This window comes from Sebastes fasciatus, chromosome 15, assembly GCF_043250625.1.
Source record: "Sebastes fasciatus isolate fSebFas1 chromosome 15, fSebFas1.pri, whole genome shotgun sequence".
Taxonomy (NCBI): domain Eukaryota; kingdom Metazoa; phylum Chordata; class Actinopteri; order Perciformes; family Sebastidae; genus Sebastes; species Sebastes fasciatus.
The window spans coordinates 9,668,818-9,729,765 of record NC_133809.1 but is presented as its reverse complement, the minus strand read 5'-3'; the positions used below and the strand labels follow the sequence as shown (position 1 = coordinate 9,729,765).

General features: G+C 40.7%; 3 protein-coding genes across 3 annotated transcripts in view; all 3 read left to right on the top strand.

Moving 5' to 3' along the window:
- Positions 1-1,163: 1,163 nt before the first annotated feature.
- On the top strand, positions 1,164-30,019 carry LOC141783069 (nardilysin-like). Its single transcript, XM_074660015.1, has 32 exons — positions 1,164-1,267; positions 1,748-2,013; positions 2,913-3,132; positions 4,446-4,527; positions 5,379-5,532; positions 6,404-6,477; positions 6,624-6,719; positions 6,922-7,044; positions 9,802-9,859; positions 11,377-11,450; positions 12,210-12,279; positions 12,557-12,634; positions 15,189-15,309; positions 17,312-17,370; positions 18,814-18,868; positions 18,965-19,069; positions 19,515-19,638; positions 20,593-20,679; positions 22,330-22,449; positions 22,568-22,619; positions 23,023-23,173; positions 24,521-24,648; positions 24,846-25,008; positions 25,229-25,260; positions 25,507-25,645; positions 25,749-25,796; positions 26,320-26,372; positions 26,855-26,938; positions 27,184-27,274; positions 27,554-27,670; positions 28,982-29,071; positions 29,160-30,019. Exons 2-32 carry the CDS (start codon positions 1,796-1,798, stop codon positions 29,385-29,387), a joined length of 3,294 nt encoding a protein of 1,097 aa, XP_074516116.1. The 5' UTR covers positions 1,164-1,267; positions 1,748-1,795; the 3' UTR covers positions 29,388-30,019.
- Positions 30,020-38,354: 8,335 nt separating this feature from the next.
- Positions 38,355-50,904, top strand: LOC141783070 (protein FAM163A-like). The gene is made up of 6 exons (XM_074660016.1): positions 38,355-38,440; positions 39,524-39,577; positions 48,993-49,096; positions 49,904-49,927; positions 50,064-50,178; positions 50,393-50,904. Exons 5-6 carry the CDS (start codon positions 50,086-50,088, stop codon positions 50,771-50,773), a joined length of 474 nt encoding a protein of 157 aa, XP_074516117.1. The 5' UTR covers positions 38,355-38,440; positions 39,524-39,577; positions 48,993-49,096; positions 49,904-49,927; positions 50,064-50,085; the 3' UTR covers positions 50,774-50,904.
- A 3,169-nt stretch (positions 50,905-54,073) lies between these two features.
- LOC141783647 (rab GTPase-activating protein 1-like) overlaps positions 54,074-60,948 on the top strand; it is a 7,316-nt gene continuing 441 nt past the window's right edge. Inside the window, exons 1-8 of the mRNA XM_074661047.1 lie at positions 54,074-55,242; positions 55,854-55,934; positions 56,044-56,154; positions 58,493-58,597; positions 58,683-58,766; positions 58,887-58,958; positions 59,124-59,390; positions 60,765-60,948. The exon at positions 60,765-60,948 is cut by the window's right edge and continues 441 nt beyond it. Coding sequence (XP_074517148.1) covers positions 55,159-55,242; positions 55,854-55,934; positions 56,044-56,154; positions 58,493-58,597; positions 58,683-58,766; positions 58,887-58,958; positions 59,124-59,390; positions 60,765-60,948 — 988 coding nt within the window. The 5' untranslated portion in view covers positions 54,074-55,158. The remainder of the gene's footprint in view (positions 55,243-55,853; positions 55,935-56,043; positions 56,155-58,492; positions 58,598-58,682; positions 58,767-58,886; positions 58,959-59,123; positions 59,391-60,764) is intronic.

Here is a 60,948-nt window from a genome sequence, read left to right as displayed (position 1 = left end):
ATGTCAACCATTTCTTTTATGAGTGTGATTTTTCTTTTTCGGTTTGATTAGGACACATCCTGGGGGATTTCGGAGTGGTACTGGGTGTGGATTTAATGTATTGGCTTCATATCACAATATATTTCAGAAGTTTGAAATGCAAAAAATGTCCCACATTAGGCTAATTCACCCTACTGTAAAGGACAGAGGGTGTCCTTAGCTGTGCAGATTGTACAGCCCCCTGAGGCAAATTTGTGATTTGTTATATTGGGCTATCTGTCTTGAAATGCTGTGGGGGAAAAAATACAGATTGGTAATAGTAGCCCTTTAATAGGAGCCTGGGAGGCATCAAACAATCCTTAACAAATCAGGTGTTAATTTGCCCAACATCCCTGGTGGCCTATGTCTGCCACCTAGCGGCCCCTAAACCAATCAGCCCAGTTTGGAGCCTTGCACAGGTGCATTAGGACATGTGGGGGGTACAATTTCCATGCTGAACCTTGGCTGTCATGTGGCTAGCTGACAAGATAATTCACATCCAATTCACTTACGGCCGGCTATATTGAGGATAAGAGGATGGAAAAAATACAATGACATCTACTGGCTATGACAAGTGGTCGCTTGAACATCCTCAATCTAGCAGTCATAATCATAAACAGATGGATGGCAGCTGCTGGTTGCATCCAGGTGGCTACTTGTCGCTGCCACTGTCCTCTCTCACTAGTGATGTGTTGGTCGAGAACGAGCCGGTTCAAAGAGCCGGCTCTTGTAAGTGAATGACTGTTAAAACTGAATATAGTGCAGGGTAACAGCTGTGTTACACGACTATTAAAAAAAGTGAAAATAGTGCAGAAGAGACTGTTAAAAATGAGTATAGTGGATTATTATCTGTCCTGCAGACCGTAATCCTAACCCTTACCCTAACCCTATATTTGCAAACATACTAATAAAAAATCAAAAACAGCGCTAAATTTGGCTGAATTATAAAAAGGCAGAAGTGGTAAAAAACGAAGAACCGTTTAGGAGCCGAAAGAGCCGGCTATTTTTCTTAGTGAGCTGAGTCAAATGATCCGACTCACAAAAAAGAGCCCGAATTCCCATCATTACCTCTCACTCTCCTCCACAACACGTGTTATAGCACCCCAAACCACGCCCTCTTTTGGCGCTTAGAACCAATCAGAGCGCGGTATAGTGAAGGGCCGAATCCCCTCAGCGAATCAGAGCGCTGCTTGGTGCTGGGAGACACTTGTATTCACATTAAGGCCCTTGCTGTCAACAGGGAGGAAAGGTATGATGGTGTCTACGAGATGAAAGTTTTGACTCCGTTTTGCCTTTAAAACAGACTATTAACTGAAGCTTATTGAAATGAATATTCAGTAGTTTGTTGACATTAGTCAGCTTGTAACTACATGTGTGTTTTTGTGTAGTTAAAGGAGACTTTTAAAGGAGTTTTTGTGGGTTTTGTGGTGGTTTATGTGTGTCTATGAGAGGTTCAGGTTCAGGTTGGGGTGGTCTGGCTGGGTCGTATTTTAGCTGACACCTAGATGAATAGAAACCACCAGACAGCCTGTGTGAATAGCTGTATTGTGGTGGCTGCTGGCTGCTGGTGTGTGTGTGAGGTCTCTTGGTTAATCTGTGTTTTATACTCAGTCAGTCAGTCAGGGTTTTCATCATAGCTGTGTTCAGGCTGACACGGTGTGTTGCCGTGCTGAGGAGTAAACTACCGGTGACAGCAGCGACCTGTCCTGTTGTTTATGGTCTTCATCAGTTCCGCAGTGCCAAACTCTCATCATCATCATCATCATCTGTGCCGAAGATGACGAACAAGACCACCAAGTCCAGGAAGTCCCCAGCAGCGGCTGAGTCCGCTTCAGGTCCGGTCCAAGGTGGTGCAGCCTCAGCAGAAGATGCAGAGCCGGTGTCCAGGAGGGAGTGCCTGGGTGCTGCTGCTGCTGCAGGAGGACCAGGAGGAGGAGAGGACAATGTTGGAGACAGCGAGATCATCAAGTCCCCCAGTGACCCCAAACAGTACAGGTAAAGGAAGTTAAATCCATGCTCCAAGCTTCAGGACATTTATTTTTATTTATTTGCACATATATAAAACTGCACAAAATCCAGTCAATGAAAAAAAAAAAGAAACAAGAAATGTGTCAGGAGAGGTCAAGAAGCCACAGGCTTATACAAAGGTCCTCCCCCCCCAAACCCAGGAGAAAAAAACAATAACAAAAAAGGAAGAAAGATCTAAACTAACAAATACAACACAAGTTAAAGGGACTGTTTGTAGGAATCAGAAATGCTTGTTAACAGCGACACCTGTGGCCGTTAAGTCAAAATCTGAACAGCGTAGCCACACGCAAGCGTGCATATGCGAGCGCGCATACGCGCAATTAGATGTAAAGATGCTTAACGATGATGGTAAAGAATAAGGCAAGAACATATATTTATATATAAACACACATATCTACTCACTGTAGCCCTGCTACATGATTTGTCTTTTGCCACTTCATTCTCAGTCTCTGTTATTAATATGATTCTTTCGTGCAATGATACACATGTGAGGATACTATTTTTCCCATATTCATGAAAGTGCTGAGAAAATGACCCAGATCCACTAACCCAGATCCCCAAATGATACCGCGCCTCTCTCTTCCAGCTGGATCAGTACAGCATTATTGTAGTTTGATGGGACGATTTCATGCTATGAGCACACGCCAGTGCCTCAGGCCTCTGTGGGGCATACACAGCGAAATGTGCTGTGAAAAAAGCAGAGAAGAAGATAGTCTCAAAAGGCTATGAGTCTGCAAAGAGGCATTTGATTTAACAGCCGGTTAAGGATAAGACAAAACAATGAAGGCTGTAAAACTCAATGAAACAACACTTTTTCCCTCAAAGCTCTCTGTGCTCTTTCACCTTTTGACTTTTACTCCCTCCAGATACATTGTGCTGGACAACGGGCTGCGAGCTCTGCTCATCTCAGACTACAGCAGTCTGGCAGCGTCCGAAAACGAGGACTCGGATGGAGAAGACGAAGAGGAAGAGGAGGACGATGAATCTGGAGATGAGGACGAGGAGGAGGACGATGACGATGAGATGGGCAGTGATGATGAAGATGATGATAACGAGGGGAAAAAGAAAAGAAATTCAGAGAAACAGGTACCCCTGGGGAGCTTAATAGAGAGCTCCATTAGTTGTTTTTTTAGCAGACTAGACGACAAAATTGCAACCAAGTTTGTGTTGAAATGAGATATGTAGATTTATGCAAAAGGATTGTCAGCACAAACTGTAATTTATTTATACTAATGTTAAATGCAGACACTTTTTCACAGGGCTCAGGCTACTTAAAGGATATATTTTTCTCATTGCCAACAAATAACATTAAAAGAACAAAACTAATTTCTTAGTTTGTGTCTCAATACTTCCCTGCCCGGTCTGCTGCCCTCGGCTCCGTTCCCAGTCGTTCCAAGACGTAAATCTTTAAAAACCAATATATAATTTCATCGTTAAACAAGGTAAATAATTCTCTGAAAAAGGCCATGCACTGCAGTTTTTAAAAAACATTACTTATACTGGAGTAAATATTGCATTTATTAGGGACTGTTTGCAGCTACAGATGGTGTGGGTGTTTAGGCCTGTCATAATAACTAATTTTGTAGGACAATATAATTACAATAAAAGATATTATTGTCATTTTAAGACCAACTTATGCTGCTGATATAATGATGATTTAATAACATAATAATAATGAAAGTAAACACTTTAAAAGAGCAATGAACTTTTAGTTTTTAAGAATATGCAGACATTGGAATTGGTATGTGAAAAAAATATAAAAAACATAAATAAATAAAACATAAATAAAATAAAACTACACAACCAAAACAACAACAATTAATAATAATAATACTAGAAAGGGACTGTCTGGCTCTGTTAACACAATTTGCACATGAATAAATATTAGACGTTTGGCACAGGGGTATAGAGAGTCATTCATTCCTAAACAGGCAGTATCCTGCCAATCAGTTTCTCAGTGGTTTGGACCTTTGTTAACAAAATGTGCAAAGTAACAACTTATTAGCTATAAATTAGATATAAGTAACAACAACAACAACATTCCTCTCTCATTCTACTTAAACCTGAAATGATCCCACACCGGAGCTGTGGATGATATGTCCATGAAGTAAAAATGATCGAGGTCATGTCCATCTATTGTACGATAAATCAATATAGTAATTATTGTGACATGCCTCTGAGTATTCACAGCAGCAGGGCAATGTATGTGGGAATGACTTAAAATAAACTACAGTGCCCCTGTTCATGGTTAAAAAGGAACATGTCACCCAGTGCAATAGTTTGCTGCATCCATGTGGTGTTAATAGTTTTTAATCAACAATATCAAACTCTAATATTGCCAGACTTATCCTTTAAGAGCATTGGCAGACTCAAACACGACTCCTGTGTGTGTGTTTCAGTCTGCAGCAGCGCTTTGTGTCGGAGTGGGCAGCTTCAGCGACCCCGGTGACCTCCCCGGCCTCGCTCACTTTCTGGAACACAGTGAGTAACCAACCAGAGAGAGAACCGGAGAGGGTCATGTCATTTATTTGAAAAGGAAATTCTACAGTACTCTTACATTGTTTTCTATCACCTGTCAAGTCAAGTCACATATAGTTTATTTATTTAGCCCAGAATCACAAATCAAACATTTCCTCAGAGTCTGTACGACATACAGCACTCTATATCCTTAGACTCGTTGGATTTGGACAAGAACAAAACTCCACTTTAATGTGGGGAAGGAGAGAAACCTCAGGAACAGCAACCAATGTTTAATGCATTCCAGGAGTTGATTTGTTATTTTAAATTATTCAGTGTACCCTCTTTTCCTTAACCTGTTTTGTCTACTTCTACTTCAGTTAATAATTTCCCAAAATACCCTCCACCTAGCAAAAAAAAATTAAGCAACAAAGATGGTTAGGAACTTTAAGTTTTTATTCCGGTCCAAAAAAAAAGCAAACGTTTGCTCTCTTTTCTTGAAATGTCTTATGAATTGCATTCCAGTCGACTGTCAGTGGAGGAATTGTTAAATCTGTCTCCTCTACCGATGTGATTGTTGAACATTGTTCCTAAGTGGTCTGTTTGAAAAGAATTGATCATTCATTCTTACAGACTGTCATCAAAACTGTCACCAAATGTTAAAAACGCCATCAAATTGTGTCGCGGCTCAGCGGGAAATATAATGCCACAACGTCTCTTTGGCCAGCTTTCCACAGAAATAAGAAGACCACAAACGCAACGCACATCAACCAAGTAGCTGTGGTGGATTTCTCCTATAAAACTTCTTTATTTTTTGATTTACAACTTTATCTCTTCTCCCCCCCCCCTACTACTGTTTTCCCGTTGTGTCCCAGTGGTGTTCATGGGCAGCGAGAAGTACCCCTCAGAAAATGGCTTTGATGCTTTCCTCAAGAAGCATGGTGGGAGCGACAATGCCTCCACCGACTGCGAGAGGACCATCTTCCAGTTTGACGTCCAGAGGAAAAGCTTCAAAGAGGCTCTTGACAGGTGAGGGAGGATCAGAGGGTTTTTTTTGTTTTCGGAGAAGTCGCTCTTAAGAAGTGGACTTCTTGTGATCCGTCCAGTGATTTTCACATAAACACAAAACACAGGAATAAGGAAAGGAGAAAGTAAACTCCAAAAAACACACACAAGACATGTTTAAAACTTCTTACATACCAACTAGAAGATGATGGCTCTTTCAAAACTTTGTGGCAAGACTCTTCCTGGTTGTACATACAGAGAAAACACACTATCCTGTTTTGAACTTGTACTCTGTTGGACATCGACAAACCAGTTCAGGATTGAGATGCACCAATAAAACTTAAGAAATCTCCACCCTAGTGGTCTGAGCTGTTTTAATTTAATCATGTGTAAATCTCCACTTAGTAAACATGTTATAACTAAGCTAAGTTTGAACTTACAGACTGCTGGTACTACCGGCGTTGCACTGGATTCTGTGACAGGAATTATAGCTTTATCACCACTGCAAATGTTTTTTTTTTTTATCACACTTTATTGAATGCTTTATTTTGACTGTTATCCAGTATAGTGCTCCCATTTGATTGCTGTGATTTCACTGTGACAACATATGTGACCCTGTCTAAATACTACGGGGGAAGCATCTTTTAACTGTGGCAAAACAGCTGAAATCCATGTGTCAGAATCTGATGAGTCACAGGACATGATGTAACGCAGACTCCTGATGTGAACGAACAGACTCGGACAAACATTACAGGCTCAATCAGCCGCCCGCCGTCCTGCTGTTGTCTCGTCTGTATCGGTCTACATCTGATTGTCTCCGTCTGACCGGTGTCCTTTCTCTCTGGCCGGTATGTGGCCCCCTGATTGTAGCCTTTCTGTCCCTTCACCCTCTTAGGTGGGCTCAGTTCTTCATCTGCCCCCTGATGATCCGAGACGCCATCGATAGGGAGGTGGAGGCCGTTGACAGCGGTGAGTCTCGGCGCATCTCTCCTCCTCCGCGCTGAGAAGTTAAATTTCAGCTGTTCTTGGAGTTAAACTTTTATTGCTGCTCTTTTGCACATTACCGTTTTCCTCTTGTCGTCTCTAGTTTTTATACGTCTCCTTCTGTCTGTCAGAGTACCAGCTGGCGAAGCCGTCGGACTCCCACAGGAAGGAGATGCTGTTTGGCAGTTTGGCCAAACCTGGACACCCTATGGGCAAGTTCTGCTGGGGTGAGTTGGTAAACACAACCGCTGGGACGCATAATACACACAGGGCCTCCTTGGGGTATGTTCAGCAATAACAAACAGGAGTGCTGAGACAGACGCCAAGTTTTTCCTTTCTTGCTGATATCCCTGCATTTGTAAAAGGTAATTTTTTTTTACAGTGTTTTATAGTTCTGCTGAATTGATTGCTTTCTTGTGACAACACCAGGGAATGCCCAGACGCTGAAGCATGAGCCAAAGGAGAAGAAGATCAATGTCTATAAGCGACTGCGCGCCTTCTGGAAGAAACACTACTCTGCCCACTACATGACTCTGACTGTGCAGTCAAAAGGTCAGCAAAATCTATTATACATCAAGAACTAGCCTTATTAGTACATTGACTGAACTGTTTTTCAATAATTTCATACAACAAATGAATTAATTGAAAAAGCAATCTGTACATTAACGGACAATTAAAAACATAATTAGTCGCGGCTCTAATAAGGATTCATCCACGTTCAGCCGACTGTGGTTAATAATTTTTTAATCAACTCTAATTGAAATATTTCTCAAAACAAAGTCAGATACAGAATATCTAACATGCGTTTTCAGGGTTTCACGGAAAATGTCACGCGACTAATTAACTGCTGAATGCAAGTAAAATAATGACTAGCGTTGACATTTGTGCTGAGAAAAAAATCATACTCTTAATAAAACGGCTGAATTATTTGCTTTCTGTATTCCTGCTGAAACCTCCAGTGCTATTTAAAATCTGCCTTCACCTAAATCAGCTACTGTAAAGTGATGCAAAGGTGTCATGGTGATTTCTGGAAAATGATGCAGCATTTAAAGTTACTGTGAGGAACTTTTAACTGGTTATGAAACAGTCTCAATTTAATACCGATGCCTCTATATGACCTACATAAGCGAACAAGACCATCAGCGAGACTAGTGGATATTTCTAAACAATTATTCTCAATGCCTGTCAAAGGGGTCCGATTCCCCGTGAAATCAGACGAAACGATTTACGTCACGAGAAACTCCCTTCAGCTCAGACTCCACTAGCGGGGCCTCTGGCTGCAGATCGACCCAGATCCGGCTTTTGCTGCCACCTCCTTTGACCTGCAGTCGGAGCTCTGGCAGCTTTGCCTCGGGGCTCCGCTGTTCCCTGCTGGGACCCATCACAGACATTATGTTGCTGAGGGCCCAGGCCTTATTGCTGGGCCCACTGGAGGGAAGGAAGGTATTGGGGAACCAGAACCAGGACTGTGCAAGGCAGACTGTCAGACCCTGCTGCAGTAAAATGAGAGGTTTTCTAAAGGGACACTGGTGCTCAGAAACACTACCGTTTTTGTCCACAGGGACCGCCAGAATCAACACAAAATGAAAGTTCCTCGTCGTAGCTTTAACTACTAATAAGGAAATATGAAAACCGATAAAGTTGAAATTTGCTCCCGAGATGAAATGCCACTTTAAAACAGCATTTATTGATTTTGGTTACTTTCAGGGAGTGCATCAAGCTGTAAACACACACATTATTATCACATTATAAAGTTGATATAGCAAAGTTTCTGGCAAACGGTTGCTTATCTAGACATCTAGTGGATATGGAACAACATTCATTTGGCGTCTTATTTGTGTACACCTTATGAATGGAAGTCCAATACTCATTCTACTTCTAACTCTATTTTGGTCTCCACCAACTCCTGAGGAAAATATCAGGCTCTTTAGCTGCTAAATGCTCCACTGTGTTCACAAGCTAGCCGCTAACTGGGGCTATTAGTTAACAGTGGGTTTATGAGAGCTTTTTTTCTGACGTAACCACGGCCGGCAACAATCCTGACGAGAACGGTGAGCGTGAACCAAAACAGTGAAGTTGCGGTCACTAGAAAAAGTGATTTATAGCAGCTTTAAGTTATTCTTTTTAAGGTTTAAGTCCTGGTTGGTCCATCTGAATGACACGAGTATCTATTTCTGGAGGCAGACAAACTCTCCTTGATCAGCTTCTGTGTCAGAATTGCTGAAGAAGAGCAACGTCTGTATCCATTTACAGCACAGCCAAACAGACTGGGCTGAAAAGATTCAGTGTCACATTGTTTTATTAAAGAATAAAGTCAATAATTGGCCTTTTTTCCATCATGCTGTGAGCATTCAATCACAATCTGATCTCATGCTGCGTGCAGGGCGGGAGTGTTTTTCCTCAAGCGCTGAATGCTCGCACAAAGAGGAGTGACGGAATCCAACTTCATATTTATGCTATTGATACTGTTAGTATAGATACCCCTACTGTGTGGGAGGGTACTTAGTAAACAGGCAGGCTTTTATCAATGAGAAAAACATGCATGCTTAGTTTTCTATGAAGCCCTTGTGTGTTATTTTGAATCCCACACAGTAAAGAGGCACTCTACTCTGCTGGTTACAGTGAAACAATGACATATATATATCTATATCTATCTATATAGATATATATACACAGTATATATTGCAATAAGCTATATACGACATGGTTGGCACCAATGGATTCCTTAGGTTTATGCATTAAAGAAATTAGTGGCGTTAAAACAAATTTGCGTTATCGTGTTAACTTCGACAGCCCTGGCTTTTATTTATATATATATATATATATATATATATATATATATATATACTGTATAGCAGTTAATTTTTTTTAATGATATTTTACTACTTTCTTCACTACTAATCTGAAAACAACAGTTAAACAGGTGTATATCAACAAGTTATATTTGGTTAGAAACACAGAAAGTGGTGACTTTTCAATTATATGTTGACCACAATTATACATGTGATTATTCTGGCTGAAAACTCATAATTCTGTGTTTGGGAGTTTGAGGCGCTGACTACACATTTAAAAATTGAAAAGTTAATTATATGTCAATTACATGTTGACCACAATTATACATGTGATTATAGTTGTATCTGTATCTATAATAATAAAACAATTTAAGCCAAACTGTTTATGGATTGGGCCTTTTTAAATGTGTAGTCAGCGCCTCAAACTCCCAAACCCAGAATGATGAGTTTTTCATCCAGAATTATTGAGACGCACTTGAACTCCAATTTCTCCTCCTTCACTCGGTGTGTCCTTTAGAGAAGCTGGACACTCTGGAGAAGTGGGTGAGAGAGATCTTCAGCAAGGTGCCTAACAAGTGAGTATTGGAGAAGAGGCTCTTAGTCACCGTGATGAGGTGCTGCTGTGATATAGATTGAGTCTGAATATCCTTCGAGACTTTGCTCAAATGTAAATGTCAAGCCTTCCTCCGTCTCTTTACCTCGCTTCACCTCCTCTCTGTTTTTTTTGTTTTTTTCAACATCATACACCTGAAAGGGATAATTTCTCCCTGAAGCTGAACTGAATTAGTGTTTTCTTACAGAACTCCACTCTGCTTTATGAGTCACTGCGGCCGGTTTTTCTTTTAGAGAATCAACATGCATATCACTGTGAAACCACATAACCTCCACTTTTTCATGCTTTTTCATTCAATTTCAATTAAAGGACTGTGTATGGGTTGATGAAATGTTCTCATCTATGAGCTTAAAGAATATTGTCAAGCCTTAAAGGGTAGCTTTGGTGTTTTTCATCCGTGTTTTTGTGTCTAAGTGACTAACGGGGACAACACTTTTTGAAATTGGAAGAAAAACGCTGCAGGCGCCAGCCGCTAAACAAGCTGTAATGTAATCGCCCGGGGCAACCTGGCACCGTCAGTCCACTAAACGTGCTTGTTTTTGACTCTGATTGTTATTATAAGTGTCTGACAACATTACGGAAAGGACCCTACAGAGAAATAAAACGTATTTCTTACCTTTCGCTTGATCCGGTCTGTTTGTTATTGTGCGTCTCGCTCTCCCGTCACAGCCACATTTTCAAAACCATCTAAATATTCAGCCATGACATTGAAAATCTTTTAGATAACACTGAGCCACGTTTTCTGTACTCCAACACAACAAACTCTGACAACACCTCTCTCCATTCTCACTTACGACCGCACCATTGTCTAGTCACATGTCACAAGTCACATGACATAACAACAAACAGGAAGCGAAAGGTAAGAAAATGTTTTATTTCTCTGTAGGGTTCTTTCCATAATGTTGTCAGACTCTTATAATAACAATCTGAGCCAGTCAGTGGCAAAACAAGCACTTTTAGTGGACGTAAACTGACGGTGCCAGGTTGCCCCAAATGATTACATCGCAGCCTGTTTAGCGGCTGGCGGCTGCAGCGGTCTCCCTTAATACTGGAGCAATTTCAGAAATTGTTGTCCCTATTAGTCAGTTAGACACAAAAACATGGGAAAATAGGGTTGAAAAATACTGAAGTTGCCTTTTAACTCCTTTACATTCCTTTTCATCTCACTGAAAACATATAAAAAGTTAACATTTTGGAGTTAGGCAGAAACAAGGTGCTATTTTCGTGAGATGTAAGTGATAATTAGAGACAATTATCTTTAAACTTCAATACATTTTTTCAATTATCTCTTGTTGAAAATAGTCAATGTAATTACATTAGAACAAATGTTTTTTCTGTTGTTAAAAAACATACGCAATTCGATTTTTACAATTATGATGGGTATGGTAAGGCATGTATGTTTAATGACATATTGGCATTGTTTAATTGATGCAGCATCATCACTCTTGTTTCTCATCATTCTGTTTTTTTCGTCTGCAGTGATCTGTCCAAGCCGGATTTCTCTGACATGCTGGATCCTTTTGACACACCGGCCTTCAACCAGCTCTACAGAGGTACTGATCAGTCTCTCAGCCTAACCTCTAAATGAATCTGAGGGGTCAGGAGATTGTTTAAAACAGTGGTTCCCAACCTATTTCCTTGTAGCCTCTTAAAGTGAGTCAGTGTATTAAATGAATTAGTCTTTTTTTTTAATAAACCAGCTATCTTTAATGAACATATCTTGTCAGTGTGTGAGCAGGCAGGTTTTTGACCGCAGTGAAAATGTTGTTTTTGAAAGGCTAAACGCCAACAAATATCCATTGAAGCAGAATATTTTGTTAGATAAAAACAATTGTATTGACTACATCTAGCTTTTTTCAATACATTTTGACTTTTGGTCTTTACAATAATTATGATTTTAGTTATACATTCGCAAATCTAATTTTGACAACCTCAGAGCAGACAAATCTTCTCCCACCCTCCGTGATCTTTGGCGCCCGGACCCCAGGTTGGGAACCTCTGGTTTAAAGGATAGTAAAACAGAAAGATATATTTCTTTTATATTTTTTTTACTTTTTTCTTTACATTACTTTAGATTTGTACCTCTTCGTGTTTAAATAGAGCAGTCTGAGATGGAAAAAATAAATGTTTTGGTTGAACTACTTACAATTTGTTAACATATGCAAACTAATGAGACGTTTCAGGGTCTCATAGCTGCTTTGTATTAATGCATCACAAGCCAAAAAGGTCAAGGAAATAGAAGCCAGCAGTAATAAGCGGAAGTTATCCTTCTATCATGGTGTTTCTCTAACTTTGTTTCTGTGTGTTTGCAGTCGTCCCTGTTAGGAAAGTTCATGCTTTGAATATCACCTGGGCCCTCCCCCCTCAGGAGAAATACTACAGGTGAGCTACATACAGTAAATATACAATATATGTGCACATAAATGCAGAATGAGGCAAGCCACAGCAGACTGTACTTTCCCCAGACTTGGAATAAATTGCATCAAAAGTGTTTGTTTCTCCTTTTCCCTCATGTCCTCGTCTCCTTTCTCCAGAGTGCTGCCTCTTCATATAAACAGAATCAGACCAGCCAAAAGATACCATGTTTTGCCCTGATTGTAGAGGGATTGCATCAATGTTTTTTGTTTCTCTTTTTCATGTTCTTCCCTCCTCTTTTCAGAGTGAAGCCTCTCCACTACATCTCTTGGCTGATTGGCCATGAAGGCACAGGAAGCATCCTCTCAGTGCTCAGGAAGAAGTGAGTGTTATTGCCTCTGTCTGTTTGTTTTTCTGATTCAAGGGCGCTCCAAAAAAAACCCCAATTAAAAGGTCTTCAATTTGCTGGGTATACATGAGCTTTTTCAAGCTCTGAGCGAAAGGCCCGAGTGTCGGAGCCCAATCTTCAAACTATACACTTTGCCAGCCCACTTGACGACGTGATTCATACATTCTCATCCCATCGTGGATGTGGCTACACAAGAGCATTTCAGCCTCTTGTTGCTAAGTGGCAAAGTGATGCGACAAACCCTCTGTGGTCCCACAATACCAAGAAACCATCCAATAGTCCCTTTACCATCAGCACCACTTGGAGCGTTTGATAGAATATTCCTATTTACTGTGTGTGCTGTTTTCAATTGTTGATAAATGACAACAGTGAAATTTGAGTGTGCTCGGTCTCAATTCCCAGTCGACGCAAACTGCTGAGGCAGTAGAGTGCTTGTTTTTATTGAGTTCAGCCGAGAGGTTGGTTTGAAATTGGGCCATTGTTGTCCCCTGCAGTGAAATTGGGGATTGGTCTGTATGTGTGTGTCCGTCACACACACTGTTTTGGAGCTCAACTGATCAGATGCCTTAAAGTTTAAAAGACCAGACCAGCATTTTTTTTTGCAGGTTTTAGTGCATTTATTATACAAGAGAATAAAACTGTATACTCTATACCACTGGTTTCAGCTCATTTCAGTGCAGTATGAAATCTATGAGCTATAAAACTCGCTTGGTGCGATCCATCATAGCACTAGAACATGTCTCCATGCAGATAAAAGCAGACATGATGTGACGAATTACCCAGCTCTAGAAAGTTTCAAATCTCTGCAAGTTGTTTTTTCATTTTTAAAGCTGCAGTGGGGAGAAATGGAGCAAATATGATTAAAAAAAAAGTTATTTTTTTTATAAAACTATCACTATATCCTGACAGTAGTGCATGAGACGGGTAATCTGAAAAAAATCATGTGCCTCTGTGTCCTCCGGTGCTCCTAATGGCATTTGCAAGGTATCCCAGACCGGAGGAAAACAACCAATCAGAGCCGAGCTGGAGCCTTGCCGTCTCTGAGCAGCTGTCAATCACTCGCAAACTCAGATCAATTGGTCAAACTAGGCAGCGCTGATCAAATATGAATCAATATTCTGTTACTGTAATACCAATTTCTTGCGTAAAATGTTTTCAGAAACATCTTGTAGTGTACTGTTTAGCTGTAAAATGAGAGAGTTTGTGACCCGGGAGCTATGTTGAGAACAGATGAGGAAATACAAAGCACCGCCCACCAGCCGGAGCAAACTTTCTCATTTTACAGCTAAACAGTGCACTATAAGATGATTCTGAAAACATTTGAGGAGAGAAATAGACATTACAGTAACAGAATATTGATTCATATTTGATCAGCGCTGCCGAGTTTGACCGTTTGATCGGAGTTTGCGAGTGATTGACAGCTGCCTCCGTTGAATGAACAGCAAATAGCTCTCTCTCTGAAATGACCTGTGATCGGCCAAAGTCTGCTGTCACGGGTTAGATTTAATTATTTTATTAAATATGTGCTTATTTGCATACATTTCCAGAACAGAAGTCTGAACATTGGATAAAGCCAGGTTACAAATTCTTGTTTCATTTTGACATATTAGAGTCAAAGGTTTTTTACAGAGGGGATTTGGGATTTATCTTTTTATCACTCCATAAATCAGAAAATACTGTCAACAGACAGAATGAAAAAAATCCCTTTTCGCCCTGTTTTCAAGAATACAATGTTCTATAAATCAGGCCATGAATGACATATGAACAAAGCCCTCTGTAAAAACCTTCAGAATATAGATAGGAAGGAAACTGGAAAGTGCTACTGAAGTGGAGATTTCTGAGAAAAAAACTCTTTTTGAGAAAACAACCTTTTAAAGATACGTATTGTAATATTCCAGACATTTTGAGGACACTACGGATGAAAAGGGTTTAATATTAGACTAAAAGACATGAAACTTCCCCAGTTGATCACTTTCATTAAGACAATACATTTTTTGTATCACAAGTTTTCTGAAATGTTACGTTTAAATATGCAAATAAGCCATTATCTAATACTAACTTTTGGTGAATTTAGGAGAAATCTACAGACGCAAATAGACAAAGTAGTAAAATAAACACCTAAATGTGTATTTTGGATGTTTTCTTTCCACTTGTCTGAAAGAAGACATGTTATGGAAGCAAAATTGACCAGTGCATGAAAAACAATGTTTTTGCCTGTCGTGTATCCCCTTTAATGAATGAAAAGCTGCCTGTACAGCCGGGCGAATGCGTAACAGAATGATATGGCGTGTTATTTCTTCATTCTGGGATTTGTAAAGCGGTGCTGACTGCCTCAAAGGGACCACAAAAGCGTTTGTTAAATTGCCTGCAATCAAGAAGCATGAAGTGACACATTCTCTACTTACTGCCATGCACATATTTCAACACTTAATGTGCATCCTCTTTCCAGTTTATGGAGTGAATCTTCACCAGCAGTCCAGTGTTTTCTGTAACTAATTGTTGCGTGTGTTCATGTCTGTGTGTGTAGGTGCTGGGCCATGGCTTTGTTCGGAGGGAACAGTGAAACAGGCTTTGACCAGAACACCACCTACTCTATCTTCTCCATCTCCATCACCCTCACTGATGAAGGTTTCCAAAACTTCTACGAGGTAAAGAAAAAAATCTCTTCTCTTCTTCTCCTCATTATTCTTTCATCCTCTGGATACATGGAGACGCCGCCACTCCGGCCCGAGAAGAAGAAGTCGGCCAAAAACAAGCAGCGGGTTTACGCATTCATCTTCAGTTCATAGTGTCTCATTCAAATCATTTCTTGTCAGATCACAGAGAATCATTCATCATCCGTTCTGCAGAGACTGGTAGCAGTGTAAAGTTAGATGTACCCTGCATTGACCCAGCCGGCCTGTTTGTCTTGTTTTTCATGAATATAACAGGTGACTTCAAGGGAGCAATCTGTGTTATCAGTTGCTATGACAATGCGTGTGTTAAACAGGGAGGTAGTTGGCAAGCATTCAACAGGAGGACTGTTCTAATAATGAATGGAGAAATGTCTCAGTCAAACCTGCGTAACTGCTGTATAAAACACAGACTGTACAGGGTTTAATGTTTTTTTTCACTTGCCCGGTCTGGCAAGTGGGTCAGAAATCTACTGGCCCGAAGTTAATTTTTACTTGCCCCTATACAAAGACCAAATTTAATCATGTTTAATATTCATTTTAAGTCATTTAATCTGGAGTTTTGCCCTCATCCTCTAATGCCACCCAACTAAACTCCTGTTTCCAGGATGATTGAAATGCTCTCTTGCACTTCAGCTCATAAACTGCCGCACTACACCAGTGCAACTCTCAACAGAGGTGAGAAGGTGAGATGGCTCTCCTCCTCACTATTTCTCCTCATCAGCTCCGGAGAAAACTGTGATTAATTATTTTTTACTACTTGCCCGATCAGGCAAGTGAGTTGCTAGATTTACTAGCCTGAAGGGGCATTTTACTTGCCCCGGGCAAGCGGGCAATCCTTATTGTTGAGCCCTGCTGTATGTAAGAAGTGGACGTAGTTACTGTGACATCACCCATTGGTTTGTGGACTACAGTTTTTTCATCTTGGTTTTCTGCAACCAGAAGCGACGCGAGAGGGTGGAGCTAAGCACAACCGAACGTTGAATAAGACATTTTTTGGTGACCAAAAAGGTTACAATTAACTTTCATGAAGTGAAAACACACTGAAAATGTGGACAACTCCCAGACCTGTCAATCACAAGGTAGCCCCGCCCTAAAGCATCCCCTGCTTTATGGTCTATTTGACTCTAAATGGGACCATAATTTACTAAATGAAACATCATTCTGTATTGAAGAAGACTTGAAACTAGCGATTGAGATCATAAACTCATGTTTACAATGTTTACTGAGGTAATAAATCAAATGAGAAGTAGGCTCATTTTCTCATAGACTTCTATACAATCAGACTTATTTTTGCAACCAGAGGAGTCGCCCCCTGCTGGCTATTAGAAAGAATGCAAGTTTAAAACCCTTCCACATTGGCTTCACTTCTCAGACCTGGAGGTTGCCACCTGGTATAAATGCTGCCTTGAGGATGCTGTTTAGCACTTCATCATTCAGTCTTCCATTGAGAAAGGATGAACTTGGAGTTGTCTGTGTCACTTTTTTGAATAACACTTCTGATGCTCTTCAAAGGAATAGTTTTGATTCACCTTCTTGCCAAGAGCTGAATGAGAAGATTGATGCCACTCACATGTCTTTACAATTACAGTTGTCTATACTCTGTGTGTCATGCACCCATCACATCCATAGCAATTACGCTGACATACTTGTCTTCCTGTGTTCTCCGCTGACAAACTGTTGTTCACAGTTAATAATTATTACTCTTCATTCACAGAGGCAAAGGTGACATTTACATGTTTGAATCTCCAAAAGGGGGCGAATAAAGACACATTACTTTCTATTTATCCATCCTTTAAATGACGACACCTTTTTCAAATGATTGTCCTAGTTTGTTCTAATAACTGTAATCAAAAACCATACAACACGATTGGCAACCTTTGCCTCATATCAGTGTTATTGTTATGGTTTTATAAAACACGTTGGTAGTGATTCATTAAAGCTGACCGACTTTAAAGTTACTGTGTGTCTTTCACAGGTGACTCACCTGGTGTTCCAGTACCTGAAGATGCTGCAGGCGCTCGGATCACAGCAAAGGCACGGTCACTCATTCACACACACACACACACACACACACACACACACACACAGGCTGTTTCCAAAATCACTGAGAATAACTAATAATAATGAATGTTGAATATGAATAATGTTGGATAATTCCTTATTTCACTGGCTATTTTGGGATTTATACATTATTATAATATACTCATATACAGTATAAACAAAAAAAACGAAGCATTCGAATACTGATTTTAAGGGTTGAATACCATGGCAACGGTCGAAGCTTCGAAGCATTCGGGTCACCCCTAGTAAGTATCATAAACGTGTGTTTACCACAGAGCTTATTTTCTGCAATAATACAAAACCTAATGGACTCATTGGCTTTTTGTCGAGGGAACCAGGGCGATGCTAACTTCCTTGTTGGCCTACGAAAATACGTCATCCCTGCAGCACTGTATTATACCCTATGTAGTAGACCCAAAGTATCCCACAATGCATCATGAAAAGTATCGGACAACGATTGTCACTAACCGAGCACTATATACCATCATGGATTGCGCTGAAGAGAATTGACGAGAGGAGAGAGAGCAGCGCGAAATCAATGTATTTAATGTGATCAGAGCAGCATCACAACACAAACGGCCACAAAATACTTTGTATTTAACAATTTGTGAAAAAACGACGGCTAATTCTTACCTTTCACAATAAAAGCCCTACACATATACGCTGTATCACTGCTTACTAAGGGGAACTTAAACTTAAATTCACTCAGAGCATTTCGCTAAGAGACACCTCAACAAAATAGTTTACATATGTATTGATCACACACAGAATACATGTTGGTATTTATTATGGATGGTCCACCAGCAGACGTTGATCTGGCACGTTTTAATTGTGCGACAGCAATGACGTAATTAATGCCGCTGAGAAAATGACCTGAGTAGTGTCCGAGTGTAGATGAGCTCACTATATAGGGTCGTGTCTAGAAGGTAACCCGCAAATTGCTAAATCTGATCTGAGATCTGCAAAAACTCTCACGAGATTCGCTGCCCGACGACCTATCCTAACCTTAACTATTCGAGGTCAATGCCTAACCTTAACCATCTTGCGAGAATTTCCCCAATTTACTGGTTCGCTTCTCGACACGACCACCTTATAGAACTCCCTGGATAGTGAGTAGGGAGTAGTGATTGAGTCTCATAAACAACACAACAGAGACGTACTGCCTTTTTACTCAAACACAACTTCTATATTCTGGCTTTTTTGTCCATTGTAGTGTAGGAGGCAGTTAATACTGTATTATACCTGACTGGTTTATGTGCTAGATGTGTTTTTTTTTTTGCTCATTTATGAATTTATGGCCTTATTATTTTTGTTTTTGTTATGTTGTTTTAATGAGTGTTGATGTTGTGACATCTGAGCTTCTGTCTGCGAAGCATAAAGGTAATATTTCTGTTCTGTTTTTATTCACGCGTTCAGAATATATGAAGAGATTCAGAAGATTGAAACCAACGAGTTTCACTATCAGGAGCAGGTGAGAATCCAAAATATTCATCGTGTTGCTGTATATTTGATGCTTTCTGGACGTTTTGACCAGTGAGAATGATTCCCTCCCTTCCTTTCCTGTCAGATTGACCCTATAGAGTACGTCGAGGATATCTGTGAGAACATGCAGCTGTTCCCGAAAGAAGACTTCCTGACAGGAGATCAGTTGATGTTTGAGTACGACCCAGCAGTAAGTAGTTCAGTAGTTCGGGGAGTGAACCAGTTCATTCTAAAATCCTATATTTCCTTTTTTTAGATATAGATGTTAATGAAGCAGGTCAATCCAAAGTGAAAAAATATAGATATTTTTTTCCTGTCTGATATGGTAATGATTTTATAGCTACCACCACAGAGATACACTTTCTAGAGCTTCTGCTTCTGCCTTTGATTGGTGGATATTATTTTGCATCAAACGTTACAGTCTAATTGTGGCTTTGCATATTTTCTCTGTGATGACAGAAACTTCTGTTCAGTTTTGCTGCCTCTTACTGTGATTGACAGCTAAAATTGTTTTCCCGTAAACAAGTAATTTAGAACAAAGGGGGAGAAAAACAACTCTCCTCTCTTTGCTGAAAAGTTGACGGTACTTCCTCATGTGTGTGTGTTTGTGTTTGTGTTTGTGTGTGTGTGTGTAGGTGATCAGTGGAGCTTTGTCCCTCCTCACCCCCGAGAAAGCCAACCTGATGCTGTTGTCACCAGAACATGAGGGCCAGTGTCCCCTCCGGGAGAAGTGGTTTGGCACACAATACAGCGTAGAGGGTGTGTTTCTCTGTGTGTACGTGTCTTTGTGTGTTTACTGCCAGTGTAACAGCGCCTTCCCACAATGTAGGCATTCAGTGAATACTTTGTCTTTTTCCCCTTGTGTGGTGATATTCAGGGCTGATATAATGCAGCCAGCCAGCAGCAGAAATGCCAGCATTTATCTCTGTCTTTTAGACGGCGAACAATAGTGTGGAACAGCATTTCTTTTCTTTTTTTAAATATACAAAAAACTATATTTTTGTTGGAATCAAATTAGGGCTGTCAATTGATTAAGATATTTAATCGTGATTAATCGTGTGATCGTCTATAGTTAATCGCGCTCAATCACAAATTAAACACATTATTTATCTGTTCAAAATGTACCTTAAAGGGAGATTTGTCTAGTATTTAATACCCTTATCAACATGGGAGTCGGCAAATATGCTGCTTTATGCAAATTAATGTATATATTTATTATTGGAAATCAATTAACAGCACAAAACAATGACAAATATTGTCCAGAAACCCTCACAGGTACTGCATTTAGCATAAATAAATATACTCAAATCATTACATGGCAAACTGCAGCCCAACAGGCAACAACAGCTATCAGTGTGCTGACTTGACTATGACTTGCCCCAAACTGCATGTGATTATAATAAAGTGGGCATGTCTGTAAAGGGGAGACTCGTAGTTACCCATAAAACACATTTTCATTCACATATCTTGAGATCAGAGGTCAAGGGACCCCTTTGAAAATGGCCATGACAGTTTTTCCTCACCCAAATTTAGCGCAAGTTTGGAGCGTTATTTAACCTCCTTCATGACAAGCTAGTATGACATGGTTGATGCCATGGTTGGATTTCTAGTTTCATATGATGTCTCTTCACTCATTAAATCACTCATTTCCAAACATGAATCCTAACTGCAAATATTTCTTGTGTGCTAATAGATGTTTTCTCCTTCACGCAGACATCCAGCAGGAGTGGATGGAGCGGTGGACAGGAAACCTGGAGCTCAACAGTGACCTCACCCTTCCTGCTGAAAACAAGTTCATCGGTGGGTGAATCATCTTTGTGCAGTACGGGCAAAAAAAAAAAGAAGTGTGTTGTTGTGGCCCAAAACTGTTGCAGGTACAGTGGAAACAGCTTATAGTGATCACATCTGTCCAGGTCAAGTTGATCACTATAAGCAGATGATTATTATAACTGATTTATTTTGTTTCTCTTTCTCCATCTTTTTGACATTTGAATATGTATTACTAGGGGCGTAAGAATATATCCATACCTGTGAGTATCACGATATTATGTTTTGAGATACTAAACATAATAACTGACTATGACAGTTTTCCTAAAATTAGATTGGAAAACATTGCAATATATCACAATATATTGTGTCGTCACCCCCTCATCATGATATGTATTGTATCGCCAGATTCTTGCCAATACACAGCCCTATTTATTACATCAATATAAAGTAATGAAACCAACAGCTTCGCTATTTACAGGCTCGCTGCCAATTCTTCTGCCTTTTCCCTCACCACGGCCCCGCGTCGGGTGAGGCTTTGCCGGTTTTCTGCCAGCTGTCACTGCAGTACAGGCATGCAGATGAACGCCGCCCCTTTTTCCGAGGCTCCTCGTTCACCCGGATTGAGCAACGGGTGCTGGTGGCATGACGGGAGGCGGGCCGGGCGCCGTTCGTTTGCATGTGCTGCCATTTGAGGATCGGTAGAATTTCACTCTAAGGGGGCATTACTGGACCGGGTATTATCAATCCACTTCACGAGGGCGTCTCCTTCCACAGGTGCTTTCCCCGTGCACATTCGTTTTCCGTAAGGCAGCCTGAGGAACACCAAGTTTCGCTGCTACTTCTCGTTTCATTTGAGAGAAAACGACTTTCTTTTTCCCATCATGATATCAATGTGCACGCAGAACCAGCCTCAGGTAAAGCAGCTGGAAGGCAGATGGGTTACAGCGAGCCGCGAGGCAAAGCGTCAAGGTAGTAAAGTAAAAAAAATCTATACTATATATAGAATTACTGTAGTTTTAACATTTTTCTCACGTATGAAAAGACCCTAAATGAACACTGGACTACTTAATTACTATTAGCAACTTATTTAAATCGCATTTATATAGGAATGATTCTATCCCCAAGCTGTTTGATCACTTTAAGCTGCTTCCACTGTATCTGAAAAGTGTCCAATAAGATGATCATGAGCAAGACTTGTTCCTGCAGTTTGTACTTTTTGCTCTCCATTCATCCGTCCAACAAATAATCAGATAGATTGAAACAGACCGGGAGGAACAGTGCATTTCGGTCAATGTGTCCAGTCATGGTGAACTCTCCTGTAATTTAAGTCCAGTCCGGAGAGACGCGTTGCATTTTAAGGCACCTCTGGTTCAAATCTGACCAAACTTTTAAGAGCTGATACATTTCGGCGTTGTGCTCTGTTTATAAATTTAGGAAGGCACCACATTGCCAATTCTGATAAAATATTGAGAAATAATGCGTCTTCTCTTATTGGCCCCAGGGCTACTGAATCATTTATTGGAGTGGGGGGGGGGTGGGGGTGACATCTTTTACAGTTTCCACATCCAGCTGCATGTTGGTCCCAAACTGGACATATTGAATTGTTGAAACTCACACATTATTTATGAGATTGCACCAAGTAGAATTATGATGTTTTATTGTTTATGTGCATTTGTTCAGCCACTGACTTCACCCTGCAGCCGTCCGACTGCCCAGACACCGAGCTTCCTGTCCGGATAGCCGACAGCGACAGGGGCTGCCTGTGGTACAAGAAGGACAACAAATTCAAAATCCCTAAAGGTGAAATATGTGTGAGCCTGCGCTGTGCACATCATTCAGCATGCAAGATGTTTCCTCAGAGGCTTTAAATGTCATTAGAGAGGTGTTGACACTCGTTTGTCCTTTTTCCCTCCTGCAGCCTACATCAGATTCCACCTAATCTCTCCTGTAATCCAGCAATCTGCTAAGAAGTACGTTCAGGCTCAAACATGGCCTCGTGAAAATAGCGTTTGTTTTTTGGCTGTAACTCTAATTAACATCTCTTTCTTTTCCTGATCTCTCTCTCTCTCTCTCTTTCTGCTGCTACAATTTCCCTTTTTTTCATCGTTTCAATCCTCCTTTTTACTTCACTCTTACCGTCTGTCCTTTCCTACTTCCATTTCCTCTATTATCTTGCATTTGTCCTTCCCTTTTCCTTCCTCCGATTCTTCCTCTCCATCTCCATTTTTTCCCCTGCATCTCATCTCCTTTCCTCTACCTTTCCCTCCCTCCCCATCTTCTCTCTCTCTCTCTCTCTCTCTCTCTCTCTCTCTCTCTCTCTCTCTCTCTCTCTCTCTCTCCATCCCGACCCCTGTCCTCCTCCCTCCTCTCCAGCGTTGTCTTGTTTGACCTGCTGGTCAACATCCTCGGCCACAACCTTGCCGAGCCGGCCTACGAGGCTGAAGTGGCCCAGCTGGAGTATAAACTGGTGGCCGGTGAACACGGCCTGGTCATCAAGGTTAAAGGATTTAACCACAAACTGCCTGTGAGTGAACGCGTCTGGAGAAACCGCACACACAAACAGATATAGATATGATTATATGCATAAACCCACACACTGATTCATAAACATACTGGGGATGTATGGCTCAGGTGTGCATTATGCAATATACAATTTCATAGTAGTACGTATCCTTATTAAGCACCAGATAACTCCATATGTACAATATAAGCTAAATCCTTATTTTACCATATGCTCCATACCATTCATCAATGGTAATGAATCATTAATTAATACTTTATAGATCATCATAATAGAATAGACGCCCTTTATAAGAAATACTGGGCATTTTAGATGGAGGATATTCTCCCTCTGATATTTGTCACACCCTGGCAACCAAATAGTTGGTCTTATTATTGGCCTTATGGTGATCAATAATGTATTAAAGCAATGATTCCACATCTTTGGAAATACACTTATTAGCTTAGCTTAGCATTAAGATTGGAAACAAGGGGGAAACAGCTCGCCTGGCTTCGTCCAAAGGTTACAAAATCTGCCTACCAGCACCTCTAAAACTCACTTATTAACAAGTTATGTCTTGTTTGTTTAATGCGTACAAAAGCTGCTGCTGGTTGTAGCTTCATATTTACCGTACAAACATGAGGCCGGTATCAATCTTCTTATTTAAAGTGGCAATAGATCCGTTTTTTTGCTTTAACTTTCATCATCGTGAAGTAAATCTTGATTGCGTAATGTAATGGTTATAGAATAATGACACCATCAAAGTTTTTAGATTGCTTCCCTATAAGCCTCCCTTTCACTCTGCAGTTCTGTCTGCGCACAATGTCCTGTGAAAGTATCTAGCCTTAGCTCCAGAAGTTAAAAGTGGCTTTATGACGTCATGTGCTCCTTTGCATGAAGCTTAGTAGTTGTGTCAGTTGCAGCGAGGGAGAGGGAGAGACCCCGTGCTGTTGGTGGAAGAGCCGTGGACTGCGATTACCCTGAGCAGCTTTGGGAATGAATTAAAATATAATATATGTGAATATATTTCTTGCTTTTTTTCCCTGATGGTCTGAACAAGTTGCTAAATTTGTCACTAGTGGACTCTGATGAAAGCGATCTAGTTGTCTTTGCAACAGCGGCGACAACAATAACACCAGTTGGAAACGCTAGGGGGGGAATAAGTTGTGTATTGCCACTTTAAGTCCTGGCAGGAAAGTGTAGAAGTGTTTTTCCCAAAATGTCAAACTATTCCTTTAAGAAATGATTCAACTACTCTTGCAACTGACGGTCAGCATGTACACACACAGATGTGTTTTGTATTGTTTTTATACATGAGTAATGACGGTGATTCTTCATCTTGTCCGACTGTCTGTCCATGTGTCTCTTTAGCTGCTGTTCCACCTGATCATTGACCACCTAGCTGATTTCTCCGCCTCTCCCGGCGTCTTCAGCATGTTCACAGAGCAGCTCAAGAAAACCTACTTTAACATCCTCATTAAACCTCAGAAACTCGGCAAGTGAGTTGTTTACCTTCTATGTTCTGACATTTCCAGCTCACTTTGCCGACTCATCTTCAAGTCTGTGATGCCTTCTAGTGGTGAAATGTGTGACGGACCTGAATGGAAAAACCTCATGCTCTCATTGTCCTCTTTTCACCTCTCTCTCTCTCTCTCTCTCTCCTCCTCCTCCTCCCACTTCCTCTCCTCTTTCTCAGGGATGTGCGTTTGCTGATCTTGGAGCACTCTCGCTGGTCCATGGTGGAGAAGTATCAGGCTCTGACGGCCGGTCTGACCAGCGACGAGCTGATGGACTTCAGCCGCAGTTTGAGGGCCGAGCTGTACGCCGAGGGATTGGTGCAGGGCAACTTCAGGAGCGCTGTGAGTGGATGGCAGGCAGCACTCAGACAAGTGGATTGATTAACAATAAAATTAGCTGATTAGCTAATGAATCAGTTAATGTTCATGTCTGCACTTGCGTCAATTGATTCTGAGTGTACTTGACATTGTCCTCATGTTTTGCTTGATTTCCTCTCCTCTCTCTCTCTCTTACTCTCTTATCTCTACCTGTTCATTATCCTTTATTGTGTTTTCTCCACAGGAGTCAGAGCAGTTCCTGCAGTATGTCACAGAGTAAGTCGGCTATTACACTGAATGCACGCCCTAATGAGAACACCGATACCATGCAATCAAATGGATTTGTTTGCAGCCATACACAGCAATTTGTATTAGCTTCAGTTGTTCACGCCGTGATTCCCCTTTCACCTTCTTCACTCCGTTATTCCCTCCTTTCTTCCTTCCTCTCCTCCTCACCTCCTTACCTATTTTTGTTCTCTCCTTCCTCCCGTTTTGTCCTCCTTTTTTTTCCTCCTCTGTTAGAAAGTTGCAGTTCTCCAAGCTGCCAGCAGAGGTGCCGGTGATGTTCAGAGTGGTGGAGCTCCCTCTGAAGCACCACATCTGTAAGGTCAAATCACTCAACAAGGGAGACGCCAACTCTGAGGTCACTGTTTACTACCAGGTACAAAGCACATCAAATCTTTCACATTCTGACATAAACATATTCCGATATAGCATCATTTATGTTTTACACACCTTTCTTTCTCTCTTCTTTTTGTTTCTAGTCTGGTCTCAAGCTATTGAGGGAACACACACTGATGGAGCTGTTGGTGGTGCGTTTATTTTTCTACATCCTTTCCTTCAGTCATTGGGTCTTTCTCATTTCCCAATTTTGTGCCTCCTCGTCTCCTCGCTCTCCTGGCTTGTGCCCTGGAGGTCGATCTCAGTGCTCCATCTTGAAGGAATTGCAAAAATGCATCTCGAGGAGCGAGGAGGTTTGGTGGAGGAGCTGTAAGTGATACACCGGTGTATCCTTCACAGAAGTGTTTTCAGCGACGTATAAAAGATGCGTGACACACAGCTGGAAAGCCATGTGAATATAAGTTGTCTTGATAGAGATGATAAATACAGTGGTATAACAAAACAGTGGACAGAATTGACGTTGCCTTAAAATGATGGCTCCAAGGCAAGGATGTCTGTTCCTCGCCTCCTCTGCTCTCATCTCCTGTGGGACGGACTAAGACGCGAGGAGAGGAGGCGAGGAAAGGAATCAAACTGGTAAATGAGAAAGGCCTATGGTGTCATTCTTCCATGCTTGACTGAGTTGTTGTTATTGTTGTTGTTGTTGTCTTTCAGATGCACATGGAGGAACCCTGCTTTGACTTCCTCCGCACTAAAGAGACTCTTGGGTGAGTGTAGTTATAGGTTCTCAATAAAATGTTTGCTTTTTTAAAAGGAAATTCATGACATTTAGGCAAAATAGAACTTTTCAACTGTTTCTATTAGGGCTGTCAATCAATTCAAATATTTAGTTGCGATTAATCACACTTTTTTATCTGTTCAAAATGTACCTTAAAGGGAGATTTTTCAAGTTTTGAGCTGCTCTAGTTACATTTGGACAATGCTTTTTACATTTATCTGCAGTTCAAATTGTGTCTTCTGTTAGTTACTACATGGTTAAATTCCAACTTCCAGCTTTCCAGACTGTTATTTTTATTATTATTATTAGCATTATTATAGAGTGCAAAGTAGAGAAAGTCAGGGCAGGTGGGACATTTACCTTTTGACAAATGTAACACACTTTCTCGTCTGGTTATCTTGATCTTTCTCGGTTTATCTGCTTCCCGACATCTCTTATCCTCGCTGTCTGTTTTCATGTCTCCCCCTGCAGGTACCATGTCTACCCCACCTGCAGAAACACCTCAGGCGTTCTGGGTTTCTCTGTCACCGTGGAAACACAGGCCACCAAGTTCAAGTGAGTCTGCAACACAATCGTAACCTTTTCATTCGCCCAAAAGCAAGACACGATTTATCTGAACCGCTTTTTCCCAAAACCAAGCTGTAATATATCTTTCTGTTCACTCAAACCCAAGCTACAATTTATCTACGTGGCCCTGGAAAGAGAGTAGCCGGTGGAGCTGATAAATGACTAAAGGAGTCAAATACACCCCATAGCCTCTAATATATCTCTTATACCTCTCATGTCCTCTGTTCTCGCAGCACCGAGCTGGTGGAGTCAAAGATTGAAGAGTTTTTGGCTTCATTTGGGGAGACGCTCGACTCGCTGACGGAGGAGGCCTTTAATACTCAGGTCTGTGTGTGTGTGTGTGTGTGTGTATTATTTTGTGTATTTGTGAGTTTCCTCCTTTGTTATGCAAAAGCAGAAAATTATACAAAAAGTTTTTAGAAATGTCAAAAGTTTCTTTTCAAGTTACTTTGTTGGATTAAAAACACATTCCTCCCTAATCATGTCAGACCCAGCTGCACACTCACATCTGCTGTTTCAAATACTCCAGAAATCAAAAACAGTGTGTAGAAACCCTGTGTGCTGTGTGTGCTGTGTGTGTGCGTGGGTGTGTGTTTTGTACAGGTGACTGCGTTAGTGAAGCTGAAGGAGTGTGAGGACACACACCTCGGGGAGGAGGTGGACAGGAACTGGGCCGAGGTGGTTACACAGCACTTTGTGTTCGACAGGCTCAACAGAGAGGTATGTTACTTTACAGATTTAGATTATCAATACAAAATATAAATCAATTAACGCATTATGATGTATTATTATAGATTAAACTACCCAGCAGTGTATGTAAGTAGTTAAAAGTAGCTCCACTGTTACTAGCTGCAACATTAACGTGTAATTATAATCCAGTAATATAATATAATATAAATGTGCCCTTCTGCATAAGGAGTACTTTTACTTTTGCTAAGTATATTTTGATGCTAATGCTTTTGTGCTTTCACTTAAGTAAGAGTTTGAATGCAGCATTTGTATTTCTACTCTGTTGTATTGCTACTTTTACTTCAGTAAAAGATCAGAATACTTCTTCCACCCCTGTCAGAAACATCTCGTAGTGAACTGTTTAGCTGTGTAATGAGAAAGTTTGCTCCGACCGGTGGGCGGTGCCGGGTCACAAACTTTCTGTTTGACAGTTTAATCGGAGTTTGCGAGTTTCGCGGGCAGTGATTGCCCAGAGACTCCTCGGCTTTGATTGGTTGTTTTTGTTTGGGCGCTGTAGAACCTTGCAGATGCCATTAGGAGCACTAAAAGGAGGCAGAGGAACATGATTTTTTTTCCACAGATTATCTGTCTCATGCACTACTGGATATGACAGTTTTATAAAAAACTACTTTTCATCATATTTGCTCAAGGTTAATCAGCTTTAATCCACTATTAGTTAGCCATGTGTGTCTTGTTCTTTACAATTTGCCCCAACCTTTCTCATATCATATCAACAACACAAAACAAACCTGAAACCTACTGAAGTTCCAAGTGAAACTCTCACTCCTAATATTTCCATATTAAGTGTGTTAAATCACCATTAATTAAATGTTGTCCACTAGGGGGCAAAAGAGCACATGCACAACATTAACAGAATTATCATTTTCAATATGCACTGACAACGTGGTGATTTAAACTGCTAATTTACACACACATGCAGTAGACACAAGGCAACATTGCCATCCCACCTTTTGATTGTAAGTCCAATATTTACTTCCCCTTTTAGCTTTGGTTTGCTCTCCACAAACTCCTGAGGGAAATATCTGGCTCTTGATCTGCTAGAGGCTCGACTCTCTCCACCAGCTAGATATTGTGTTTGTTTACCATTTGCTGCTGCACAGTGGGTTTTCTCTGAGCTTTCTTTTTTCTGCAAACTGGTTCGATAAAGACAGCAGACTGTCTGAACCATTCCACTAAATGAGCCATAAAAATCATAACAATAAGATAAAGAAGCTAAACTTTCACTGAAGGGCACCTGTCACTCCCAGAGCTCTTACCGTCAGTGTCTTTGTGTGTGTTTAGATCGATGCTCTGAAGCAGATGACCAGAGCTGAGCTGGTCTCCTGGTACAAAGAACATCGAGGACAGAACAGCCGCCAACTCAGCGTGCACGTAAGCGACACCTTTATGTTTGTATGAGTGTGAAACACATGTTTGTGTGCATGTAGCGGCACATTAAATGTATCCCTGTCTCCTAAAGGTGGTGGGATTTGGTGCTGAAGAGAATGACGATGAGGAGAGGGGTGGTAAGAAACAAGAAGGAGAAAAGGGCAAAGAGGAGGATTTAGGTGGCTCTTCCTACGGCGAGGTGTCAAAGCTCACCTTCCTTGCCGCCTCCCCCAAGATGTCAGGCGCCATAGCCGTCATGGACATCCCTGCTTTCATTAAAGACCTCCCGCTCTTCCCCTACCACAAGATACTCGAATAAACTGTGAGGCCGCGAGACGGACAGATGGCTGCGCTTTGCCTCTCACTGAGCCACGTTCAGGGACTCCGCCTCATTACAGATGCAGGCACTTAATATGTGGAGGTGAAGGAAGGTTAAAACGGCTCCTCTCTGGACCTGGAGTCTGCCTCTGGCACCCGGCAGTAGTTTTTACCCACACTGTGTGCATATAGGCGAGAAGCCTGGATGTGATGGTGATGATAGTTTTCTTTTAACTAACAGATGATCTTTCCTGCTTTCTCACACTCAATTATTTCATATCCTCAGACACCGGGTAGTGTGGGAGCGCTCCTATCTATTTCTCTATCCCACACTGACGGAAAATCTTTTGAATCAAATTTTCATTTATTTGGTTCCTGCGAGCTCTGCTGCTGCTATTACAGCTCCGAAATCCCTGTCTTCTCCACTGTTTGTTTGTGGAGCCCGCAAACCCATTTTAAAAACACAAATCAACCGTGAAAACTGCCGAAAGTCCTTTGAAATCCAGATGTGTGTATTTTGAGTGATCGTGTGCTGGGTTTCAAGCTCTGCTGTGCACTTAGCTGACCTGGATCGTGCCCTGGTATGAAACTTGCAAAGAGAATAAATCAATGAGTGATGAGTGCATGAATGAAGCTGACTACAGTAAACATACTTGAATCTATTGAAGTAGAAAAAGTACACTCAAACTTGTGAAATGTTAAGACTGTAATTCACTTTATTTAGATTTTTTTTTTCAGTGCATTTTCTCTGCCAGCTCATACTATACATATCTTTGAAGGAATTTACATTTACACTATTTTGACGTTTTGTATATTTTCTCTAATTGCCAGCTTACCTGACACCTGCAATTTTCTTAACACACAAATCACACTAAACACCACAGACGACCGCGAATTGCTATAATCCACATCTTTTTAAAGCCACAAGTGTTTCCATGCTGGTGACTCAGTATGGCGTCAGCTCATTAATTTACACAGGTTTCATTTATGTGTAAATCGTACATTACTCACAGACTCTCCACCTCCTTCTCCCTGGTGGAAAGGTTTTTGCAGGCGACATTGTGTCGGGCGTGTGGTTGGTGACATCTGCACAGTTGAATGTAATTAAAGACTAATCCTGGAGCCCGGCACAGCAGAGCGTGTTAACAGAATTGACTAATATGCCCACAGGGAAGCATCGAAGTCTTCACCTGCAGTAGCCTCACGTATAATGATAAGTGGGCTACCTGTACGACGGATGGCAAACCAGCTTGTCCACATAAAGTGTGTACTGCAGGGAACACTGTGTGGCCAAAAGTATATAGACACCAAAACATTTTCACCTATTTGTGATACATCTCATTTCAAAACCACGATATATAATCTTCTGCTTTAATGACCTTTCCACAGGGTTTTGGAACCTGCCTGCAGAGAGCATTAGTGAGGTCCAACACTGATGTTTGGCGTTAAGGCCTGGCTCGCAGTCGGCGTTCAAGTTCATCACTATACATGTACAGGGGGGACTGTCTGGTTAAGTCAGGAAAGAAAGGGCCTTGCCACAAAGTTGAAAGCACACTATTGACTCTATAATATTGAACTATCATAACGGACTATAATGCACAAACCTGGGATTTAAGTAACACAGGGAGTCATCCGTGCTTTATTCAAAAACATATAGACGTTGGTGTAATACGGAGGTCATTACACGTGTGAAAATAGGACATGCAGGATTTAAGCAAACACTCCATAGAATAGGCGAGCGCCCAACTTGACTATGCAAACTCTGTAATAAACCCTAATCTGTCAAACATGCATTTATAGATTGCAACAGGTTTGACAAAGAAAGAAGGGAGTTAATATCGGGACGACATGATGGAAAACACAATATTACATCGGGGAACCTGCTGGGAAAGACACCAAGTACCACAATCTTCTAATTGATTACGTAAGAGCAACAGGAATAATAGAGATAGTTTCAGTTTTATTAATATTATTTAGGGCTGTCAGAGTTAATGCGATAAAAAAAATTTAACGCCACTTTCTTTAAGGCATTAACGCAACTTGCGATTTTACGCTAGTAGCAGGCTCAGTTTTAAAGCTAGAGTGAAGATACTGTTCTCATCTGAAATTAGAAAAACCTAATGAATCCATTGGTACCAACTATGTCATACTAGCTTGTCATAAAGGAGGCTAAATAACGCTCCAAACTGACATGGCCATTTTCAAAGGGGTCCCTTGACCTCTGACCTCAAGATATGTGAATGAAAATGGGTTCTATGGGTAACCACGAGTCTCCCCTTTACAGAGATGCCCACTTTATGATAATCACATGCAGTTTGGGGAAAGTCATAGTCAAGTCAGCACACTGACACACTGACAGCTGTTGTTGCCTGTTGGGCTGCAGATTGACCTGTTATGATTTGAGCATATTTGTTTTGCTAAATGCAGTACCTGTGAGGGTTTCTGGACAATATTTGTCATTGTTTTGGGTTGTTAAGGGATTCCCAATAATACATTTATACATTAATTTGCATAAAACAAGCATATTTGCCCCCTAGAATATTGTTTCCCTCCCGCTAAAATGATGTTTCTCATATCGGTTGGGGTGAGAGGGTTTAGGTCGGGTTATGGTTAGGAGTTAGCAGAGATAGATAACTAACTGGTTTAATCCAAGGAAAGGTTGGGGTCAGGTTAAGATAGCTAACGTTACACAATAGTGTGTGGTTAGGAATGTCCACATACTTTCAGCCGTTGTGTCACAGCTGGAAACTGACACAGAAAAAAACACATACTGTATATAATTCAGATTTCTTTGTTTCAGTGTAAATCTACTTCAGGTTGTCAAATCTGGAAATAATGTGAGCTGAAAAGGACATGTGAATGCAGTTCTTTTGCAGAGAGATGTAAGCGAAGGAAGTAGCAGTAGGTTAGTAATGCACAGTAAAATTAAAAAGAGAACTGAATGTGCTTTTTCCAGCATTAATAACACAGTACAAAAATAAAGAGAAACATTTAAAAGAGCCCAGCTAAAAAAGAAGTAATAATCTACCTGTGTGATAGATGGTGGTGTTACACTCCCGGTCTTTAATAAAAGCGTAGTAAGTTCTGAGTATATGGAAGCAATTTGCAGCACTGTGCAGTCCCACAGAGCTTTCTTGGTGGTGACAAACCGATTTAATTAGCTTTCAGTTTATTGTGATGTGAGAGCTGCTGCCTCCCTGGTTGATCAGCTGCTTTAATCTCCTCTGTGGAGAATACAGGATATTAAGGACAGGACACTTGGCCTACAGTACACCCAACCAAAGATACTGAAACTTTGATGAATATGAATATGAAGGACACGTTTTAGCTTCAGTCCTTCTTGCGCTGAAGTGTGTACTTCAGTCCAAAAACACCCTTAAAGAGGAGAAGCCTGCAGTTCTTTGAAGGTTAAAGAAGTTATCACACTGTGTTCTCTAGGATTTCCCATAAAGGTTTAGAGATGTTTCAATCTGGTGAGCTCAGAGGCCACAGGAGACACTCGACTGTTGGTGTAATGAAAACATGTTTGAAGACCATTTGGCCTTTTTGAAAGAGTGGCGACTGCTAGTGATGTTTTAAACCTGGTGTAACGCTGCCTGGCGTTCAGCCGTCTTCAGAGCTTTTATGTGATGTTTCCATTAGTTTGATCCTTCTTCTTCTGCAGAGGTGCCGTAGAAGAAGGGGGTTTATTGAGGAGTAAATCAGCTTGTGTTTTTACTAGTAGAACAAGATTTACCGTGGCTATATTCTCCTTGTCGCCGCACCTCACTGGATTGCAGCAGACAATTTTGCCTGTCGCTGGCAATAAAAGATTTCATAGTTCATTTTGAGCTTTGCAGTGAAACATTTTGACCACTTTTTTAAGAAATACTTCACATTCAGCTTTTTAGAAAATAGATTTCCTTTATAAAAATGTAGCCACAAATAATGTATTGCTTGTATATTAGATTTTATTGCCCTTTCTGTGTTTACAAAGAAACAAAAGTCTATAGCGGCTATAGGGCTGCCTCCTCTTACTCGATTAGTCGACTAATCGGTCGTTTTGGTCTTAGTCGACTAAGTTTTCGTTAGCCGACTCGTCATTTTTTTTATGCTGACTTATGACTTATTTCCAAGAAACTTTTGAGCACATCTTTGGTAAAGACAAGATTTAAAGTGCTGCTTTTGTGTGATTCTTTGTGGAGAAACTCAGTTTCACAGATCTGTTGATTAATGCATGCTAACATGCTGCAGTTGGGGGTTTGGTGCCTTGCTCAAGGGCACCTCGGCAGTGCCCAAGAGCCAAACAATTTCATTTAGTTTTTTCTTCACAGAAATGAATGAAATGCTGAAAGGCCAACTATAATATTTTCAAAAATGTACATTTACTTATACCCCTTAAAATCAAGAAGGCCTGGTGACCTCCTGTGAAGCTTTGGCGACCCCTAGTGGGGGTCGAGATCCCCAGGTTGGGAACCCGTGCTGTATATTATATAAAAAGAATGAAAGTTTTTAAAACAATTCACACACACACACACACAAAAAGAAAAAACAGTTCACAGTTTTAATAAAGCACAGTCAGCATCCACCCTGCTGTTATCTGTGCTTTTGAGGAAAATTAGAATTTGCCTTTCCCCCCATAGTCTGATTGTGCAACAGCGAGCAGCAGCGTCTCAGCGAATTCATAATTCAGACTGTGTAACTGTGTCACAAGTAGTATTGCCAGTAAATGAACTCAGCCTGCGCCGTCAACACTAGCTGGTGGTCCTGCTAAGAAAGGCTTTGTGACTTTGTCCCGGAGAGTTGTGCTCACGCTGTGCTCTAATGTCACAAGCCATTCTTTCTCATTCACTTTCTGTCTCCATCTCTTAGACTGAGTACATACGCAAAGAGGAAGTGTATCGCAAATGCATGCAGACAAGCTTGCCCATGAATCAGAGAAGATTAGATTTGTTTGGCGCGCGCACACACGTGCACACGCCCCCGACTTCACCCTGTGTAAACTCTCCACTGCTGCATTCTGTGTCATTCCTGTTGTCATTCTAATTTCATCTGAGGAACCCTGCCAAGGCAATAATGAACTCAAGTCATGAGGCGGGGGGGCCACGCTGAGTGGTTGTGAGTCGTTTGGTGTGTTCGTGCACGTGTGTTTGTGTGTGGCAGAGAGGAAAGGTAAAGACGGCGTTAAGGAGAGAGGCTGGCCGGGTTTAAGCGTGTTGCTTGTGTGTGTCTCTGTGTGCCGTGTTTGTGCTGGTTTTTAAATGAACCCGTGCAGTGGGGTGTATCTTCTAAGCCGCTGTAATGTGTCGACTCCTTTATTCAATTTGAGCTGTAATCTCAGAACTCCCCACTGGCTTGCCTTCATCAGCCCCCTGCTACAAAGCTAGCTTAACTTAGCCAGAGACACACGGCGGCAGAGAAATGTTAAACAGATGAGCCAGGTTTTTTTTCCCCGGATCAAGATTATACTTAAACAAATGTAGCCAGGCTAATTCCCCTCATTATATGGGTATTATGGTCAAGATGGATCTTGTTTGCAGGAGCAGTTAGAGATGGTTAGCTCCAGCTGCTTTAGGGAATTAGAACAAGGAAGATAGTGTAACAAAGATGTATAAAACTAATCCTTTAGTTACATGTAAAGAGATGATTGTCCTTGTGTTTGCCCTTTTCTCAGAGTGAACTTCAGCACCATGGACAGCAGCTCGAACTCGAAGCTCACCCAAACTGTTTTACTTTGAGACTTTACTGTCTAGACCGTTTTGTGAGGTCGATGACCCCGTGATCTTTAAGAGACAGGTACCCATACCTGAGATATCAGTTCCTTTTAACAGCAGGAAAGGAGCTTGAAATATCTTTTCAGTGTCATTCCAACATTGTTTACTCTCGAACTTATAGTGAAATCAATCTATTTTCTTCATAGTACCATTTTCTCATAAGGCGTCCTGAAAAACGGTATCACAAAATGTAACTAGTGGCTTTATGAATGATTAATAAATCATTTATTTGTGCTTTATAGATCAGTTATCCATCATTAATGAGACACACTTTTCGTTTGTATTGCTGAGGACCAAGGAAGTGCAGTGTTGAGTATGAGCTCTTTGGAATCTACGGGACATATTTATTAGCAGTGCGTTATATATAGGGCTGCACAATTAATCGAAATATGGCCTACTGCAATTTTCAAATCGCAGGATGAGGAGGAAATCACAATATTTTTTAAAGGTGAAATGTGTCTCAAAATACCATTTAAAATTAAATATTGTTGTCCTGCAAAGATATCCTGGCCTGCACATTATGATTCTGCAGATTTTAGAAAAAACATCTTTGTTTGGTCCCTGCAAAAATCACACCATAATCATTTGAATGGGTTTTAAATGAAAATGAGAATAATTATGTAACAAGTATCATTCCTTCTAATATCGCAGATCATTAGATTAGATTTAGATTTTTTTTTTTTTAATTATGCAGCGCGTTAACTTAATTGTTACACCGTCAGACGGCATGCTGGGTACAGCTCACTCTCTGTCGATGTCTGTGTAAGATTTTGCACTCAACTGACACATCTAGCATTGCTAGGAGATGCAACTATGTCATGGCAGGTGTATTATTAGTTACGCAGTGTTGAGTGTGAAGTTGTTTGGATGAGCGGCTCTCATGACAGCTGCAATCAGGTACACCTTGAACGGGCACTGCTTAGTCATTGATAAATGCTCATGTGTTTATCGCTTTCTAAGCATGAATCGGTATATAAAAATAATAAATTAAGTCATAACAGGTTTCATTGATAAAATGGCTTTTACAGTAAATTCAAGTCTGCAGTTGTAAATGTTAATGCAGAAATGCCCCGCAGCTCTTATTACAGAAGGTCAGAGGTCAAATGGTGCATTGGAGCATGTCTTCCTGATACTGACTAAAGACCTAAAAAGGCAGTGTCCGATAAACATCTGCAAGAGAGATTTTTATTTGTCGATTAAATCAACTAATCGATTAGTGGACAAAATGGTATTAGTGTTAATCGTCTAAGAATGTCTTTGGTGGAGGACAGCCCTACAGTAGAAGTGTGTGAGTGAGATGAAGACATTCCTGCCAAAGAGAGCCTCGTTGGTTCTCAGTGGCTTTAACTTTGCTTTTTTCATTTCTAAACTGAACTTTAAACTCATTTTGAAGTTGTAGCTTATGTAAGATCACATACACTTTGGGGTTTCTTATATTTCAAATTAACTTGGTACCTTTAAAAAAAAAATCGAATTTTACTTTTACTGAGGTTTAAAGTACTTAAAGGAGTTTTTTCCTGTAAAGATATCTCAAATACGCATGAAATGATTTGCATGTAATTTGGTGGGCATGCTCGTGAGATTATTTGCCACCATTCTTTCAGCCTTCTGAAACCTACTGAGACAGGTGCAGCATGCTCTTGCAAGTTCCACGTAAGGATTGCAGAGTCAAGAAATAGGGTTTTACTTTACAGAGAGATCAAGGGTTTGGATGTAAATTTGGACATTTTCCTTCCAACAAAAAGCCGATGTGAACCTCCAGCAGCACCTCTGTTCAAACTCCAGCAGCTTTACGCTTTCATCTCGGGCTGGTGACTCGTACTCTTAAATTCGTGGGCTTGGTTTGATAGCTCAGGGCTTATGCCCTTTTCTATCCATAGAGGAAATGGTTGGAGGGAGGAGAGAGGAGATGGAGGAGGAGCCCAGTTGGTGTTGAGGCATCATGGCCCATTCACGGGCAGTTGAGGAGTTTCTTTTTTTTTTCTTCTTTCCTTCCTTTTCCTCATAACAAAATAAAATAAAATTAAATATGGATAAAACAAAATGGAGAGAAAAATAAATTAAAGGGACTGTTTGTAACTTTTTACACGTATAAATCTACTGGGTCGGGATCCCATGCACGCTCCCGTATGTATGCGCGCTCGTTTATGTATGCACGCTCCTGATGCGCGCTCGCGTATGGCCGGAGTCTCCGCTGCCTGCTTGCCTTCACTCACACACCGCGGGCGTTCTGGCTGTCTCGCTCCACCTCTAGACGTGCATGCGCGCACATTACACACTGCAGAAGAGTTAGTTTAGCTCTGAGAATATCTAGTGAATATTCAGTGGACATTTGTGCAGAAATAAATGCTGCCGCTCCTCCAGACCAACAGAGGTTTCCTGTGTCTTGTGAAGTGACGGGGCCCCGCAGCGAGAAACGTTATCGTCTCCGACCGGGTGCCAGTGTCTCCCTGCGGCCGCGGTCGGAAGGCTGAGGCAGGAAAAGCCAACATTAGGATCAGCATTGATTCATTGAGAGACCTTCATCTGGTCAGCCAATATTACTGCCAAGCAGGTGAAATATAGAGTGATATTGTGGTTTTAGCTGATGTGTGTCGCCTCGCTGTTTTGAGTGATGCTCGTTCATGTCTATGTAGAGCGAGCACAAGCGCAAGCCGACCCTGACTTTTGTTGATTTCACGGCCACAGGTGTCGCTGTTAACAAGCATTTTTGAAAGTTACAAACAGTCCCTTTAAAGAAAGAAAGAAAGAAAGGAAACTTAAAAAAAAAAGGCAACATAACTGGGCAAGATCAATATCATGTGACTGTGTGTGAGAGGGGTTGGGGGTGGCTGGCTGTCAGTCAGGGTGCAAATCAAATTAAGGCTGGTGACGACCTCCCTGTCCACACACCACCTCCACCTCCACCTCCCACCCTCCCGGTAAAGTGATATCACACGGTGTCAAGCTGTGGTGCCAAACCGCCCCCCGGTGCAGCAGCAGCCACGCCGAGCGATGCCACTCAGCATCAGGACCACCACCTCGTCTCATCCGTCTCCAGCGCTCCACAGAGGAAGAGGAGGAGGATGCCATGAGATTCCCCACAGGCCCTCACTTGCACCTGGCTGTGCGTGAACCGGGAGGATAACCGAACCGACCGGAGGATAATGACGTGATGGTTCCGGTTGTATAGCGAGAGAGAGCGCAGGAGGGTCTTTAATGAACCGGTGCTGCTGGAGAGAGAGAGAGAGGACATCACCGGACTTACAAAGAAGAAAACGGTCTCTCAAACAGGTTGCTGAGATTTCCTTCAATCTGAAAGGTATGAGGCTTTCTTTACAATCCTCCGTGCGCCACTTCAGAGCTCTGCGCATCCATGTATCCGCTTAATTAGAGTAGAGATGAGGCTCATCAGTGATGTAACAGCTGATAAATTGACCTCCAGCCACCCATTCACTTCAAACCTGAGCTTAGAAAAGTGTTTAATGACGTTTTTATCGTTTTATACTGTAGTTTGACATTACTTGCAGTGATGTGTGTCCTGGATTAGTAACATAATCTGGACAGGTGTAGAAATCGATTTATAATGGGGGTTTATCTTCCATTTTATTCCTGTTTATGGTAAAATCAATACACAGAAGTCTGTTTGCAGTATACTAGAAGAGAAATAGAAAGACAAAGAATCATATGCAACATTCATTTCTAGTGCATTAATGACATCTGTACTTTATCCTGCATGATTATGGCCACTTTTATGCTGATTTAATATATGATATATGTTTTCTATATGTTAGATTTCATATATGCATGTGCAAAACTATTTTAACAAACCAATTTCTTATAACTTATGAGCACTAAGGCGGTGCAGGAGCAATTTTTGTTTATCTTTGCTAAACGGTTGTTTATACTGTAGTTTGATATTACTTGCAGTGATGTGTGTCCTGGATTAGTAACATAATCTGGACAGGTGTAGAAATCGATTTATAATGGGGGTTTATCTTCCATTTTATTCCTGTTTATGGTAAAATCAATACACAGAAGTCTGTTTGCAGTATACTAGAAGAGAAATAGAAAGACAAAGAATCATATGCAACATTAACTTCTAGTGCATTAATGACCATCTGTACTTTATCCTGCATGATTATGGCCACTTTTGTAACATGATATATGTTTTCTATATGTTAGATTTCAATTATGCATGTACAAAACTATTTTAAAAAAACAATTTCTTATAACTTGTGAGCACTGAGGCGGTGCAGGAGTAATGAATGCTATGAAAGCGGATTTAATGAATGAATTTATGATCATTTACTGGATCTCTGCAGTGCTGACCACATCACTGCTGAGGCCCCGAGGCGTCTCCTATAGCATCATTGTTCTAACTGATGTCATGTCTCTTTCCCAGGGGGCTTTGCAGCACAATCGAGGATCCTATCCCCCCAGATGGTGACTTGTACAGGTAAGGGGGTGTGTTTGTTTATTGTCTCTCTCTCTCTGTACACACACACACTGTTTGCCAGGCAGGTTGTTGGCGTGTTGTCTCTGATCTCTGCACCTCAGGGATCTCGCTCTGGGCGAACTGTGTGTAGCTAGAAGTGTTCACTTGTGTTTCAGCTCTTATATCTTCAACAGCTTGTTTAGATTTCAATGGTTTCCCTTTTTCTTTTGGGCATTATCTGCACAGAATTCAACCCCTGCTCAGTGCACAAATCCCAGTTTTATTCGACCATAAATTATCCAAAATAAAGGAGGTAATTATGACACTCCAAACACAAAAGAGGAGGCCAGAGCGAGTGTGTGCGTCGTCAGTCACATGGAAAAAACGGATGACTGAATTCCGTTTAGACTATTTGAAAATCATCCACTTTTCCTCCCCCCTTTTTCTCTCCCACTCCTTGCTGTCTTTGTTTGCCCCTGCTCTAGCAGTGGGTGTCTCTGTCCTAGATGTGGATGTGTTCCTCTCCTCACACGCTGAGATGAGTGCTTTCAGAGGCAGACGAGGCAGAAAAGTCCCGATTTTACTACCTGGCTAAATTGCCCTGTGATGGAAAAATATTGTTAAAGGAATGATACTTGAATAATTGAAGCCCTAGGGCTTTAAAATTGCAGGGACTCACTGTGATTTCCAGCGCAAAAGTTGGAGGCCACCTCAACGAAATATTCATATCATTATTTAAGAATGGAGATGTATCAAGGAGCCGGTCAGGTATACTGCCACCCTTCTCGCTCCATCTCACTCTGTGTAGGGTTTCTGTTTCCCATCCATCTCCTGTTGTAGAATCATCCCAGCTTCTCTATTTGGGCCCTTTTGAAATGGATTAAAGCTCATCCACATAATGACTCTGCCACTAGCTAATGTCTTCTGGGAGCTTAGAATGAGTTTCAGCTTTCAAAATGATTTTTTAAATACCTATAACGTACTGCCGCGCTCACATACTTATTTATATTCTATTGATCTGCAAAGACACAGAATGGTGAGACTCTAAAGATTGATTGATTAGGGCACTAAGCCAGAGTGATTTCCAGGAGAGGTTCTAAAGAATGTATAGGATTAAAAATAGATTATAATGGGTTGCAATGATTAGCCGATTACCTTAGTTGATTAGCTGATTGACAGAAAATGAGTTGATTCGTTATTTAAGGCCTTTATCAATCAAAAATGTCAAACATTTGCTGGTTCCAGGATCTAGAAATATGAGGATTTGTTTGTTTTATATCATTGTTAATAGTTTATTAACCTTTTCCACTCCACCCCTCTTTTTCATAGACCCATTTTTGTCTTTTTTACGGGGGGACAGGGGGTCTTTAGGAGGAGATGGCAGGTCAGCAGTATGTATGTCATGTTGGTTTAGGGACCCCAGTATGCAGAAAGCATTTTTAGTAGGCGAAAATAACAAATTTGTACTGCATGCAGAGAACAGCATGGTTTTTGCCCAAAACTCATCATAAAGGGACCCCTTTGAAAATAGCCATGCCAGTTTTTCCTCACCAATTTAGCCTAACTTCCTGACATGCTAGCATGACATGGTTGGTACCAATGGATTCCTTTGGTTTTCTAGTTTCATATGATACGTTAAGCTCCCGCTACAGCCTCTGAAAGACAGTAAACCTGGCCGAGGGCACTGGCGCCCTCAAGGAGTGGAAGAAGTTAATGGCAAACTGTTGGTCGGAGAAAACGAAAAATTTTAAGACTTAACTGAGGAGACCGTTAGCTTAGCATAAAGACAGGAAACAGCTAGTCATCTCTGTCCAAAGTTGAGACAATCTGAGGTTTAAGTGTCGGACTATTGTTTTTGGCCGGGCTCAGTGAGCCACTTCCTACAGTCTCCGCTGGTTGCCAGGCAACCTCAGAGTGATGACAAGACTCCAGGAAGTCACTGCTCCCGGCCAAGAAATAGTCCACAACCTAACCCCACATGAAACCCCAATGTGGGGTTTTTACACTTCGCTTTTTGTACGGATCAAAATAGTGAGATATAACTTCTTAATTAGTGAGCTTTAAAGGTGCTTTCACAAACCGTAGCCCTTTTGGCTCGTCCGAATCTGAGTGAAATTGTTACTTTTGGTTAGTTTTCTATTTAATGTGGTTCGGTTTCACAGTGGACGAAGTAAAGTTGACCGAGGGGCGTGTACGAAGGAGCAAATTTATCTTTTTCGTCTCGAGAGCTTTCTCGAGACATTGAAATGTTTTCACCTTGACTCAGCATTAATCTACTGTGCGCACGAATCTCTTCTCGTCCAGTTTATCCAGAATTACTTTATAAACAGCACTATTTTTGTGGACTTTATTTAGCATATTCTGTATGTTCTCTTTGGCCTAGATGTCAAGCAAACATCGGACTTTGTTTACCTGTGTACATCTCAACAAATGCCTGCAAAGGCAGCCTGCGTTTTGGTTAGCTTGACCAACTCTCGCAAGCGGTCATGGATCAGTTGTTTTGGTCCGCATCAGAGTTCACAATCACCCAAACGAACCACACCAGAGTTTGATTAAATATTCAAATATAAGAGTGGTATCAATCCTCCCATCTAACTCTCAACAAGAAATTAAACAAGCCTATTTCCCAAATTGTTGCACTGTTCCTTTAACTTGTAGATAAAGTTTGGTTTAGTGATTACATTTTCCGTTCAAAGCTTCTCTAGTTTTCCTGGTTCTCTCAGGCATCACATGGGAGTAAAAGCTCTTAATTTCAAAACACAAAATCATCACCACATCATCCCACGTGAAACTTAAGAGGGAAGCGTTTTTACCTCTCCAACTTTCGATTAGGGATATGATCGGTGATGTGTGTGTGTGTGTGTGTGTGTGTGAGCCGGTTGTTCACCCACGCACGCTCGTGTGTTTCTGTGCGTTCGCATTTAGCTGACTGCTAGGATCGTTTCATTTCCCACAGAGAAAACAAATTAAAATATAACACCTCTCTCAGCTGCCTCTCATCTCCTGCTTTTCACTGTGTCAAGAGACGACAGAACTGCTAAGTATAGTTCTGCAAGTGGAGTGTGAAACCTCTCCACCTCTCAACATTTCCAACATTATGAAGGTCGAAATTATATGATGTTGCGGTAGCTTGAACAAAGGTTTAATCATATCACCAATTAAGTACGGGTATGTTTTATGTATGAAAGAGCAAAAAAGAGCACTCTTCTTGATCTGTATGTTTGGGTTGTATAATTAAATTCAACATCACAATATTAATAAGAATATATTGTTATCATGATCAAAAAATCACAAGAAACGGCCTCAAGCTAATGTTCAGTGCAACATTCAACATTGTTATCACATGTGAAACAAAAAACTTTGTTAATTGATTTGCTAAGTAGCAGGAGCCACTGGTTTTAGAAGTCCTTTTTTATGACTTTGCATTATATTCTCATTTTAAAGTTTTCTCCCAATGATATCCTCAATGTTCTTCAGGATGGAAACACAGGAGTCTCCTGGATCATACTGTAGGTTTATGTTATGGCAAACGAGTGTGAATTATTTCCAAGAAGACCAATTCATTCCGTCCGTTTGGTATGGCAAATAGCACTAAATACTATAATAAAGAGCCGCAACAATTGATTAATCTGTCAATTACTTTCTCAATTAAGAGCCCAATGAGACATTCAGATTACTTATTTTATCTTCAACAGTACAAAAACCTTAAATGTATTTAATTTGCTATCATATACGACAAAGAAAAGCATTTGAGAAGTTGGAACCAGAGAATGTTTGGCATTTTGTTCTTGAAAATGATACTGAATTGATTACTTGATTATCAAAATAGTTGCCAATTAATTTCCTGTTGGTCGACTAATTGATTAATTGACTACTCATTTCAGCTCTGCTGTGATACCCCTGTAATAGCTTAACTAGTAAAACTAGCACAGACTCTAAAACTGAACTGATTTGATGTTGACTATATTATGAGGTTTCTACAAAGTTTACATTTTAGCTTCAGCTCGATGTTAGCGTTGCATGCAGCAGAATTTTAAGATCTATGATTGGATGTGTTTCACCAAAACACTATTCAGGAGTTGTAGTTGACTTCTCCTTTGAAGTTTTTAATGTCTCAAACTTTTTATGAAAGACGATGTTTCCCAATGCAGGGGGTCATCTTGTGTAACCTGTCCCACCAGGGACATGAGCCGTCTTTGGAAACTATTTGGAAAAAGGGCAGGCACTTTCAAAAAAAATACTTGGCAGGTGATTGGATGAACCATCTGTCAATCAAATTCTTGGCGGCAGAAGAGCAAAAACTTCTTTTCCATCTAGAAAAGCCTACAGTGCCGTTCTTTGCTCTTATATAAATGAAGAAATACACTCCAGTTCTGATATAACCGATGTTATTGCAGCATCTACACTAACCTCTTTATGAGCAACCATTGTTTAGAATGACTAGTTGCCTCTACGTGTCATTAAGCCACGCTCGTAGCTCCTCACAGGATGCTGATTGGCCCGTGGCCACAAACGCATTACTTGACAAGATGGATTTTCATGTGATATGTGATCCCACCATTCTTGCATGATCTCGTAACATCGTGAGAATCCAGTTGCCGTGCGAGGTACTGCAACATCTTTTGTACTGATGAGTTAATCTCATGTCCATTCATTCCTTGGAAGTGCTCCAACTGCCGGTCACCTAACACGGCCGTAAAATAAGCAGGACTTTTACTTCTTGAACCGTCAACTAACTCCACCCACTAATCCTCTCTCTCTCTCACACACAGACACACAACAAACCGCTGAGCATTGCTTTTGTGCTTCAGTCAAAATCCCTTCAAATCTCAGGGATACACATTTCCTTCAGCATTTCTCTTGTGCAGTGAAGAACTGGATTCTTTACTCACTGTCACTAAAGCTCTTTTGACAGACACAAACTGTCTACTGGTCACCTGGGAGTCGTACGCTTGATTACTTAAAGGAGGTTTTGTGTTGTACACATCAGATGTTGGCTCCTCTGAGACCGTCTCATCCCCCTTCACCCCTGTCAGTTTAACAAGTCAGCATCTGACGGGGATTTATGGCAGATCCTCTAAATCCCTTTCAAGCCACATTTTTTTTTTGTGAGAGTTCTTATATGTGTGTTTGCTCGGATTTGTGTTTGCGTGTGTTTTTCCCAGTTGAATCCGACAGCTCCGAACCCACTGAGAGTCATATATGGACTGCGTTGGTTAAGATACTCTGACAGCGCTAGAGTTGAGTCTCCAAACCTCTGTCACTTGGCATCTTTGTCTCTCCAGTCTGTTGGAAACTCTCTAATCTGAGGCTTTACCTCAATGCTCCCTTTCTAGCATAATTCATCAAATTCTCTTATTTTTTGTTCTAGAAAGGTTCCATTGCTTTGTCCGTGTTGATATACATCATATAGTCTCTGCATCATTTTGCTATAGTGGCTTCAGCAGTCTTGCCATGCCGTGAAAGCCGAGGGAATTGAACAGATAGACCAGGAGTGGGATGATGTACAGCGTGGTGAAGGAGGAGGAGGAGGAGGATATGGCTTAAAGAGTGAATGGGAGATTAGGAGAGTAAAGGAGAGGACGAGAGGCAAGAGGAGGACTGAAGAGACATTAGATAGTGAGTGAGCTAGAAAGGGAAGAGATGGAGAAATGGGGAGCAAGAGAGACTTCACATCGCTTTTAACGACATTAGCGTGGCCCGTGGTGTATATAATTTAGTACGATGACGCAATGGAAGATACTGCACCGAGTGAGCTGTCTAGGAGAGAGGCTCACATGCTCATTTTCAACGCACAAACACATTTCTCTCTGTGATTGTGTTAAATTTGTCAGATTTATGTGCATTCGGTGTTAAATGTTAGATTTATGATAAGGGACACACCCCACTATTTCAGTTCAGATGGCTGAAACACAAAAGAGACAGAGGAAAGAAACCTCTGGCTGAATTTCACTCTGGATAAGGTGGGGAACATGTGGCTCCTCAGTCAGGCAGTAGATTTTACAGTTACGTCGTTAGAGTCAACGTAAATTAGTTTGAATGCCACTATTTTTTAGGTTGTAGCTGGCTCAGTTTTGAAAACTAGAGTGGTGATACTGGCATCATATGAAACTAGAAAACCTAAGGAATCCATTGGTACCAACCATGTCATACTAGCTTGTTAGAAAGGAGATTAAATAACGCTTCAAACATACGCTACATTTTGGCGAGGAAAAACAGGCATGGTCATTTTCAAAGGGGTCCCTTGACCTCTGACCTCAAGATATGTGAATGAAAATGGGTTCTGTGGGTACCCACGAGTCTCCCCTTTACAGACATGCCCACTTTATGATAATCACATGCAGTTTTGGGCAAGTCATAGTCAAGTCAGCACACTGACATACTGACAGCTGTTGTTGCCTGTTGGGCTGCAGTTTGCCATGTTATGATTTGAGCATATTGTTTATGCTAAATGCAGTACCTGTGAGGGTTTCTGGACAACATTTCTCATTGTTTTGTGTTGATAATTAATTTCCAATAATAAATATTTACATACATTTGCATAAAGCAAGCATATTTGTCCACTCCCATGTTGATAAGAGTATTAAATACTTGACAAATCTCCCTTTAAAGTACATTTGAACAGATACAGAAATGTGCGATTCATTTACGATTAATCGCGATTAACTATGGACAATCATGCGATTAATTGCGATTACATATTTTAATCGATTGACAGCGCAAGTTTTTAGTTAGATGCCTGAAACGTGGTCTGTGGTTAACACAAGCTTCAGAGATTTTAATGTTTTGTTTTACGATATAAAATATGTTAGTAAGTATGCTGGAGCCTTTTATATGTCTTAAAAAAGGCAGTTGCTACTACAAAACGTCATCACGCCAACGTGTCCACCTTTACAGCCCAGTTGTGTATACACGCGCTTATGTGACCGTGGTGTAGTTTGTTTATAGCCTAACGTTAACTTTTTACTCCTGGAAATCATTTACACTTCAAAAATCATAAAAGTGGTGTTCATTTGTGGAGATTCTTGCTGAACAAAACCAGTAAGCATCATAAATGTGTGTTTGCCACAGAGCTTATTTTCTGCAATAATCCAAAACCCAATGGAAAAATCCCATTTGCTTTTTATCAAGGGAATCCAGATTGGGCTACAAAAATACATCATCCCTGCACCACTCTATACAACAAGTACCAGAATGTTTGAACCATTTCATTAGGCAATAAGACTACAATTCACTATAAATTACAGCTTTGGGAGCTCTTAGAAAATTACATTGATACACCAGTAATGAGAAAGAAGTTCGTCATTTGTTTTTATCAATTTAATTGGGATAATTGAATGTTATTCTTCCGTTGAGAAATATCTGGATGGTTTAGTTAATCAACTTGAACAGTAGATAAACAAAGTCGTCTGGTGTTGTAATTACTATAATGGCAGTGCTTAAAATGAATAATTCCGCCTGAACTCAACCATATAAATTGGTCTAAATTAATGTCAAAATCATGCATTTTATATACTGATGTGAAAAGTAATTCTATCGTATTCATATTTGGATTGTGTATTTATTTGGCATTTTAATGTGAATGCCAAGGCATTCGTACACATGTTCTATCATGCAGCTAATTTATTGCTTTCTGTCAGATGGAGCTGTTTATAAGGTCTATTTGAGACTAGACAGTACATTTTCTGTATGCAGGGGGGAGATAATTATGTGTGCAGACTCTTGATTTCTTTTCATACATAATTTTTTGCTCCTGCGAGTCTCTGCCAATCAGAGCTATTTGTTCAAGATTATTTACCTGCAATGCAGAGCGAACGCTGGATGACTTTAGAAATCACTTGACTATAATTTGGCAGTGAGTGTTTGTGCATGCATCTGGATCTTTTCTTGATTTTACCCCGGCAGAGTATCTACACTATGTTAGATACCGTCTCAGTGGTGTCAGGTGGCAATATTGTATCGATACCAGGACGTCAAGTATCGATCTTTTACCATATAAACTATTAACGTCTTAACAATCCGACGGCTACTCGCAGAGGTTGTGGTGGGAAGAAACCGGTATCTTATGAACCTAACCCAACCAAACGATTGGTACCAACCATGTCATGTTGGCTTGTCGGGAAGAATGTTGAATACCGCTCCAAAGTTATGCTTAATTTTGGTGAGGAAAAGCTGGCATGGCCATTTTCAAAGGGCGTCCCTTGACCTCTGACCTCAAGATATGTGAATGAAAACTCTGAGATGAAGACAGAGTGTTAAATGCAAAATGTTTAGAATCATAATAACATTGTATCGTGACTTAAATATCGTGATAATATCATATCGTATCATATTTACTCTGTTGTTTAATCGCTATTTTGGTATCGAATCCAGGAGATCACATGATGATAATTCATGCAACTTTGAGAGGTGCTGTTGAATCAGTCACACTAGCATAGGAATCAGATTTAGTATGCTGGAAATGTACTGCATATATGCATATAACGTACTGGCCATATGGCAAGTGTGCACGGCAAGGTGCTGCTGCATTCAGCATGCTAATCCATCTACATCTTGAGTGTGTGTGTTTGCCATCCAAAGTGGTCTCAGTCACACTGCAATTGTTGCTTTTAAGATTCCCGCAGCGAGTATAATTATATATAATTCATGCCTGCATTCATGGATCTTATTATGAGCACATATGAAACGGTGGATGTGATGTAAACTCTAGTGCTGTAACAAATAGTCAAGTTGATTAATCTGACATTTTTGATAATAGCTTAATAGTCTGGTTCCAGCTCCTCAAATGTGAGGATTTGCTGCTTTTCTCCGTCATTGTAAATTGAATACTTGGTGGGTTTTTGGACCGTCGATCCAACGAAATAAGCAGTTTGAAGTACATCACTTCAGGCTACGGTAATTTGTAACAGTCACCTGTCATTATTTTCAGCGTTTTATAGTCTAAACAATTTCATAAACTCAAATAAAAAGAAAAGCAAGACCGAACAAAATGAAATACAGTGCCTCTGTTTTGTCTGCTTGTAATGTAATATACTGTAGTCACAATACTGGAATTTCTAACTTCGATATAACACCTTGAAAAATATCAATATTCAATGCCATTTAGATACCAAGGGGGAAAATTGAGACAACATTAGGGCATCAAATTTTAGACTTTCATTCAAAGATAAATGTCAATGTGTCAACTGGCTGTGGGAGAGAAGAGAGAGCAGAAAGCACAGCTGGTACCTGTGTATCGATACTGTGAAAAATGAGTATTGAAACCGTTTCAAATATTCAGTATTGATATGTATCGATACAACACAATAATGTAAAATAAAAGTAGATAGTACAGTTTTCGTACACTGCACATATGGCCTGAAAAGGAATGAATTGGGTGTATGAATATAATCATCAGCTGTATTTCTTTAATTTTCTTCTTCTTCTTTTCCTGCAGGAGTTACAGTGAGAGGAGGTTTTGAGAGTAATGCTTCACAGGCCTGTCATGGTTTCCTACCTTCTCACACTCCTCCATCTCTGCATCTCCCGCTGTCTTCTAATGTAAGTGTCTCTCTCTTCTATAAGAATTACTGCTTTATCAAGTGGCAAAATTACTTTTCTACTAAGCTCATAACGACTGAAAACAACATATTGTTAGCCACAAGTGCCGAAGTCACACCCCCTTCCGGTGGACCACCACGGGACCTTATTTCGGAAAAAAAAAAACGGTAGTAAACGGAGAGAGACAAATATTTATTTGATCCCGTTTGAATCAAAGATATTGGATTTGTTTCGTTTGTCAAATTAAAAGATAATTTTGCAAGTCAAGAAAGTCTCAGTTTGTTGTAAAACTGTTGAAGTATCAGACTGTGAAAATACGTAATTAGAAAGACGACACACCCAAAAGTTGCATAAGTGGCGTCTCTCTAGCTGAAGCTAAGATACCTGTGTGTTTCCTTCTGGGATGAACTCACACCAGCAGCGGGTCTCTTGTTCTTTCTTTTCCCGGCTGATGAAAAGACCAGGAGTCGCTGGATTGAAAAACATCATATGTGTGATTCATGGTGCAATTCAAACAGGATCAAAAAAACATTTATCTCTCTCCGTTGACTACTGTTCAGATTCTTTCCGAAATAAGGTCCCATGGGGTCCACCGGAAGGGGTGTGACTTCGGCTCTCTATAGGATCATGGTGTTTTTTTTCTTTCTTTCCTTTTAATGTAGCATCCATCTGTATCTATGAAACCTGACACATCTAAAGCTTTCTGATAACAGCTGCATGATAACTTACAAGATGTTTCATCAGTTGAGGTTACATCATGATGTTACATGAATGTACTAATTCAGCCTACATTGGTTCTCTTTGCAGGCATTATAGAAACCTTTGTTGGACGTAAGTATGTTGAATATTCTGCAGTAGTTTAATCTCTACCGGCACTACCGGAATCCAGATGTCTAATAAGCTCATTCACAGTCTCTTTTTTCCTCACACTTCTGTCCCTGTCTTCAAACTCTGCCTCCCTCTGAAGGGTTTGATGGAGAGCTGGTCGAATGTCAGCGGGAACTATTGTTATATCCGGAGGAATTCTCGCCGGAGTGATACTGCTGTGCATTGTAGCAGTGCTCTGTTACTGTAGACTCCAGGTATCAGTGTGTCACTGTGTGTATGTACGAATGTGTCTGTGCTTCAGTCATTTCAAAAGGATGCTTGAAAAATCAATATAAAGTTTTATATAGATGACCTTTTAAAAGAAAGTGAGCTCAGCGATGTGTGAATATCACGAGAAAGTTGTAGTCTAAAAGCAGAGTTGGGATTTCTGGCACTACTTCACCTACTACCTTGTGTACCCCTCTGCAGTATTACTGCTGTAAGAAGAATGATTCTGAGGTGGACGTGGGCTCCGTGGTGGGAGCGGACCCTCTCTCTCACTTCCCCTGCAACGCCTGCAACGCTCTCGCCATGGACGGCGCCGCCATCACCCCCGTCTCTCTGGATCAGCTGGACTCGGGTTCTCACCACAGCCACTGCCCCACCTGCTCGCCGTACTCCCTCCGCTCCGGACTCACAGACGAGATGCGTAACGGCGGCGAGCGGCTGGGCTTCCACACCTACTACGAGAACCCGTGCGTCTCTCTCCCGCTTTCTGCTAACCCGCAGAGCGCCTCCCCTCTGAGTTACTACGGTCCCACGGACATGTTTCCTCCTCCACCACCACGCCCCTACAGCACCCAGGTCTGACCTCTGCTGCACCATAAAGACACACACATATAGAAAACCTTTCTGACATTTAGCACATGCTGTTTTGGGACTTCAGGTGATGGATTACGATACAGCACAATTACACAAATGCCCACATTACTGACTCATTCGTCCATGTGGTTGACCCATAAACTGAGCCCACTGACGGAGCCTCTGTGTGGGCAACAAATCCCTGGACCAAACCCACAGGGAGCTACAGACAGCAGCATAAACCAGTGTTAGATCAGCAGGGAAGTGGTACATAGCTCTAGTACAAACCTCATTTTGTTTCACACAAGGCCAAATCACATGCGGTACTAAAATGTGTCTAAATTTAGGTGCAAACGCGCCTGGATTGATGCAAGCCAATTTTGAAGGTGGACAGGGACACACGTGACCATGCATGTAGTATATATAGTGTGGACACAAAAGGGTCCCTATAGGCACACTGAAAGACAGCCAAGTCAATATTCTTGTGTAGGTGCTAGGAATAATTTTAAGCAATTCCCATTAAGCCATGTTAATGACTTATTCTTAGCGATTAATCATTAAAAGCTTATAAAATAAAAAATACATATTTTTTTCCCCAAAAAAAAATAACTTTAAACAATTGATGTGCACTTTTTTTTAACCTTATGGTTTGAGTCATGAATAAGTAAGGGATAATGTACAACGAGCTGCTAACCCCGACACGGCGATTCAAGTCTGGGTCTTGCATCGCCCTGAAGGGGTTCATTTCACTGTACATTATCCCGATTATTACACGGCTACTTACTAAAGAAATCAATAATTTGACACAAAAATGGCCCATAACAAACCATAGAACGCTGTGTTTGATCAGAATCGAGTATTCTGGATGTAACGGTGTGATTAAGTACTAAAAGAAAGGAAAAACTTAAACCCAAGTAAATATTAATTGACATTAATATGATAATTGATTCGTTTATTATTAGTAACTTTAATCTCCAAAGCACAGCGTGTTGAACTGTTCACATTTGCATGTTCAGCTGATCTGCTATTAAAAAAAACTCTAGGTTACGCTAGTAATTAATTAGGATTAATAATTCATTAGTGTAATTGAACACAGTCTCCATTTTCTCTACAATTAGCACCAAATTACACGGATCCTTTAGGAAACTTCGTGGGGAAGTATGAGGAAATTATCGTTATTATTATGGACCCATAAAATATAGCATTAGCAAATGTTCTGCTCCTGCTCCAACTGCTATTATTCACTAATGACATTAACTTTGATTTTGATTTTCCATTTTAATGGGAACAACGTACATTAATCAGCATTCAAACAAATGTTCCCGAGTTAGCTGAGAGGCTATTTTCCATCATCAGTCCCTTTGCCTGATGTTGTTAGGCATCCTAGAATAATAAAGATAATACAATATGTGCATTAATTGAGAACTACATTGTGGTAAAAAGTATATACAATACAGGTAACACACTTATAAAGTGTCAAGACCTCAATAACATTCATTTTTTTGTTCTTTAGACACTAAAAAACAAAGTTCAGCTCCTTTTTCTGTCAAAAGGCTGAAGCCTACAAATGCCTATATGAAGTAAAAACATAAAATAATACGCTACCCTGACCTCCTGACTGACATCTCAATCACTGATTGAGTTTTTGTAGTTCTAGTATGACAAACTCCCAAAACACTGATGGATAATTTGCCTTTGTCCATAGCCAAGTCGGCTTGGAATAGCCACGGAAATCCTCTTCTCCGCCTGTATAGCTGGGGATATATCTGTTTTTTTGTTTAGCACCAGCCATAGTTTTAAAATACATATGAGCTGGGAGGTGATATGGAGGATTATTGTAATGGAGGGTGTTAGCTGCAGTCTGTTGTAGCTTGGTCTTTACAGTCTGACTATGTGTGGTTACATGATACAGGGTCTGAAAACGACCGCCACCTTGTTAGTTTCTGTTATTCTCACCTGCATTGTTCCCGCTCTCACCGTGTTGGTGTTAACTGAGAGGGCCAGTGTTCGCCAGAGAAACCCTCCCCCACCCCCTCCAGCTTACTGTACATGAGGGCTAACAGTTTTTTCTATTAGGTGTTGTTGTTTGCCAGTTACACAAACTACTAATGGAGCTTAATAGCTTTTCTCCAGACACGAAGAGTGAAGGAGAAACTACAAGTTTTCAAGCATTTTTCTGTGCATCTTTTGTGCAATTATTTGAAGGAGTCTAGTTTTAGTATGCTAGAAAAGTATGAATTTAGTTTGCTTGTGTTTTCACTTCAATCGTAATGAAACTAGACAACTAAAAGGAGGCAGGTTCTGCAGCGTCTTCCATATAAGTCGATATAACGTTTTCATGTTTACAGATTGAGATAGATGAACAGAAAGAAAATCATCCTCACATTTTAGAGGTGTTGAAAGGAGACACTAAGATCATGTACCATACTTTGTTGAACTTGAAGCTTACGTTTTGTAACATATAAGCCATTATATCTGCTACACAGTACAGTAACAAGATGCAGTGTTATTCCACAGTATATCTGAAGCTATATATTTTCAAGGAGTGTTGTAGTTTTTGTGAGGGATGTCAGGGTATAAGTGTGTTTTTAGTGAATCTTCAGTCATTCTTCCATGTTGACTTTTCTCTGTATTTCTGCCACTTGATGAATACATGGAGAAGAGAATAGAAATGTACATTTGGAACAAGAAAATTCACTTTAAAATCGTCCTTACATTTAGCTAAAATGTGAAAAATTGTAAAAAATACAGTGATATTTAGCATAACAGATTAGACGTATAAAAGATATTTATTCTGTATTTTCTCACACCACATTGTTTCCACTGAGCTGTGAGCTTTATTATCACATCTCTTAGCTTTCCTCACCTCACATCCCTCTTGTTCTTCAGAAGTATGTGCTAAATTATATACTGTATGTAAAAACAACTTCTTGATTTAGACGTCCACTCAGCATTGGTGTTCACTGCCACATAGACAATATACTCACTCAACAAGGTGAAGGGGGTGTTTAGTTGTTGTGATGACCAGTTTGTTGCACCACAAAGAGCACCGTCAGAACTGAACTGTTATTTTTAGTCAGTCTTTTTTCTGACTGTTGAAATGTATTTTTCGGATTTTTTTCTGTATGAAACTAAGAGTAAGTTTTGGTATTCCCTGATACAGTGAGGAAAAAAATCCACCACGTTTCACAAATTGTTCCTTTTTTTTTTGAAGAGGAATAAATGTTTATATCTGCCTGGACTTTTTTCGGTCTGTCTTTCGCTCACAATGACTCAGACATTAGATGCACAGGATGTTGAAATCACAACAGTTTCTGGTTTTAGGAAAAAAAAAAGCACCGAAATATAGCGGGAAGAACCACAGAGGGACAAAAATAAAAGTACAATTCAAAGACAGAAGTGAGAAATAGATTGACGTTGAAGCTCAAAGAAAGGGAAGTGAAACTGTGAAAGAAACCAGTCGTCGGGAAAAAGAAGATTAAGTGAGTGATTTAAAGGAGAAATTAGGAAAGTAAAAGTAAGACTGAAAATATGGGGGGAGAACACGTGGGTGTCATTTACAGGGGCGGAGGTGCTGCATCCTCTTTGTTATTCTGCAGTCATGCTTTGGTATTCAATCGCTTTACCTGCTGGACCCGTTTACTCTGCCGTCAGGCTGCTCAGCCCATGACAATAATAGACTGTCGAGCTTTTGTGACGCCAACACCCCGGGGTGACATACCTCATCATTTACTCCATCCTGATACACCAGCAGTGGCAGTCTGGCAGCTTCACACAGCATCTCTGCCAGCTAGAGTGTGAACAAAAGGAATAGAGGATTTAATTAATGACAAAAAAGTTATTGTGGGAGCTCATTATCACCAAAAATAATCAGAAACAAGCAGGTGACTTCATCTTTTCAGTGTTGTTTGTGTGTTTGAGAGAAAGTAGGTGAAGTGGGTGTGTCTAAGGCTGACGTTCTTTCACACGCACTCTCAGGTCGCATATAAACCCTGTTTTACCTGTTACGGCCTATATACCTGTAACACACACTCCTTCACCACCACCACCACCTGACACTGTGTGAGCGGTGTTAAAGCTACACTTTACCTGCGGGAATATCTCTCTCTGTTGTTCACCTTTGGACCATCATAGTTTATTTTCACCGGGACGACTTGGACTTTATCCAGATTATTTCCTCTTCATGCTCATAACGCTGGATTGACTTCTCGCCTGCATCATCCCAAGTAAACAACAAGAGAGCTACATCTCTCTGAACTCGCAAGAGGTGCAGCGTGTCCAACACTCCTGGTGGATTTGCTCGATTTCTCTTGTTTGGAATTGGAAGTTTTACCTGCGAAAGCCTGTGATTGTTCGTGTTAGCAGCTCCTGGGGCTGCAAAATCAGGACACAAGATGATGGAAGAGATGTCCATGATTATGGCCTATGATGCCCAACTTATGGAACAGATGACCGAGGAAGAGATTCTCGCTTGCCTGGTGGGTGAAACAGAACCTAGATTCACAGTAAGACTCACTTAGTCACTTAGATCACCACAACTAAGATCAACAACTGATCCACAATGACAGACTAACCATTAATTAGATCCAAAACCATCACATGACTCTAGTATTGGCAAGGTTACTGTTTTCTAGAAAGCATTTGCTTTGCTTGAATACACAAGACACAAAAGGTCTTTGCTTTTTAAGTATTGCTTAAGCCGCTATTAGAGTTCTGATCCACAGTAACACAAAACGCATTCCTCTACATGACAGATATGAGATTCGATACAGAAGGAAATGAATTGTGATTGTTCATTTTAGATATTTGAGATATGGAAATTGTCAATTCAAGCTTAAAGTAAATCTCCCCCTCCTTTATTATCCCTTTATGTTTCCTAAATTGTCTGTCCCCCATGCGCTCAGCTTCATCTTATCTCCTACTTATCCATTTCTTGATCTCCTTTTGGGGGCCTGTTCTTGATTCGTCGCGCTCGTAACAGCATCCGGCACCAGATCTGTTTGGAGGAGATTGCTTTCTTCAGACTCAGTCAAATCTGACATTACTGTATTTCATTAGCGTTGACTCTCTTCTTTCCCCCCTCCCTCAGGTCCCAACGGAGGAAGTTACACTAAAGGAAAGCCGGCTTCAAATAATGGATGATGAAGAAGAGCCTTCGGAGAGATACCAGGTCAGAAATCTCTTTCCAGAAACATACATTTAAGTCACTCCTCTGATAAGCAAGTCCACTTTCAAACCTCAACTTTATCCCTGATAAATATACTCTGTGTTTTTTGCAGAGGGAGAACCATCGGCTGCAGCAGGCCAGCCTCCGTCTGGAGCAGGAGAACGACAACCTCGCCAACAGACTGATCATCAGCAAGGTCGCCTTGAGGAACGCTCTGGACAAGGTACAATTAGTTGCTGCCCTTCACCAAAAGGGTAAAAGAACTTATTTAAAAAAAAGCATAATCACCTCCCAAAGGTCATCACACAGCCTCTCAGGAGACGGCCGAACTGTAACCTCAACAAAACATTTCCAGCATAACAACTCTGCAGTTGTACATGAGCTCAAAATGTCAACTATAGTCTCCAATAAACAGACCAGCACTACGAAGCATGCTCTCATTTTGTCTGAATAAATATAAAATATGATTAAAGGGGAACTACAGCCATTTTCAAAATTCATACATGTTATTCCTATGGTCTAAGACAGTCCAAAAAATATTAGTAACCATGAACAGCTCTCTCCCAAATCCAAAAACTAAAGTGCTAAAACTCAAATTTGTGATGTCATCAGGTATAAAGTGTGGAGCTGCTAATTAACAATTAATAGGAGAGATGTTCTAGATGCCACACCCAGGGGAGCGTTCTGAGTATATGGGAACATTTGCTGTTTCACAACCGACAACACTACAATAGAATAAAGCTCATTTAGGTATAAAAGAAGAAAACAAATTTTGGGTCCAATAATCAGTCCCCCATTTATTGTCTATGGAGCAGCTCCAGTCTTTATACCTGATGACATCACTAGTTTGAGACTTACTTCTCTGGTTTTCTGGCTTTGAGAGAGAGTCGCTCATGTTCACAAATTTTGATTGAACTTTCCTAGGCCGTGGAAATAACATACTGGGATTCTTATTTTAGGTGGTGTTCCCCTTTAAGGATTGTCAATTTTTCATGAAATGGCTCAACAAGACCTTTAAATATTCTAATATAAAGATGATAACCTCTTCTTCTTGTCACAAAAGCCTGGAGGGAAAAAAGGCAAGATGTACTGTTTAATTCATTTTTATTCCGATTTCTGCAGGATTATGCAATACAGTAATTTATTAATTTTGTTGTAGACATTAAACCTGGACCCCATTCTCACATGTTTTTGTGTCTAAGTGACTAAAGGGATAACAATTTGTTTTAATTGGTCCATTATTGAGGCATAACGTTGTAACCGGCAGGCTCAGGTTGTTAATATGAGTATCTGACGACATTATGGAAAGGACACTACAGAGAAATAAAACGTTTTCCTTTACGTTTCACTTGATCCGGTCTGTTTGTTATTGTGTCCAAGTCTAGTTCTGAAATCTTGTGTCGCATCCACATTGTCGAAATCAGCTAAATATTCAGCCATGTCATTAAAAAGTTTTTAGAAAACACTAAGCTTTGCTTTTTGTACTCCAACACAACAAACCAGGAGAAAAGCCCATATCCTTGCCTCCCTGCACTGGCTTCCAGCTCACTTCCAAATTCACTTTAAATTCCTCCTGTTTGTTTTCAAAGCTCTCAATGGTTTGGCGCCCCCTCTACACATCTGACCTCCTCAGCCCCCACTCCACTCCTAGAGCGCAGCCTCCTAGTCATCCCACGATCTAACTACAAAAATACAAAGACCTAAACTTGGCACCTAAACTTTGGAACAGTCTCCCACTTTCTCTCAGATCAGCCCCGTCGGCTCCGAAGCTCTTTTAAAACCCAACTCAAAACCGTCCTCTATTCCTGAGCATTTGTGCCCACCTGAACTTTGCCCTCCTGTTCTGTTTTGTTTTGGTTGACTTGTCATTTTCTGATTGTATCTACTGTACAGTATGTTCTCCCCACTTGTGTTTTTATTGGTTTATTGATTCTTATATATTGTTCTTTTGCCACTGTACAGCACTTTGGTCGACTTCTGTTATTTTAAAATGTGCTCTACAAATAAACTAAACTCAAACAAACTCACACAACACCGGCACTACTCTCTCCAACTCTTACTCACGCAACAAGTTACATGGCACAATAACAAACAGACCGGATCAAGCGAAAGGTAAAGAAAAACATTTTATTCCTCTATAGGGTCTTTTCCATAATGTTGTAAGACACTTATTATAACAATCGGAGCCTGTCCGTGGCAAAAACAAGCTCTTTTAGTGAACGTAACAGTGAGCAATTGCGCCAAGCGATTACATAGCAGCCCATTTATCGGCTTCCGGTTACAGCGTTCTCGCTCAATACTGGACCATTTTCAAAAATTGTTGTCCCCCTTTGTCACTTTAGACACAAAAACATGGGAAAATAGGTTTGAAAAACATAAAAGTTACCCTTTAAGGCCTGAAAATCTGTTTATTTTCTGGACTCTTGGTAATAGAGTTTGGACATGTATGGATCTAGCTTACATCATTTCTGACACACAAAATGAAAAATGTATTCATATAATACAATGATGATAATCAACGGAGAGTATTTGCTGCTGACCAGAATAGTTTGTGTTTGCAGGCGGAGGACCGAGTGGATGAACTCACCAAAGACCTTTTTCAGACCAGACATCAACTGCAGGCTACAGAAGACGAAAAGAGAGAGAAAGAGGAGGAAGCTGCAGTGGTAAGCTTCGTTATAACAGTCGTTATAGGGTTAATGTAATGGTTGACTATGTGCATGAGTGAAGGGTTTCTTCTCTTCTTTACAGTCGAAGGAAGTGTTTCGGAGAGAGCTGCAGAAGACTGAGGAGGAAGTCAGAAGGCAGTCGGGCGTCATTGCGGAATACAAACAGGTAGAGAGGACCGATGGTTGGAATCAGTTTGGAATTAGGAAATAATGTACACTTCAGTAGAGGATATATTAATAAACAACACAGTGCTCTAATGATGTTGATGCTCTTTCTTCTGCTCAGATCTGCTCAGAGATGACAAAACGTCTGGAGAGGCAGCAGGCCGCCCACAGAGAAGAGTTAGATTCACTCCATGTGAGAATAGTACTCCTCCTGGAGAACTCTACTGTCATCCTTCCTACTTTTATGTCTCTTTTTTCCCTCTGTCATGCTTCCACTTGAACACAGTATCATTAGGGGCGGATTAGTCTTCGATCTGTCTCACAATTTGCCTCTTATTCTCATTCTCCACCTTCCCAGGATAAAGTGAGGGCTTGCTCACGCTGTCGACGCACCATAGAATCATTTGAACCATCAACTCCAACGTCTCCAACAACAGCAGCAGCGACAGGAATCCGCTGGACGATTGAACCGGTCTGGGAAGAGGACGACGAAGGTCTCAAAAAGGCAGAGCAGGCGGAAAAAAACGACCTGGAGAAGGAGTCCCTCAAGGCCCAGATCACGGAGCTGGAACAGGAGTTGGCCCAGACCAAACTCCAGATGGTGGAGGCCAAGTGCAAGATCCAGGTCAGAGCAGACCATCAAACCATCACACAGCACATATATAAATATACATAAACAGATTTTGTGAATCTAAGCATGCTGTTTCCAGGTTACATCATGCGTTGTCTCTTTAATATGAACAATAATGTAAATGAAACAGAGAACGAAAGGTTTGTACTTTTGGGTACTTTCCTAGGAATATACTCATTGCCAGAGAAAGACTTTGTCTGTTGGACCCCGTCGATGTGAAGCATCCTCATTACATATAGGTCCATATGAAGATAGGAAATAGGACAGGATTCCCCCCCGAGTCTAGACACTGGTGGTGGACACTGGTGGGGGTGGAATAAAACAAAAACAAACGACACTAATTTTTAACGCATTAATCCAAGGAATACGTCGGTACCAACCATGTCATACTAGATTGTCGAGGAGGAGGTTAAATAACGCTCCAAACTTGCAAAACTGGCATGGCCATTTCCAAAGGGGTCCCTTGACCTCTGACCTCAAGATATGTGAATGAAAATGGGTTCTATGGGTACCCACGAGTCTCCCCTTTACAGACATGCCCACTTTATGATAATCACATGCAGTTTGGAGCAAGTCATAGTCAAGTCAGCACACTGACACACTGACAGCTGTTGTTGTTGCATATTTTTTATGTAAATGCAGTACCTGTGAGGGTTTCTGGACAATATTTGTCATTGTTTTGTGTTGTTAATTGATTTCCAACAATAAATATATACATACATTTGCATAAAGTAAGCATATTTGCCCACTCCCATGTTGATAAGATTATTAAATACTTGACAAATCTCCCTTTAAGGTACATTTTGAACAGATAAAAAATGTGCGTTTAATTTGTGACTAATCACGACCAACTATGGACAATCATGGGATTAATCGCAATTAAATATTAAATAGGTTTTCACATCAAGGAATTGGCTTTTATGTATTGGTGCATAACATAAACATAGTAAGAAAAATTAGAATAAAAATAAAAGCAAGTATATAAAAGTAAGTAGAAACAATTATGGAATAGAAAAAAATACAATAACAACGTGAAAAATACTATAAAAAATATGTACAATATATCAGAATTCTTTTTTTATTTATTTTTTTATTAAATCTATAATAGCCTAATTGGAAATCAGCCTATTCTTCCAAAGTAAAAAAAAAAATATTAATAGCACAATAAAGTGGATTTTCTTAATACTGTTAATAAGTATACTTATTAGTTTTCCTTAAGGAATTATTTTTTGTAAAATCTTTGAGAAATCAATACAACATTACAAGGTCTTTCAGAGAAATACAAGAACATTAACAGTAAATATAGACTGCATTTAACTTTTCCTGCTGTATTTCTCACATACACACGTCTGTTTCCTTCTCGTACAGGAGCTGGAGCACCAGAAAGGAATCCTGACCAACGACCTCCAGGATGCAAAGAACACCTGGATCAGTAAGGCCTTCACCTCGCTGCAGACCTCCGGCAGCGGAGGGGGTCTTAACAGTATTAGCATACCTGCACGTGGAGCTCCCGCACTGAGCTGGAATCTCCACCGTGCCTCCTTCTCTGAAT

Bases quoted from the DNA above. Each gene is read 5' to 3' on its own strand.
- LOC141783069 (XM_074660015.1), top strand. From the start codon at position 1,796: ATGACGAACAAGACCACCAAGTCCAGGAAGTCCCCAGCAGCGGCTGAG. The intron at 12,635-15,188 runs GTGAGTGTTATT...CTGTGTGTGTAG, and splicing joins CTCTCAGTGCTCAGGAAGAA to GTGCTGGGCCATGGCTTTGT. The intron at 25,009-25,228 runs GTGAGTGGATGG...TTTTCTCCACAG, and splicing joins AGGGCAACTTCAGGAGCGCT to GAGTCAGAGCAGTTCCTGCA.
- LOC141783070 (XM_074660016.1), top strand. From the start codon at position 50,086: ATGTCAGCGGGAACTATTGTTATATCCGGAGGAATTCTCGCCGGAGTG. The intron at 50,179-50,392 runs GTATCAGTGTGT...ACCCCTCTGCAG, and splicing joins TCTGTTACTGTAGACTCCAG to TATTACTGCTGTAAGAAGAA.